Source organism: Saccopteryx leptura, chromosome 4 (genome assembly GCF_036850995.1).
Source record: "Saccopteryx leptura isolate mSacLep1 chromosome 4, mSacLep1_pri_phased_curated, whole genome shotgun sequence".
Lineage (NCBI taxonomy): Eukaryota > Metazoa > Chordata > Mammalia > Chiroptera > Emballonuridae > Saccopteryx > Saccopteryx leptura.
In genome coordinates, this window is record NC_089506.1 from 29327357 (window position 1) to 29397926 (window position 70570).

Genomic DNA, 70570 nt, shown 5'->3' on the forward strand with positions numbered 1-70570 from the left:
TGAAGCTGTCAAATTTGATCAGACGCTTGATATGACAGGCTGTGGGAGTCAGGACCCCTTGAACAGAGTGGGCCTTGTCCGTCACAGCCTGCCTGACACTTCCCATAATGCCCAGACTGATGAGATTCTGAGTAGGGCCCAGCACATTTTCAACTCTATTTTGGGTGAAAACCCTTCTTGAAAGATCTTGAAAGGAGCTGGCAGTTCAGCTGCCCGGATGATTAATGAGGGTTGGCTCCGCTGGATGGATTTCTCCTGGTGCCAACAGCCGTCCTCCCAACAGGCTAGAACGTGTTGCCATTGACTTCCCCCCCAGCACTTCCCCCTCACAGCAACACCCCCCAAAACCCTTTCCCACCAGCCCTGGGACCTTCCCCCCACCACCCTCACCTCTGCTCGCGGCCACCTCCGGCCGCGCACCGCTGCCGTTCCTCTCTGGATTTCTGACGCAGGAGCAGCCCAGCATACGGAAACCATTAAACGTCACAGCCGAGTGAGGCCTGGCTGGAGTGAAGCAGGGCCTGCAGTTTTCAGGGGTGCAAAGGGCAGACCGAGACGGGACGGAAGAGGACGGGGACCCAAGCTCTCCTGGAGTGCCAGGTCACATGCCCCAGCGGTCAGCGATGGGCCTCTCTGTTTTTAATCCACGGATCTCAGGAGCTTGGGGACAGAAACCACAGGCTGTCTAGAGCCCCAAAGAGATAACATATCAAAGTCCTTGTTTTTCTCTTATCTCCTCATGTTTCTCAGAGGTGGCACTATTGGTGTTTGAGCAAGAGAGTTCTTTACTGGGCAGGACACTTCTGTGCAGGTTTAGTGTCCTTGGTCTCAAGACACTACTTGTTTGTAGCTGGGTGGGTGCCTGTGACCAGGCCGTCAATATGGAGACAACCAAAAATGTCCCCTACTCTCTATCCCAAACTGCTGGAGTGGTAGCAGTCCTGGCCAAGAGGCCCCTCCCTCTCATGCCTTGAGCGCCTTGCCCTGCCGCCTCCTTCAGCTCTTACACCTCTCAAGCCCACTCGGCCAGGGAAGCACCTGGAATAAGGAGAAAGGAGGAGGCTAGGGTGCTGCCACTCACCCCCGGTGCCTCCCACCAGCCCTGTTCTGACCTCTGTACTCCTTTCCTCTCCTCTCCTGTTTTCCCAGCACCCTATGCCTTATCCGTGCTTCGGGAAGAAGAATGGCACCCCACATTCCTTGGGGTTTACGATCTCAGGGTCCTTCGGGAACAGGCCAGGGGAGGGCGGCTGGGGTCAGGAGCATGCTGTTTTTTTCTGGAACATCATAGATGTCCTTTTCAAGCCAGTCTCTGAGAGCTGGGGACTCCATCAGAGGAGAAGCTGCATGGGTCCCTATGACCAGGGCATCACCCCGATCCTTTGAAGCAGGAGTCAGGGCGGCTCAGTGGTCTACGGCAGTGGTCCCCAACCCCCGGGCTGTGGACTGGTACCGGTCCGTGGGCCATTTGGTCCTGGTCTGCAGAGAAAGAATAAATAACTTATATTATTTCCGTTTTATTTACATTTAAGTGGGCTTGTCTCAGTCACGTGATACATTTATCCGTCCCACCCTAAAGGCCAGTCCGTGAAAATATTTTCTGACATTAAACCGGTCCATGGCTCAAAAAAGGTTGGGGACCACTGGTCTAGGGCACCAGCCTCTTGTGGAGCAGGCTAAGCTCATTCCGTGAGCCGGGCCCTGAGGATACATCCCAAGAACACCAAGCCACTCCCCATTTTATTTCCTCCCTTTCTTCCTGCAAAAGAGAGGGGGGGAAATCCCATAGTTTACCTGCCTCTGGGCCACAGGGTCAATGTCCAACCAGCTCTGAGATCACCCGGCCCCCAGGGGGACCTGCACCATTCATTCATTCAGTGTCACCTACTGAGCATCTGCTACACGCCAGACGCAGAGCCAGACCCTGGGCATGGGACAGTGAGTTAAAAGACACAGGGACCCTGCCTTCAAGGAGCTTACAGACTAACAAAGAAGGGGGGAAATCTAAACAAATCAATGTATAGTTATGAATTGTGATAACAGCAGTGAAGAAAAAGCAGAGTGGCCCTGGCCAGTTGGCTCAGTGGTAGAGCATCAGCCTGGCGTGCAGAAGTCCCGGGTTCGATTCCCGGCCAGGGCACACAGGAGAAGCGCCCATCTGCTTCTCCACCCCTCCCCCTCTCCTTCCTCTCTGTCTCTCTCTTCCCCTCCCGCAGCCGAGGCTCCATTGGAGCAAAGATGGCCCGGGCGCTGGGGATGGCTCCTTGGCCTCTGCCCCAGGCGCTGGAGTGGCTCTGATTGCTGCAGAGCGTCGCCCCCTGGTGGGCAGAGCGTCGCCCCCTGGTGGGCGTGCCGGGTGGATCCCAGTCGGGCGCATGCGGGAGTCTGTCTGTCTCTCCCCGTTTCCAGCTTCACAAAAATAACAAAAAAAAGAAAAAGAAAAGAAAAAGCAGAGTGTCCCCAGAAAGGGCGTAACAAGGAATCCTCGTTTAGAACTGAAGTCGGGGAGAGCCTCTTGGGAAACATGAAGCTGAGACCTGAGGCCTGAGTGGTTAGCCAGGAGACGAGGGAAGAGTGTTGCAGGCTGGAGAAATCCACACCTGAACAGCAACCAAGTCCCCCTGGCATGAAGGTGCTTCCCTTGTAGCGACGCCTCCAGGGAAGGACAAAAGCTCCGCATCTCAGCCTGCATCTGGGAAGGACCAGAGAAAGGTCTGGGAGGAGAACGGCCCCCCAGGGGTGCCGAGGGAGAGCCCTGACCACCCAGTCATCCTTCACTCTGGGGCACCAACCTTAGCAAGGCAGGACCTCGGAGCGCGCAAGCCAGACAGGGATCAGAAATGACCTGTCTGAACCGCATCTTCCCGGAGGGTGGCAGGCAGGCCCTGGAGGCAGAGCTGTGAGGTTCTCTAGCTCCTGGAGCTGTGGCGTGAAGCTGCTGATGGAGACAGAAATTAAACTGATGATCACTCCGATCAGAATACAATAACGAGGCTCTTCCCAGGCATGTGAAGCTTGAGGGACACTCGGCTTTCTCTCTTGCAGAAAGATAATTTTTCAGTGAGAAATGGAAGAGTGTGTTTCTTATTCCTGGAAACCCTTTGGCTGCCCATCGTCCAATCAAGGCCAAACTTTTAGCTTAGTATTCAAGTCACCCGCAAAATGGCCCCACATGCCTTTCCCCCCATCCTACCAGGTCCCTCACAGGAGCCAAGCACGGCGACTCACTGTCTCCTAGACATCAAGCTCTTGAACTGAGTTGTTCCTTCTTCCTAAAAAGTCTATCTCCTCACACGTTCACTGATCTCATGTCCACCCCATCCAGTCATTGTTCCCCACTCTGAATCCCTTGAGCCCCTTATCTTTGTCTCTTTTATAGTCTTTCTCTATGTGAGGACCCCTCAGGCCCCCCCCCCACAAGGGACCATGAGTTCCTTAAAGGCAAGAAGGCTGTTTTATTCATCTGTATGTCCCCGTGTGTCCAGCACAGTGCCAGGCACATGGCAGACGATCAATAAATGCTTGCTGGAAACAGCTGAAGAGCTTAAACATGTGTCACCATCTTTGGACTGGCCATTAGTTGGGTGAGAAAAGAGACCCGAGGGGTAAAACCCAGAGGAGAGGCAAAGTCAGAGCCCCCAGGGAAGAGAGAACGGAAACCTCCACCCACGGCCCAGGCACCAGCTGCTCCACAGCCTTTCTTTCCTCCTCTCGCCTGTCCCCCACCCGCAGAACAGGAAGGGTGGCCCTGAGGGCACGGGGCCTCTCTGAAGAGGACACTGGCTAGAGCAGCAAACCCTCGAGGCAGGCGGAGGAGACCCCTGGAGGCTGGGCAGTCAGTGACCTTCTTCTTCTCCACCAACCCGCCATCCCGGCTGAAATTCCCCCACTCAACTCGTTCTTCGGAGTTAAAGAAATAAAGCCCTTAAAAATATCACTAAAGTAAGCTCGTCCAAGGGATGGAGAGAGAAGACAACTCTCTTAATAGCCAGTGTTCACCAGACCTGTTTGGGAACAGCCAGCACCAATGTGACAGAGAGCACGGTCTGCAGGGAATGAGACGTGAGGCCAGTGAAGGGTGGGAAAGAGCCAGGCCTGGAAAGTTCCGGAACGTGAACGTTTTCCCAGGAAAGGCAGCTCCAGGGTTGGTGCCCCCCTCCCCCGGAGAAGCTGGCAGCCCAGCAGCACACACGCTGAGAATGCAGAGCAAGGGAACTAACTTCCTCTCAGAGGGCAACCCCGCCACAGCACGGAGTCTCTGCCTCATCCTCGTCTCACCCATTGAAAGCCGCCACCGCGAGGCAGGGACCCTGAGGCCTGTGTCAGCGGTGCATCCACAGTCTCCGCCTGATGCGCCACAGGCACTCGAGGCGCATTTCTTCGTTAAAATGAATAAACAGGGCTGGAGAAAAGCGATGAGAACAGACCCCAAAGAGAAACTCGTGCTCCCTCTCCATTCCGCAAAGGGACCCAGAAGACCTGCGGAAATTCAGGCTCACGTTGCTGGAAGCCAGCCCTGAAATCAGTCATGTCACCCCAGCGAGCACACAGAGGTCCACACCTAAGCAACTCGGGGAGAACACACTTTAACATCTTACCCCCCCAGCGTTTGGAACAGAACTGAGCTCCCTGCTGTCTTTCACAATTTCTTCAGGGAGAAAAAGAATTTTCCTGGCCATTGGGCCAGAATGTAAAAACAAGGCTACATAAAGCAGGCCTAAGAGAGAAGGAGCAGGCCAAAAACAATATGCTCTTCTCGCCGTTTTTTTTTTAGGACCTCAACTTCTTTTCCTAGTGAAGAGGGGGAAGAGGAGAGGGGACCAAAGCCTAATGACCCGCTGCCCCCTTGCCAGGACAGAGGCCCTCACAGGCAGGGAGTCAAAGAAAACTTTTCCGAGACTGATTACCGAGAGGGGGACTAGGTACACAGAGCACATGTGAACAGGCTCCTCGTTTCCAATTCAGGACTGTCAGATGGTGATTAATGACTAACAGCCACGGAGCAGCCTTGATTGCCAAGTGCCGTATTGTTAATGCTGACATTTAATGAGGCCGGACACAACTCCAGCACAATTCCACACCATCATCTGCGAATAGCGCTCGACGGACTTAATTGGTTAAGTATTTGTGTGTGTGTGTGTGTGTGTGTGTGTGTGTGCGCACGCGCGCGCGCGCGTGTGTGTGTGTGTGTGTGTGTGTGTGTGTGTGTGTGTGTGTGTTTCTGAGAGAGAGAGAGAGAGAGAGAGAGAGAGATAAAAGGCAAGAGAAAGAGGTGAGAAGTCTGTGTGTGAATCTGCCCCAGGTGGACATCGACATCCATATTTTAGTATGTGTGACTGTCTTATCACACTAGTCAGGTGGAGTGGGTCTGCGCGACCACGTTTGCAGACCTGAGGTATCACCTCAGTCCCCCAAGAAAAGCCTCTGGTAGGTGAGACCTCCCCCAAGAAAAGCCTCTGGTAGGTGAAACTTCACCTGCGCCCTCCCCGCCCCCCCACTCCATCTGACCCCGCGGCGGTCTCCCCACCCCCCCACTCCATCTGACCCCGCGCTGGTCTCCCCGCGCCCCCACTCCATCTGACCCCGCGGCGGTCTCCCCGCCCCTGCCACTCCATCTGACCCCGCGCTGGTCTCCCCACCCCGCCACTCCATCTGACCCCGCGCTGGTCTCCCCGCGCCCCCACTCCATCTGACCCCGCGGCGGTCTCCCCGCCCCTGCCACTCCATCTGACCCCGCGCTGGTCTCCCCGCCCCCCCCACTCCATCTGACCCCGCGGTGGTCTCCCCGCCCCCCCACTCCATCTGACCCCGCGCTGGTCTCCCCGAGCCCCCACTCCATCTGACCCCGCGCTGGTCTCCCCGCCCCCCCACTCCATCTGACCCCGCGGCGGTCTCCCCACCCCCCCACTCCATCTGACCCCGCGGCGGTCTCCCCACCCCGCCACTCCATCTGACCCCGCGCTGGTCTCCCCGCCCCCCCCACTCCATCTGACCCCGCGGCGGTCTCCCCACCCCCCCACTCCATCTGACCCCGCGGCGGTCTCCCCACCCCCCCACTCCATCTGACCCCGCGGCGGTCTCCCCACCCCCCCACTCCATCTGACCCCGCGGCGGTCTCCCCACCCCCCCCACTCCATCTGACCCCGCGGCGGTCTCCCCACCCCCCCACTCCATCTGACCCCGCGGCGGTCTCCCCACCCCCCCACTCCATCTGACCCCGCGGCGGTCTCCCCGCCCCGCCACTCCATCTGACCCCGCGGCGGTCTCCCCGCCCCCCCACTCCATCTGACCCCGCGGCGGTCTCCCCGCCCCCCCACTCCATCTGACCCCGCGCTGGTCTCCCCACCCCCCCACTCCATCTGACCCCGCGGCGGTCTCCCCGCCCCCGCCACCATCACCGCTGCTGCTCTGGGCCAACCGGGAACTGGCGTGTTTGTGAAGTTACAACACACGCGAGCGGGTTGAAAGAAGAAGTTGTCCAGCAGCGGGCCTGGGTCCAGTGCTCCTGAGAAGCCACTTTTTCCCTGGCCTCGGATCAATGCTCCCTTGGCCTGCCTGACAGAGCAGGTTCCTCCTTTGCCAAGAGAGAACTCTTCCCCGCGTTCCGGAACTAACAGTCTCTTAGGAGGGGGACGGAATCCATCTTACTGTTCTAGACACAGAGTCCTAGGAAACAGGGACAGAGAAACTGGCCCGGCAAGGATTCTCTGGGCCACTTGTTCAAGGTGACAAAGGGCACAGGAAAGGAGATGCTGGCTCCACAAGGACAGGTCGATTCAAGGAGTTTGTATTCCCGGAATCCTGGCAGGACCACGGCTGTGGAGGCTTCGCCTCGCCGGGCCGGAGGGAGGGAGGGGGGTGAAACCCAGGCAGGCCCGTCTACTGGAGAAGCAACGAGTGGACAGAGGAGAGCAGCCTAGACAGGGGTGCTAAGGGCCAAAGGAGCGTGCAGGTGGTCAGCGCCCCCCGCATCCATCCGGAGGAGAGGCCGGTCAGAGGAAGGGCAGGGAGTGTGCAGAGTGGTCAGAAAGATGGAAGGCTCAGGAGGAAAGAGCTGGGAAGGCCATTAGCTAGGTGAGGCTCTGGGAAAGGTGAATTCCCATTAATTCCCCCTTTAAAGCCTTGTTCCTCTCAAAGTGTGCCCCTACAGCCAGGAGCCTGATAGAAATGCAGATTTTCAGGCCCCACCCCAACCCTGTGGCTGTTACTCCGCATCTGAACAAGACCCCCGGGTATTTTCATGCACATTAAAGTTTGAGCACTGCTCTCAATGTCCTGGTCAAGAAGCCAACCAGAGAAGCAGGCTTGACCCAGAGGCCTGAGGTCTGGATGTCTCCTGACACTTGCCCTCTGTACCAGGGCTCCTTCTGTCTTCCCTGTGGGCCCTGTCGCTTTCTCCGCTCAGAGCAGGGCACAGCAGGACGGCTAGGCAGCCGGTCTTAGGCCTTGCTACCCTGGGAAGGCCCCACCCCCTGCCCCGAGGACTGAAGGGCTCTGGTCACAGGTAAGAGCGAGGACTTTCTCCTGTGGGTATCTCACATCTGGGGTCTTTGCTCCAGCCCAGTGGCTGGACCTAAATGCCCATGCCAAGGAAGCCAGTTCACTACTGAGGTGTGCTGGTTTTCACCCTTCCTGACTGACCTGCTCCAACCACCCCAGGTGTGGGATGGGCAGCCTTGGAAAATAATAACTAAAAGCTAATGTTTCCTCTGGTGGCTCTGGGCCTCCAGGTGCCCCCACTGTGACCCAAGCTTCCAAACCCTTTCTATGAACCACCACAGTCTTCCCTGCCTCAGTCTCTCTTTGAAACTTGAAACAACAGTTACAGGCTCTTCTCACTAGCTGCCTCATCTTTCTCCCCCTGCCAAACTGAGCTCCCTCTCCCAGCTCACTAAATGCTCCTGTGACCCTGACCCTGGAACCCCCCTCTGAAAGTGTGGAAGAGAACTTGGGACTGAGCCAAGAGACCCAGCTCCCAGTTCCGGAGCTCTGCTTCCCAGGTGGCCCTGCAAAGCACTTCACACATCCTTGCCTGTTTCCTCCTCACAGACGAGGGGGCTGGGTGAGATGGACGGTCTTGAAGGTCCTTTTCAGCTGTAACCGTGTGTGATTTTATTTCACAGAACTGTTGCGGGGACCAAATACAGTGAGGTGATGGATGTTAGAGTACACTGAGACGTTGAAGAGGATACAGGAACAATCATAATTAGGAGTCTCCTTTCCTACAATGGCCCACCAGCAGGAGTCTTTGGAAGTGTCCTACTGTTTTCATGGTTCATAGTTTCCTCAACAGATTGGGGGCAGCATGAGGGCAGAGATGGCAGTTCCATTTCTTGTGTAGCCTCTCTCAGTGACTAATGCTCGCAGAAGCCCCTCGACAGTGCTGCTGACTGGGTGACAGACGGATTCCCCTCCCGGCTGCTCGTTCACCTAAACGAACTTGGAAGAAACTTGGCGGGAAAGTGGTCACCTTGGCTTCTTAGGGGGAAAAGATAAAGAAGCTTTTTAAAATATGCATGTCTTACTTCCCTTGAGGAAAAAAAAAAAAACTAGCTTGCCCCCTTAAAATTAGTTGGATTTGGAAATTCAAATGGAATTTTTAATACTGCCTTGCAAATTAGCACAAACCAGCATGCTCAAGGCTTAATTCCATCCCCAAGTACTTACTGAGTGTACTGTGTGCTGAGTGCCCAATCTCTCTCTGCTCAGGAGTGGGGGAAGAGGAGAATACAGAAGAAAAACTGTACATAGGATTTTTTAACAAACATAGTAGGACTTAGATATTGAGATAAATATCATTCCATTAGACATGATATACACTTATTCTAATATTTTACCTTGCTCTGAACTCTTTGGAACTCTTGGAAAACCATCTTCAAAGCCCGTCACATTCTTTACTGACAATGACAAATCTTTGTGTGTTGATTAGGTGAGAGAACTGTCTCTTGAAGCCAAGCCTGGTGAGTAAGCTGGTTGGTCAGACTTATTCAGTCAGGCCAAAAATCAAAATAACGTGCATCTTATAACGATGCTCTTAATGAGCACATAGGAATAATGTTCAGCCTTCCCACGGGCATATATTAAAGGTCTTCTTTCACTGGCTTATATGAGTTGGGCTGTGCCTGTAAAATCAATCTTATGAGAGATCTCCTTGTTTCTGCCTTGGCTCTACACCCCACCCCCAACTCCCATCAAATATTCTCAACGCAGCAGCCCAAGAGACACTTTTTGAAAATAAGTCAGACCGTGTCACTCATCTGCTTGAAACCCTGCAAGGGCTCGCATCTTACTGTGTCGAGGCCAAAGTCCACAGGGGCTTCTGAGACCCTACGTGAGCCAGGTCCTCTAGCCTCTCCCACTAGTGCCTCTTCCCAGCCACCCAGCTCCAGTCCCATGGCCCCCTGGTCGTCCTTCAAGCATGCCATGTGGGCTCCAACTCAGGGATGGGCTCTAGCTGTCCCCTCTGTCTGGAAAACTTTTCTCCCGGATATCCACTTGGGAAAACCCCTCATTTTCTTCAAGTGTTTGGTCAATGCTCACCTTCTAAATAAAACTTAGTCTGACCTTCCACTTAATACCTCTATTAATAATGCCTTCTATTTAATACCTTTCCTTGAATAACTCTACACACATGTACAGACCACACACATGCACACTCTCTGACACACATTCCCTCCTGATCCCCCTTACCCTGTTCTTCTCTTCCTTTTCTCCTTGGTACTCATCACCTTTCATTATACTATATAATGTATCTCTATATTATTTAGAGTGTATGTTCATCTGTATCCCCTGCTAGAATTTGGTTTAGGAGGGTCAATATCTTTGTCTGTTTAGTTGAATCCCAAAAATCTATAATTGGCACATAGCTGGCACTCAATAAGTATATGTTGTATTCAGTTGGATTGAATTGAATTGAGTTGAATGACAGGTCCCAACTTACATAAAGTATAGTCCCTGCCTTTCAGTTGCTTACAAATCTGATCATGAGAACTAGAGATACACACATGAAAGTGCCTGACCGGTACACACCAGTGACTAGGTGGGACTCACAGCAATGCTGTAGGAACCACGGTGAGAATGAGTGCAGGCTGAAGGAGGAGAAAGGGCCGGTCTGAGCCTTCCATCTAGTCAAGCAAATCTTCTCCTTGTCACCAGCATGTGCCCTGGTCATTCCAGCCTCTACCCATTTGCTCACACCATTGCCCTGCCTGAAGTCCTCTACCCCTCCGGCCCCATTACCAAACCCAACCCTCCCATGAATGCTCAGCCCAGTCCCCTTCCTCCATACTACTGTCCTTGCTAACGTCTGTGTCCTCTGAGCTCATCTAGCACCTATATCGTGTATCAAACCATTTAGCCTCTCAATAGAAACGTGTGTGTGCATTCACGTGCATATGTGTATTTCCCCAACTAAGAACCACATCCTTTGCTTCTCTCTCTGGAATGATGCCAAGCACTGTACAGTAGTGGCACCTGACATAGGTGGCACCAGTTGACTGGTCAAGAGGCAGAGAGAAGAGAGGAGGGCATTCTAGGCACAGGAAACCTCAAAAGCAAAGAGCAAAGAGGCCCAGGCGTGAACTGCCATAGTGAGTTTGAAGATCTCAAAGCAGCAGTTCGCAGCCCGAGCTGAGATGTGGATCACTGGAAGAACCTTTAAAAGGTCTCCATGTGGGGTTCCTGCCCGGACCAGTTTTAATGGAACACCAGGCATGTGGCCTAGGTAACACTATTTTTAAAAAAAAAAACTCCCCAAGTGATTCTAATGTGTAGCTAGAGGTAAAAAACACCCATACTATTAGAAAAACCAGAAGTAAAAAAGCGAGGGTATAAGGGAAATTGGAAAACAAGACCAAACAACTGTCACTGTGCCTGTTCTCTCTTTTTTCCAGTTTGTCCTATTAGTTTGCATGGGAATTTGTCTTTGTCAAAGTAGTCTGGGTGGACCGGCTGTGCCCCGATGAGAGAACAGACAGCCATGGAAAGAACAGGCAGCACCAACAAACGTGGGCATGGCCAGGCCAGGGCCAGTCGGACCCAAGGGATTCAGGAAATTTGGGGCAAACTAGGAGACTATTTTGACCACTTGAAAATATATGTGGCAATGTCTCCCCCTCCCAGGCTGCTAGCATTCTGTTTACTCTTGCTAATGCCTGCCCATCATAAGAGCCAAGAAACATGTAAGTTATATTCAGGCTACCGGGTCAGAAATCCCTGGCTAATTCTTCGCATCCCTCCTGCCTCCCCATTCTCTGAAACTGCGCACCTCCTTGCTCTTGAAGGTAACCTGGCTCAAGGGTGTTGAAGGGCTTGCCAGGGACGTGAAGAGTCGGCCAGTCCTCACCTGGTCTGGCCTATAGATGCTCTCCAGAAATGCACCTTCCCTCCTGGGTCCCTCCTTTCCCTAGACACAGAACTCGGGCGGGCAGGCCGCCCGACCAAGCTGCCCAGGAGAGCATCTGTGCAGACTGACCTCTCCTCCACCCAGTCCCTGAGCGCACCTCCGCACACAAGATGTCACTGTCACCAAAGGCCACTGTCGGGTGAGGCTGACAAGCCTCGGGAAAGGACATGTGGCTTCTATTCAGAGTAGGCCGAGAAGCACTGAGATGAAAACTTTTCCTGGGCACAGGACCTGCTTATTTGGGGCCGGAGGGTCAGGGGCGGGAAAAGGAGGGAAAGGAACAAAAAGGGAAATATGTTGGCACTTAGGAGCTGAGGAGGGAGAGCAGGGAGTGCCAGGGAAGGAGGGGAGGGTGTGGAGAGACAGGCTGGAGCGCTGACGACAAGCTTCCCCAAGTTGGCAGCGAGCTTGCCCAGACCCAGCCCTAGACCCCAGGGGTCACCATGAGGGCCGACCTCTGGGCCCACCTCCCTTCCCCTTCTCACTGCCTGCTCTCTGGGCAGGAATCGGGTCTGCCAGGTGCCCCAACCTGTGGCCTCTCCCAGCCCAAACGGCCCCTGGAAAGTGAGAGGAAAGAGTCCAGCCCCCAGCAGCTATCCGTACATATGAAGAAGTAACTCGAAACCCCAGAGCTGGGCCAGGGGAGGAGGGGCAGGGGAGAGGGGGGATGAGGTTTTTCCACTTCCATTCGCAACTGTCAGGCGGGTGATTAATGACCAACAGGTTTGGAATCGCCTTTATTGCCAGATCAGTATTGTTGCCCGTGACAGCTAATGAGGTTGGACAGGCTTCTCCACACTGAGCTTTATGGGGCCGGCTCCCTCCCCTGCAGAGCTCACAAGCCCTGCCAGCTTTTATGCACAAGAATGTTCCAGCCCCACCACCGCCCCCTCCTTCATTCCCCCAACATACCTCCCACCAACGCCCTGAACCTCCATCTCACCCAGAACCTGCCCATCCACACAGGAAGCGAGTGGCAGGGGCCTCGGAGCCCAGTCTGCTCAGGAGGCCCGTCTGTGACACCCACCCACACCCAGCTCCCCGCCCCTGCTGGAGCTTGAACGGCAGGGCCCTGAGTTTAAACGAGGGGAAGAGGGTTCAGCGAGCCTGCCCTGGACCGCCTGACCAGCAACCCTCCCAAGCCACTCCGCAGTCAGCTGTAAAAGTCAGGAAGTATTCTGCACTTACCACTTCCGCCCAGAAACTGTGTTGAGGAGGTAAGGACGGAGGAGTGGATGAATTTAGGAATGGAGGTTTAATAACAGTTAGTAATGGTTTTTAACCAACCACCTTGAGCCTGGATACACACAAGCCAGGTTTCAGTGCAGAAATCAGCTTGGTCCGAGGTCTCAGGGTAAGGAAACACTGGCTTTGTTTTCTGCTCTTACAAATAATCTTTACCTTTGTGCTAGCCCACATCTTGATACGGTTAAGCACGTGTTTGCCTGGGGTTTAATATTTGAAGGAGTTGGAGCAATGTAATAAGCAAACAGCTTAAAAGGCCCAGAAAGACCCCCTCAGCTTAAAAATCTATTACTTTTCGATGTGATATAAATGTACTTTGCTTCTGCTCAGAGCAATTTCCTAGTTTACTCTTATTAAACCAGGAGACGGCTTAGCAGAGCTCTTGATTTATGGAACACATACTAGATTCATTAAAACCTTAAAAGATTTAATACATTTTATCAGGACATTAAATCTGTGCAGGCTTTTTAAATCAAATACCTGCCATATTTCATCCCCCACGCCCTGCACACTTACTTAAGAACACTAAAATGTGGACTGACAAACATTATGGGTGTTTCAGGCCTGACTTCTAAGTGGCATTAAAGTCCTCCCCTCCAGGGTTTACAGCGGGGCCTCTCCCCAGGTCTGATCTTCTAAAGAACAAGTAATTTCCCTCTTTGGTATTAGTTTTAGTAGAATGTACTGAAATCTACATTCCAAACATACACACAAATGTTTCTGCCTCTCCCATCCCATAGGCAGTGGTTTCCATCCCCACAGGTTCTCCAGGACCCCATCCGGCAGTACCAGCCCCCAGCCCCCCGTCTCCCTCCAGAACTGCTCCCGGGCTCTGCTCCCCTGCCGCCATGCGCATCACCTCTCTCTCCATGCTCTCCTACCTTGACTCTCTCTGCCCAGACAGCGCTGCACTGATACATCTGTCACACTTCGGGATGCCTGGAGAGCTTGCTCTCCCATTCTCAGGGCCCCCTGGGTAAGCCTTGCTATATACAACAGTGATTCTCAGCTAGGGGCAACTCTCTCTCTCTCTCTCTCTGTCTCTCTCTCTCTGTCTCTCTCTCTCTGTCTCTCTCTCTCTCTCTCTGTCTCTCTCTCTCTCTCTCTCACACACACACACACACACACACACACACACACACACACATTTGGCAAAGTCTGGAGACATATTTGGCTGTAACAAATAGGTATGTGTCGGAGGGTGAAGGGATTGCTCCTGGCATCTCGGGATAGAGGCCAGAGATGCTGCTAAACATCTTACAATGCACAGGACAGCCCTTCCCCTCAACAACAGCCTAAAATATCATATTAATAGTGGAAAGGGTGAGAACCTTAACAAGTCTAAGTAGTCCCTCTCACTCTTATTCGATGTTTTCATCAATTAGGATTGTGACTGATACCTGGTAAGTGTTTAATAAATGTTGATTGAGCTAAATTTCTGTCCTAATACATTGACATTTTCCAAATTCACAAATGGGGGGGGGGGATTGGATTGACAATCAGGTGATCTGTCCATGATCTTGCGAAGTGACTTCACCCTCTAACCTGCATGTCCTCATTTGTAAAAGGAGATTGTGGTGAAGCTATCCTCACAGATTACGCAGATGAAATGAGTTAATGTAACTGAAAGCATTTTTTACATCCTAAAAGGTCATGTGATGTTTATTATTTTATATAACAAGCACTTATTGTGTGCCAATGATGGGCTAGGAATTCTATTACGGCCCCCAGGGTCAGGGTGGGAGACACAGATGAATGAAACAAAGCCCCGGTCTCCAAGAGCTTACATTCCTGTGAGAAGTACTGACATGTAGCCAGACTGTTTCACTGGATTCCTGTGGGTGCCACACAAGGAGAATGCCCAAAGTGCTGCAGAAATAAAGAGAAGAGGCATTTAGAAGGATTTTATGGGATGAGTAAGAGTTGGTCTCATAAAATGTGAAAAACAACAGAAGAATATCATAAAAGCTGGATTATATAAACAACTATATGACATGCTAAGAGATTTGAAGTTTTTCAGGAGGGAGCCTGTGATTGGGTTGTTGGCAGAAAGGGTCCACAAAGATCACATGGGCCACAGTGTGGAAGATGAACTGATTGAAGGGGAAGCTACAGGCTGGAACAAGGTTACTAACATCAGATTCTTACAACTCCAGTAAGAAGTGTCAAGGTCCCGAACTAGAACCATGTGTAGAGGGGAGTGTACAGGGTCAAAGAATAATTTACAACCACATAACTTAATGATGGGGCAGATTAAGATACAGGCCGAGTGTCTGGCTTGGATGGTTAAGTGCATGGTGACCCCTTTATTGGGAGAAGTACATTTGAGAGAAACTATGAGTTCAGGTTGAGATATCATAAGTTTATCCCCCTCCAACATGCAAAGAGATAGTCCTTTTAGTCTTTAAGTCATGGCTATTGATATGCATTTGGAAGAATCATCAACAACCACATAGTTAGAATATTGAGAGCACAAGAGAGGTTCCAGAAAGAGAAGGTAGAGAAGAAAGAACAATGGGTCAAGGATAGAGTTCTGAGGAACACGAGGCTACATTTGGACAAGTAGGAGGCAAGCCAGGAGGGGCAGGGTCATTCATGAAGGCCAAGGGTGGGAAGGGTTAAACGTTAAGGGGTCGGTCAGCAGTACCAAGGGCTTCTGAGAAAGAGACTGAGGACTGAAAGTAAGTGAGGGGATGGAAAGTAAAAAGTCCCCTTAAGGAACTTTTATAGAACCTTGCTTGGAAAAAGGAGACCAATCAGGTGAGAACCAGAGGCTCGTGCAGGACCAACGGAGGAGCTTGGGGGACGTGGGAGGAGACTTGCACAAAACCAGAGGCCGCAGCTGGAGAACTGGTAGTGAGGGGAGAGTTGAAGGCTCTGGGTCCCTGAGGAGAGGAGGAGTGAAATTAAGAATCGAGACGGAGGCCCTGGCCGGTTGGCTCAGCGGTAGAGCGTTGGCCTGGCGTGCCGGAGTCCCAGGTTCGATTCCCGGCCAGGGCACACAGGAGAGGCGCCCATTTGCTTCTCCACCCTTCCCCCTCTCCTTCCTCTCTGTCTCTCTCTTCCCCTCCCCCAGCGAGGCTCCATTGGAGCAAAGATGGCCCAAGCACTGGGGATGGCTCTATGGCTTCTGCCTCAGGCGCTAGAATGGCTCTGGATGCAACAGAGCGATGCCCCAGAGGGGCAAAGCATCACCCCCTGGTGGGCATGCCGGGTGGATCCTGGTTGGGCGCATGCGGGAGTCTGTCTGACTGCCTCCCCGTTTCCAGCTTCGGAAAAATGAAAAAAAAAAAAAAAAAAAAGAATCGAGACGGAAAAAGACGCCTAGAATGGAACATGGTTTCCCTTACCCTCTGAGATTTTCATACCAAGTACATAATGTATCTTCTTGGCTATGACAAAAAAGGAGTCCATCAATGATAGAGAGAAAGGTATAGGTAAATATATGCAGACAAAATGCTATACAATCTTTTTTTTTTTTTCAATTCCTAATAGTGTTATAGATTCAGAAGTGTCAAAAGAATGATGATCCAAGGCAAAACCAGCCAGGCCACACCTCTAACTGCCAGGCCTCTTGGCACCGTTTCCCGGGGCATCAGGCTGCTTTCTCACCATTCCCCCAAAGCACTGTGAACTCTGACCGAGTCCCCCTCTGTGCAGACGTCCTCCCCTTTGCCCTCGGTTCCTCCATGAGAGAAGTAAATGGGGTGGATTGAGATCACAGCAGCAACGTATATGCCCACCAACAGATAAATGGGTAAACAAATTGCTATACAGTTGTACAATGGAATATTACACGTAATAAAAAGGAATAACCTATCGATATGCTCGTTAACAGGATGAATTTCCAAATGATTATTCTGGGTAAAAAAATGAAAAAAAGCCAGCCTCCACCATCTCCCAAAAAAGTATACAGTGCATGATCCCATTTATATAAAATTCTACAAAATGTGAAGTCATTTATACTGATCAGTTGTTGCTTGGAAATAGGAGGACAGGTCACGAAGAGGGCTGGGAGGGAGAGATTACAAAGGGGCACAAGGAAATTTGGGGACATGAAGCATGTGTTCATATTGATTGTGGCCATGGTTTCATAGGTGTATACATATGTCAAACTGTACATTTTATATGGACTTTATTGTATGTCAATTACACCTCAATAAAGCTGTAAAAACATATAATCTCAAAATGATCTTTAGGTGACTTCCAACTGACTTCTAACTCCATTTTCTTTTCCGGGATTCCTCTTTGATCTCTTTATAGAACTTACTCTAGGAAACATCACCAGCCCCAAGCAAATATCCTTTTGCTGTTGAAAGGCACCAATCCTGGTTTTTCCAGCTGGAAACAAAGGGAAAGTTCTAAGTAACCTTCTTTTTTTTTTCTTTTTTTTGTATTTTTCTGAAGCTGGAAACAGGGAGAGACAGTCAGACAGACTCTCGCATGCACCCGACCAGGATCCACCTGGCACGCCCACCAGGGGGCGGTGCTCTGCCCCTCCGGGGCGTCGCTCTGTCGTGACCAGAGCCACTCTAGCGCCTGGGGCAGAGGCCAAGAAGCCATCCCCAGCGCCCGGGCCATCTTTGCTCCAATGGAGCCTTGGCTGCGGGAGGGGAAGAGAGAGACAGAGAGGAAGGAGAGGGGGAGGGGTGGAGAAGCAGATGGGCGCTTCTCCTGTGTGCCCTGGCCGGGAATTGAACCCGGGACTTCTGCACACCAGGCCGACGCTCTACCACTGAGCCAACCGGCCAGGGCCATAAGTAACCTTCTTAACAATGAAGGATATAGAGTGTGTCCGTAAAGTCATGGTGCACTTTTGACCAGTCACAAGAAAGCAACAAAAGACGATAGAAATGTGAAATCTGCACCAAATAAAAGGAAAACCCTCCCAGTTTCTGTAGGATGATGTGGCAGCATGTGCGCATGTGCAGATGATGATGTAACACCATGTATACAGCGGAGCAGCCCACAGCCATGCCAGTCAAGATGTGGATGGTACAGAGGAAAGTTCAGTGTGTTCTGTGGCTCACTAAATTCGAATCCGTGACCAAAGTGCAACGTGAATATCGGCGCATTTATAACGAAGCGCCACCACATAGGAATAACATTACTCGGTGGGATAAGCAGCTGAAGGAAACCGGCAGTTTGGTGGAGAAACCCCGTTCTGGTAGGCCATCAGTCAGTGACGAGTCTGTAGAGGCTATACGGGATAGCTACCTAAGGAGCCCTAAAAAATCTGTGCGTGAGCCCACATCGAACTGCACTGAATAGGTATGAAACTGGGAGAGTTTTCCTTTTACTTGGTGCAGATTTCACATTTCTATTGTCTTTTGTTGCTTTCCTGTGACCAGTCAAAAGTGCACCATGACTTTAAGGACACACTTTAGTTTACTCCTCTTCCTCCAAGCTCACCAAAATCTTGCTGGGTTCAAATGTCATGAAAGACAACCTTTATTCTCTGTTTAGGTTACAAATCAAGAAGAAAAAGCTTGTGATATAAATGAACTGAAGCCAAACATTTTAAGAGTTGCCTGGTTCCTTGGTGGCTAGCCCAGTTATTAATAAAAAAGGGCTCTAACTGTGAAGAAGGAGTCTCTTCTCTCTTTAGAGGGGCACTCTTACCAATTAGCTTGTTGGAGGCCTAAACAAGCAGCAGTCCACAGAATATGGATGTCTGTGGTGGGAGTAATTTTTTTTTTAATCCTGATTCAACCTACAACTGCAAAACAAACTGGCCCAATTTAAAGTTTTGCAATTTCTGACCAATGGTCTCCATTCCTAAAAGGTTACATTTGAAATAAAATGTCTCGTGTGTGTGTGTGTGTGTGTGTGTGTGTGTGTGTGTATGTGTGTGTGTTAGGTCAAATCATTATTTTCTAATTCATTTACTATAAAAATAGCCTTGGGCCATATGAACTGCCTTTGCAATATACAAGCTTTGTGATCTTCAGCAATCTTTAACTTCTCTAAACTTCCACTTCCTCCTCTAAAATGGAGCGGAACTCAAAGGGCTGACCCGAAGATGATATGAAATGAGAAAGGCATAGGGCCTGGTACATAGACAGCACTCAACAATGCTTCATAACCCTGGCCAGATAGCTCAGTGGGTTGGGGCATCACCCTGAAGCTTGGAGGTTGCCAGTTTGATCTCTGGTTGGGGCACATACAGGAACAGATTGATGTTCCTGTCTCTCTCTCTCTCCCTCCCTCTCTCAAAAAAAAGTGGGGGGGGGGGAATAGTGCTTTATGAAATCTGTATTATAAGTAACTACCGAGGTATAATTTCATTTGGTTATTACACAATACCACATGACTTTGAGTTTATCTTTCTCTCACCTCTGTCACATTAAGAATCTGAATCCAAGGCCCTGGCCAGTTGGCTCAGTGGTAGAGCATCGGCCTGGCGTGCAGAAGTCCCGGGTTCGATTCCCAGCCAGGGCACACAGGAGAGGCGCCCATCTGCTTCTCCACCCCTCCCCCTCTCCTTCTTCTCTGTCTCTCTTTTCCCCTCCCGCAGCTGAGGCTCCATTGGAGCAAAGATGGCCCGGGCGCTGGGGATGGCTCTATGGCCTTTGCCTCAGGCGCTAGAGTGGCTCTGGTCGCAACAGAGCAACGCCCCAGATGGGCAGAGCATCGCCCCCTGGTGGGCAGAGCTTCGCCCCTGGTGGGCGTGCCGGGTGGATCCCGGTCGGGTGCATGCGGGAGTCTGTCTGACTGCCTCCCCGTTTCCAACTTCAGAAAAATACAAAAAAAAAAAAAAGAATCTGAATCCACAAACAGGTTAAGAACACATTAGGGGAATTTGCTATTGAAAATAGCAACAACTAACACAATGAACCCTTAAAATGTGTTTGTTTTTTATTTGTTGATTTTAGAGAGAGAAGAGAGAAAAAGCCAGGAGAAGGAATGGGAAGCATTTGCTTCTTGTATGTGCCTTGACCAGGCAAGCCTGGGGTTTCAAACTGGCGACCTCAGTGTTTTAGGTTAATGCTTTATCCACTGAGCCATCACAGGTCAGGCATAGTTTTCTTAATCAGTCATTCAATCCTAACAACAGTCCTATAATATTTATACTATTATTATTACCCCCATTTTACATATGAAGACACTGAGGTACAAATAAAGTTATTTCCCCAAAGTCACACAGCTACTAAGAGGTTGAGGGGGGTGGGGGATTTAAATCCGGGCAGACTGACTATGAAATATCTGTGCTTAGCCACTATACTGCGGGGGGGTTTAATGGATTCTTAAACACTTTTGTTAAATAAATCATCACAGACTTACCTGCCTGATAACTTTGGATACTGAGTCATAATAATCACAGGTCTCTTAAGAAAGGGATGTTCAGAAATGTTAGATTATGATCTACTCAAGTCCACCCGCTGCCTCTAGGCAGGGTCACAACTAAACTCAAGCCTGGTAAAAAAAAACCTCCTGAAAACAAAATCTCACTTCTGCTCATCTAGTTCATTACCAAGTTTAATAGACAGGAAAATCTTAAATTACAACTAATTTAAATCCTTTATGCCTCAGGCTAAGCCCCATTCCTCAGGCCTGACAAACCCCAATATTTCCATTTCTCTTATTCATTCACTCAATAAAATAAACATTTATTACATGTGCGGACTGAGTTATATCACTGAACAAGTTCTGGTAGGATCAAACAGGAGATTAGCCAACTGGGGGTGGAGGGGGTGGGGGGGATGGAGGGGATTTGCAGGGACAAGGTGGGAAGAGGAGAGGCCCTCATTTATGGAGGTGGGCACAGAGCTCCCAGGCAGTACCATGCAGCCCACTTGTGTGGGCTTAACCATATAATGCTGAAGCCTCCCAACACAGACCCAGAACAACCCAGGGTGATCCCAAGTAAATCCCAAGCAGCCATGCCTGAGAAACCTGTATTTTCCTTTCTCCTGGGTCCTAAATCTACCACCACCAGCTTGCCATTCACCCTGTGTAAAAGCTTATCATTTACCGAAGGCTATAATTAAGTGGACTCTTTCTCTTCTGCAAACAAAAGAACTTCAGTGGCTAAATTAGAAATGCCCTAATATGATGCCGCTGAACAGAGAAAGCTGTGGACAACTTGAGGCCCTTAGAGTAGGAGAGAGGAAGCCGGGATCCTGGTGCTGTATCTACTGAGCACCTAAGTACCCTGCAAGCCCAGGGAAGAGCAGACCCTGCCCTCAGAGAACTTACAGTCTAACTAGGGAGACAGGAAGGTGCACAAGCCCCTGTGATGTGTGGCAGGAGTTACAAAGGAGTTAAATTAAGCTCCTGATGTTAAGGAAGCGCTGGGGAGGCTTTCATCCTCTGTTACCCTCGCACCTCACTGAATTTAGATTTTGTCCACTAAAATTGGAATAATAATTCCTCCTTGATCTACTTTATGATGCCGTGGAGACCTCAAAAGCCAAAGCTCCTACAAAAGCATAAAGGGCAATTGAAAGTAGGGACTGTTGATTAGGGACGCAATGGTGCTAATCTGCACATTTAAAAGATGTGTTTAATTGAGCGGTGCTAGGGCAAAGCGGCGAGCAGAGGGCTAAAAACTGTTGCAAATCGCTGGTACCTGCTGGGGGGGGGGGGGGGGTCTTGACTTAATGTGGAGTGGAAACCGGAGCGATCTCCAAAGCAGAAACGTCGGGAAATGGCCCTCTCAACACCACTCGCGTCCTCCCTGGGGTCACTCCTCACAAGCTCCGCAACACCCCAACCCCGAAATCCTAGACCCAGACCCCTGACCGCCTAGACCTTTGTCGCGGGCGCCCCCTGGCGGCCATCCGCGGACACAGACCATTCGGAGCGCGGGGGCGGGACTAACGCTGCAGGGAGGTAAGGGGGTGTGGCCTTCTCGCGTGAACTAATGGCGTCATCGCCGCGACAGGCCCGGAAGGAAGTGGCGGGCGGAGGGGTGTGGCGGTTTCTGCGGTTGCACGGGCGTTCGGACGGGTACGGAGCGCCTGGAGGGACAGCCTGGTACGCGGCCCCCGCCCCTCAGTGCGTGCGCTGGGCCTCGCTGCGGCTCCTGGCCGCCTCTAATACGCGATTCTCCCGGGCCCCATCCCAGCAGCAAGCCCTCTCTCTCCCGAATCTCACTCTCGCTCGCTCCCCAGCGAGACGGAGCGGAGGCTCTTGGAGCCCCAGGCTCTTGGGTGCGCGACCTTCTCTCGGAAGGGGTGCGAGGTGGGGCGGGGTGACCTCGGAAGAGAAGGGCACTTGCAGAAGGGACGCGGACGCAAATCCGTAGCTGGAGGCCGCCGCGGTAAAACGAGCGCCGCGCAGAGGGCTGCGCCCGACACCCCTTAGACCCAGGAAGCGGAGTGCACGCCCGGCGCGCGGTGGCCCGGGCATGCCTGACTGTGGACCTGGGTGTCAGTTACCCTAGTGTTTCCAGATCATTCAGTGTTCAAGAAATAAGTCTTTAGATGCCAACTCTTTCGTGCCCTGGTGCCCGAACGCTGTTGGACCCAGGAGTCCAGAGTCTTCCCAGCATGGGGAACCCCGTTTCTCGAACCGTGGGCTTGGGGACCTGTCAGGTGCAAAGTCCTAGGCAGGCATATGGGAGGGAGTGTGGCTTCGCTCTCGGTCAGAGCCCTCTCCCGTTCAGGTCCAGAGGAGGAACTGGGCAGGTGGACAGAAGGCCTGAGAATCCCACCTTGAAACTGTTGGCATGCTGTCTCTGTCGCTCCAGCGACTGAGAGGAGTAAATAACGGTTTCCTTTGAAGTGACAGGCAATTAGGACCGGGCGGCTCTGACCAGAATTACATGCCACAACTGCCTGTCATTTGACTTCCTCTGTAATTTGGGCCAACATACTGCAGCTGCCTCTTTTCCCTTTTTCTAGTATGAGTGGCTCCAGTGACAGCACATTCGTGTTCACAGGAAGAGAAAGCTGTGTTCTGAGCACTGCCCAGTTGGCACTGGCTCTCCCTTGGGCCACAGCTGTTATCGGAACCATTGCCTCTTCAGCGAGGTGGGGAATAGGATTCCACCGTTCAGGAGTGGGAATGTTGACGGCTGGAGAGTTGTAGATCTAGCCTCCTGGATTACAACAGGCTGGATATGAGCCACTTCCAGGGAGCTCAGCTTGGTGAGGTGCCCTCGCTGCCACAGCTTGTCGCCTGCACGGCAGACCATACACGCTTTCCCATATCTTTTCCCTAGGATAGAAGTTCACTGATGGCTCAGTTGGGAGCAGTTGTGGCTGTGGCTGCCAGTTTCTTTTGTGCATCACTCTTCTCAGCTGTGCACAAGATAGAAGAGGGACATATTGGGGTATATTACAGGTAAGGCAGAGCCAGGGAGAAGCTTGCAACTTCCTGTTAAATGAGTCTTTCCTAGTCATTCATTGTCTAGCAGATTCCACTGAATATCTATACCTTTATTTTGTTGAATATGGAAGTCTTTTAGGTTGAGTTTTTGTGTTCGTGACCATGGGGAGGGGAATGCGTGCGTGTGTGTGTGTGTGTGTGTGTGTGTGTGTGTGTGTGTACTCACATATATAAATGTAAATATGAAATTTAGTAATATAAGTTTATGATTGATAAATGTATAGAGAGATTTAGAGATAAAACCTGAAGGCAGCCAGTGCTTTGTCCAGATTATCTCTGAACATTTTCTCTCCCACATCTCTCTCAGCAACTTGGTGCCACAAGGTTACCTCTGATGAGTACCAATTCTTGATGGCAACTAGAGAAGATACCCCAGGATAGTGGTTCTCACCAAGGACTTCATTTGTCACTTTATTTTATTGCTCTTTTTTTTTTCATGTATCTTTAATTTCATAATGTAAAGCAAAGAAGCACTTACAAGTCTTGGATTAGTTTCCTTTTAGTAACCTCCTTAACCAAGTTTTTTGCTTTAAGTCTTTATGACACCTTCTTATTATGTACCCTATGATGCTTATCTCTGGATTGTCAATAGCAAGTTCTAATCATCAGTTGTGTTTCCCACTCACCTCTAATTATTTCTCCCTACCATCCATTTATATATCCCCCCAAAAAAGGCTTTTAATTTTATTATCATTTACATACAACTTGATTAGAAAGGTAACTATTGCCAAAATTTTATATTTAAATGATTTATAAAGTGTACTTAAATTTTTCTTTTGGTATTGATGTCACTAGAACCCAACATTAGTGCAGTTCCTAGATAACTGTATTACTGGGTTTAAGTGCCCACATGGATTGCCACAAGTTCAACAGATACGACAAAGTAAAACAGACTTCCTCTCAAATACAGCCGGGAATTCTGATGTTTATTGTACTTAGCCTATGTGCCTATTTTTCTCAGTGAAAAAGCATGAATAATGGTTTTATGTTTTAGTATTTGGCTTCTTACAATATTCGGGTCTAGCTGGGAGGAAGGAAGGGGTCTGTGGACATTGCTCTGGTACTTGTCACTCTATATTAAACATTTAATGGGCTGAGGGAAAATGGCCCAAAGAGTATCAATGTAATAGGTACCTCTTGCTAAACTGAACCTGCCCCTCTCTCCTCTGCAGAGGCGGTGCCCTGCTGACTTCCACCAGCGGCCCTGGTTTCCATCTCATGCTTCCTTTCATCACATCGTATAAGTCTGTGCAGGTATTGTGGTACTTGGCTGTGTGGTACGGCTGGACAGCTGCAGATTTGGGGTGTTGACTAATGCATGATTTGGAATTATTTAGCTATTGGATGAGTATAATGCCTTTTCAAGGAACCATTTAAGAATAGGTTTTATATGTATATAAAGAATGAGGCTCCATGGACCATTAACTCTGGAGCTTTACTTGCTTGTTGAAATAGTTGAGTGGGGTCCTTGCCTTGGCCCATCTGCCCCACGTGGGACGTATTTCTCTATTTCAAGACAAAGCCAGAGAAGAATCTGTTTTGAATGTATAGAAAGAAAAGTAGGGTGTGTGTGTCTGTGTTTTAAATCACAGGCTACCAAGACAGATGGAAATAAAATATGGTAATTTTGCTGGTTCTTATTTGAACTTCAGAGATGTGAACATAATTTTTGGGAAAGATGAGGGAAGTTGAACTTGGTGAAGGGAAATGACATCTAAAATAGGAGAATTACTTATGACAGATCTAAAGCCCAGCTAAGTCAGACTAGCTCTCTTTGAAGTGTGTCCAGTATCCTGGGATATCTCATCAGCATTTTCCTTGTAAGCTTCTTCTGCCATGTACTCTGCTTTATGATTTTCAAAGTGCATTTATGCACATTATCTCATTTGGGTCTCACAGTAATCCTAAGGATGGGCTGAGAAGGTCTTGATTGCTAGTCCTGGGTCTTTTTCACTAAACCATTATTACCCAGCTCATTCATACAGCAGTTCACTTACAGTGGAAGCTGGCTACGTACCTTTGTTTGGTTAGTCTCACACCCTGTAAGTCAAGAGGATTTGGAGGGGTATTCATGTGTAACAAAGACAAAGCTCAACACAAATAGGTATTCAAGGACAAGGACATTTGGGGTTCCAAATATAAGGTACTTTGTTTGTCTCTGCCCATCTTACAGCAGTTCTTGTCTCCTCTATTCCAGACCACACTGCAGACAGATGAGGTGAAGAATGTGCCTTGTGGGACTAGGTAAGGAGCCCGGACTAAAGCTGTTAAGGCCAAATAAGAGGAAGGGCTATGGGGCCGGTGGAGTAAGAGATAGTGAGAAGGGAGGCGCCCTTGGTTTTACCAAGTTCCTGGCCCCCAGCCTCCTACGTTCTGATTCCACTAGGTGCTGGCGCGCAGTAGAGAAAACCACAGTAGTTAGACAGGTTTAAGAGGGCCTCGGACACTGAGAAGTTTGGACTTTTTCTGTTAAAAGTGAGGATCCTCTAAAGGCTTTTAGCAGATAAATGACTTGATAGAAAAAAATAACTTTAGCATAACTAACCAGAGAGAATGTCGTAATGGACAGGGAGGCCTTCGGGGCAGGAAATATAAAGATGCCACTGCTGTAGCGGTCTGGCTGAAAAGTGAGGAAGGTCTAAACTAGAGTACAGTCGCAAAGTAAACAACACCATGAGGAAACATTTGGACAGATCCATAATTGGGACATCCCACAGGATAACAGGTCTGATCTCAGCACAAAGTCGCATTTGGAGGGGCATTGGGTTAAAGAGAAGACTTACAAGACAAACAAATGCAGTAGTGAACCTTAATTAGAACCTGGTCCAAACATAATATCTGTAAAGGCTTGGAGAAACTGTATTAGTCAGCTGGGGCCGCTATAACAACACCACAGACGGGATGGCTTCAGCTACAGTTACAGAAGCTCAAAGCCCAAGATCAAGGTGCCAACAGGGTTGGTTTCTGGTGAAGCCTCTCTTCCTGGCTTCCAGATGGCTACCTTGCTGTGTCCTCATGTGGCCTTTTTTCTATACATGCGAGGAGAAAGAGATGTCTAGTGTCTTGTCTTTTCCTTTTTTTTTTTTTTACAAGTCTAGTCAGTTAGGGTCCCACTGTTATGACCTCATTTAACCTTAATAACCTCTTTAAAGGCCCTACCTCCACAAATAGTCACATTGGGGGTTAGACTTTCAACATATGGATTTGGGAGGATAGCTATTCAGTCCATAATAAGAATCATTGGAGAAATTTAAATGACTGGGTATTAGATAATGTTAAGGAATTATTGCTGATTTTTTTAAGTTTGGGGATGGATTTGTGACCATATAGGAGAATGTCCTTATTCTCAGGTGATGCTTGCTAATGTTGTTAAGGGATAAAGTATCATGACTATAACTTATTTTAAAATGTTCAGCAAATAAAAAAGTAGATCAATCAATAAAGTAAAATGTTAACAATTGTTAAATTTCACTGGTAGTAAATGGGTTTTAATTCTACTATTTCAGTTTCTTTGTGTTTGAAATTTGCATATAATTAGTATTTGGGGAAGGGGGAGAGCTGAACTAAAGTAACCGTGAAGACAAAGTGAGAAACAGTGACCCTAAGATGCCACAGTGACCTTTTAGATTCTGAGAATTCCTTGACCTTCCGTAGTCTTTTTCCTTCAATTGATTGTTTTAGCCAAAATGCATTCTGGATTCAAAAGATAGGAACTACACTTTTCTTACTGGCATATTGAAAGTATCACTTTTTTCTTTGTGCAATTATTTTTAGGAGGTCTGATTTCTCAGGAGGTTGTATTCTTGCTGTAAACTCTGGAGATCTCCTTGTAGATCCAGCATGTCTCCTGACTTCCTGTGAACTCTTCTTTTCTGCTAATTCACACGTTATGCCATCACCTAGGAGACTGCTTATATTCCAGAGCTTAGGAGTGACTTCTTTGTCCGTTCTTTCTCTAATAGTGGTGGTGTGATGATCTACTTCGATAGAATTGAAGTGGTGAACTTCCTAATCCCAAACGCAGGTACGTCTTCCCAGTCCCCCCACCAGCAGCCTACGGCCCCCAGCACGCCACGCCAGGGTCTGGTGCAGCACCTCAGGAAGGGAGAATGAGTCCTGCCTTGTATTCTGAACCCTCTGCTTCCTTCCCAGTGTATGATATAGTGAAGAACTATACGGCTGACTACGACAAGGCCCTCATCTTCAACAAGATCCACCACGAGCTGAACCAGTTCTGCAGTGTGCACACACTTCAAGAGGTCTACATTGAGCTCTTCGGTAAGAAAGTCTCTTCTGCTGAGAGCTTGCCGTAGCAGTCCTGCCTCCCCCACGGCCCACTTCCGAGCTACCATCAGGGCAGGACGGGCACCGCTGCCCAGGAGGTGCTAAAGGGGCCAGTGCTCAGATCACAGAGGGCATTCCTAGAAATTGCTGGTGACAGTGGAAGCTCACGGGAGTGACTGAGCTTTGGGCACAGAAGTAATGGTGGACCGCAGGACTCACTCCTGGCCCATCAGAGGCCTGGAATGGAAATCTGTTCCCACGGCCCCTAACACATCATTCTGTACTGAAGACAGGCTCGGTTCTAGAAGAACCTAGAGAGTCCCTAGCCCCGTATCCTCATTTTAAGATAAGGGTACCAAGGCACAAAGAGAGTCACAGAGCTAGCTGGTAGCAGCTGCAGCTGGAACGCCCGCTCTGGCCCTCGCTTTATACGCTTCCCACCTCGTCACACTGAAGGGAGGGCTCCCAGGAAAGGGTGAGGAGAATGGGACTCCACATTTAATTCTAGAAGTGGGACAAGGACCATAGGTACTTACTGGTCCTAGAACCTTTGTGAGGGTTTTTGTTTCTTTGTTACCCTATACCAACAGAAGTGAATAGGAAGAAGCTTAAAACAAAAAGGCCACATGCTCAAGTAGATGTTTCTTGTCCTTTTTACCTGGTCAAAGTGAACATACCCTGACTTCAGCAATAAAAGGAGGAAACATTTCAGTAATCGTTATAGCTCTTTTGTGGTAAAGGTTCTATTTAAACTTGCTGCTAGAAGTATTCTAGTAGCCAGTGCTAAAAGGAAATGGGTTTTCAACCCATAGTACAATTATTCTTGATGCTAGGACTGGACAGTGATTTTTCCTGGTAATATTCATTAAAAGGACCCTGAGTGAGAAATAGTTCATATTTTAGAGTAGAAAGAATTTTAAAATATTACATATTTTAGAGTAGAAAGAAGAGGAATCATTGGCGATGCCAATGACCTTAACTAAGCAAACAGCCCTTAGCACTGCGTTTCAGATTTGGGAAACCATCAGAATCACTTTTAATTTTCTGCAGTAGAAAATGAATCTAAATTCACTCTATAGGGTTTAGATTCTTTTATTTGGTTTGGATTCAGTGTGCTTTTAGGAAAAAATTGGTAAATTTACTATTTTTTTTAACCTCAGACTGATAGAATACTATAAAATATCATTAGTTTTCTCTATCTTTGTTTAAAACTAGTACCATTGTGTACATTTCAAAGCATTTGAAACAGCAAAAGACAAAGGATCCCTAATTTCCGTGAAGGGGAAATTAAAATGTGGAATTGTTTTGCATTAGAAAACTTCTTACTATCGTAGAGATCAACCTGGTAGCGTAATAAAGTATAGCCTCTTATACAAAGGAGCTGGGAAAATGTATTTGCTTTGAATGTTTTCTTTTAAGGTTCAGCCTTGCCAGCAAATACTGTTTTGCTCAGAATATACTTGCATCTGTAAAGAAGAAACGAGGGTCTCTATCCTACTCCTTAACAATCGAAGGTGTTTTCCTAGTTCCCTCTCTCGGACTCCTAGCCCTGACTTTCAACATGACTGCATAATTCTCATCACTGCTTACACAAATGTGTTCTCTTTGCCCGTTTTCTAAAAATATTATCTTTTTTTTTTTTTTTTTTTTTTAATAAATTTTTATTAATGGTAATGGGATGACATTAATAAATCAGGGTACATATATTCAAAGAAAACATGTCTAGGTTATTTTGTCATTAAATTATGTTGCATACCCCTCGCCCAAAGTCAGATTGTCCTTCGCCACCCTCTATCTAGTTCTCTGTGCCCCTCCCCCTCCCCCTAACTCTCCCCCTGTCCTCCCTCCCCCCACCCCTGGTAACCACCACACTCTTGTCCATGTCTCTTAGTCTCATTTTTATGTTCCACCAATGTATGGAATCATGTAGTTCTTGTTTTTTTCTGATTTACTTATTTCACTCCTTATAATGTTATCAAGATCCCACCATTTTGCTGTAAATGATCTGATGTCATCGTTTCTTATGGCTGAGTAGTATTCCATAGTGTATATGTGCCACATCTTCTTTATCCAGTCTTCTATTGAAGGGCTTTTTGGTTGTTTCCATGTCTTGGCCACTGTGAACAGTGCTGCAATGAACATGGGGCTACATGTGTCTTCACGTATCAATGTTTCTGAGGTTTTGGGGTATATACCCAGTAGAGGGATTGCTGGGTCATAAGGTAGTTCTATTTGCAGTTTTTTGAGGAACCACCATACTTTCCTCCATAATGGTTGTACTACTTTACAGTCCCACCAACAGTGAATGAGGGTTCCTTTTTCTCCACAGCCTCTCCAACATTTGCTATTACCCGTCTTGTTGATCATAGCTAATCTAACAGGGGTGAGGTGGTATCTCATTGTAGTTTTGATTTGCATTTCCCTAATAACTAATGAAGCTGAGCATTTTTTCATATATCTGTTGGCCATTTGTATCTCTTCCTGGGAGAAGTGTCTATTCATGTCTTCTTCCCATTTTTTTATGGGATTGTTTGTTTGTTTGTTGTTGAGTTTTATGAGTTCTTTGTAAATTTTGGAAATTAGGCCCTTATCTGAGCTGTTGTTTGAAGATATCATTTCCCATTTAGTTGGCTGTCTGTTTATTTTTATATCAGTTTCTCTTGCTGAGCAAAAACTTTTTATTCTGATGTAGTCCCATTCATTTATCTTTGCCTTCACTTCTCTTGCCATTGGAGTCAAGTTCATAAAATGTTCTTTAAAACCCAGGTCCATGAGTTTAGTACCTATGTCTTCTTCTATGTACTTTATTGTTTCAGGTCTTATATTTAGGTCTTTGATCCATTTTGAATTAATTTTAGTACACGGGGACAGGCTGTAGTCGAGTTTCATTCTTTTGCATGTGGCTTTCCAGTTTTCCCAACACCATTTGTTGAAGAGGCTTTCTTTTCTCCATTGTGTGTTGTTGGCCCCTTTATCAAAGATTATTTGACCATATATATGTGGTTTTATTTCTGGGCTTTCTATTCTGTTCCATTGGTCTGAGTGTCTATTTTTCTGCCAATACCATGCTGTTTTGATTATTGTGGCCCTATAATATAGTTTAAAGTCAGGTATTGTAATGCCCCCAGCTTCATTCTTTTTCCTTAGGATTGTTTTGGCTATTCGGGGTTTTTTATAGTTCCATATAAATCTGATGATGTTTTGTTCCATTTCTTTAAAAAATCTCATAGGGATTTTGATGGGAATTGCATTAAATTTGTATATTGCTTTGGGTAATATGGCCATTTTGATTATATTTATTCTTCCTATCCAAGAACAAGGAATATTTTTCCATCTCATTGTATCTTTTTCGATTTCCCTTAACAATGCTTTGTAATTTTCATTATATAGGTCCTTTACATTCTTTGTTATGTTTATTCCTAGGTATTTTATTTTTTTTGTTGCAATCGTGAAGGGGATTATTTTTTTGAGTTCGTTTTCTAATATTTCATTGTTGGCATAGAGAAAGGCTATGGACTTCTGTATGTTAATTTTGTATCCTGCGACCTTACTGTATTGGTTTATTGTTTCTAATAATCTTTTTGTGGAGTCCTTCGGGTTTTCGATGTATAGGATCATATCATCAGCAAAAAGTGATACCTTTACTTCTTCTTTTCCAATATGGATGCCTTTTATTTCTTTGTCTTGTCTGATTGCTCTGGCCAGAACTTCTAGCACCACGTTAAATAAGAGTGGAGAGAGTGGACAACCCTGTCTTGTTCCTGATTTAAGGTAGAAAGTCCTCAGTTTTTTGCCGTTTAAAATGATGTTGGCTGATGGTTTATCATATATGGCCTTTATCATGTTGAGATATTTTCCTTCTATACCCATTTTGTTGAGAGTCTTAAACATAAAATTGTGTTGTATTTTATCAAAAGCCTTTTCTGCATCTATTGATAAGATCATGTGGTTTTTGTTCTTTGTTTTGTTGATATGGTGTATTACGTTAACCGTTTTGCGTATGTTGAACCATCCTTGAGATTCTGGGATGAATCCCACTTGATCATGATGTATTATTTTTTTAATATGTTGTTGTATTCGGTTTGCCAGTATTTTGTTTAGAATTTTAGCATCTGTATTCATTAGAGATATTGGTCTGTAGTTTTCTTTCTTTGTGCCATCCTTGCCAGGTTTTGGTATGAGGGTTATGTTGGCCTCATAAAATGTGTTTGGAAGTATTGCTTCTTCTTCAATTTTTTGGAAGACTTTGAGTAGAATAGGAACCAAGTCTTCTTTGAATGTTTGATAGAATTCACTAGTATAACCGTCTGGGCCTGGACTTTTATTTTTGGGGAGGTTTTTAATAGTTTTTTCTATTTCCTCCCTGCTGATTGGTCTGTTTAGGCTTTCTGCTTCTTCATGACTCAGTCTAGGAAGGTTGTATTGTTCTAGGAATTTATCCATTTCTTCTAGATTGTTGTATTTGGTGGCATATAATTTTTCATAGTATTCTACAATAATTCTTTGTATATCTATGATGTCTGTGGTGATCTCTCCTCTTTCATTTTGGATTTTATTTATTTGAGTCCTGTGCCTTTTTTCCTTGGTGAGTCTTGCTAAGGGTTTGTCAATTTTGTTGATCTTTTCAAAGAACCAGCTCCTTGTTTTATTGATTTTTTCTATAGTTTTTCTGTTCTCTATTTCATTTATTTCTGCTCTGATTTTTATTATCTCCTTTCTTCGGCTGGTTTTGGGTTGTCTTTGTTCTTCTTTTTCTAGTTCCTTAAGGTGTGAAGTTAAGTGGTTTATTTCGGCTCTCTCTTGTTTGTTCATATAGGCCTGAAGTGATATGAACTTTCCTCTTATTACTGCTTTTGCTGCATCCCAGAGATTCTGATATGTCGTATTTTCATTTTCATTTGTCTGTATGTATCTTTTGATCTCTGCGCTTATTTCTTCTTTGACCCATTCATTTTTTAGAAGTATGTTGTTTAGTTTCCACATTTTTGTGGGTTTTTCCCCCTCTTTTTTACAGTTGAATTCTAGTTTCAAGGCTTTATGATCAGAAAATATGCTTGGTACAATTTCAATTTTTCTAAATTTGCTGATATTGTCTTTGTGGCCCAACATATGGTCAATTCTTGAGAATGTTCCATGTACACTAGAGAAAAATGTATACTCTGTCGCTTTGGGATGAAGTGTCCTGTAGATGTCTATCATATCCAGGTGTTCTAGTATTTCGTTCAAGGCCACTATATCTTTATTGATTCTCTGTTTGGATGACCGATCTAGAGCCGTCAGCGGAGTATTGAGGTCTCCAAGTATGATTGTATTTTTGTTAGTTTTTGTTTTAAGGTCAATAAGTAGCTGTCTTATATATTTTGGTGCTCCTTGGTTTGGTGCATATATATTAAGGATTGTTATGTCTTCTTGATTCAGTGTCCCCTTAATCATAAAAATATTATCTTGAACAAAATATTGTTCAGAAGTTTACCTGAAGAACCTGTTTGTTTGTACTTAATAATATAACTTAGCCACCATTTATCAGTATAACTATACCATAAACAACTTACTACCAGTATTACTTTGGTAATAAACCACCTTTCAGAATATTTCTTCCAGGTTTTAGTAGAAAAGTTACTAGCCCAGGGCCACAGGTTTCTACCTTGACTCAGATAGAATTTGGTCTGATAAATGACTATGTTATTATTAACTTACAGAGGGTAAAGGCCATCTGTCTCACTTAAAGTTTGGTGGGTATCCTATTTAAAATAGAAAATATGAAATGTAATGTTTATCTCTAGCTATCAAGTTCTTAGGCCAGTGTCAAGTGCAAGGTACTGCCTTTATGGGCATTTCTCCCTCAATGCTAAGAGGCTTGTGAGAGCATATCCAAATCAGGGAAACATTAAATCCCTTCCTCACTGACATGATAGGGGAAAGAAGTACTGTTTTAAACCCTAACAATCAAAACAGTAATTAAACAAGTTCATTATTTTGGCTGCTCACTGGCTTGAGTATATCTTCCCCTCCTAGACCTTAGTTTGGGCATCTATAAAAAGCAGGAATGAAAGTTGCTATTTCTCAGAGGCTCCTGTTTGGGCTCAAGTGACCGAGAATGGCCACTCACAGCAGATGGCAGCTGACAGGGAGGTGACTGGGTTTAGATGACCCCGCTTGGTTTCATGAGTCTCTCTGGTCCCTCGTTGGGTCTTACTGAGGAACTCCAGCCAGAGAAGGCAGCCTGGTGCTGCCGTGCTGGGGTCACAGCTGGAAGGGGGATCTGTGAGAGCTCTTCCTACGCTTGTCTGCAAAACGACTCACATATGAATTCCAGGCAGAGGAATCACGACCAAAGCAAACAACACATCAAAAGACTTGGGCTCGTTTCCAGAACTGTAAATTTTTATTTTTCCCTTGTGTTATTTGATGGAGCTCCTAATGGAAATAGTCTTCCTTGGGGCTTCTTTGACGTCAGAATCTGTTTTGTTTTGTTTTGTTTTTTTAATCTAAAATTACTAGATTTAATGTGCTCAGCTCTTTTCAGAATACCTAACATGGCCATTGCCTCTTCCTTCTTCATGAAAACTGGGGCCTGCCTTCTGTTTTGCCCTTGTTGTCTAGGGAATGCTGCTGCCTGACTCAAATGTACTAGAATTGTTTGTTCTTTTTCTTTTTAAAGCTCAGTTCCCTTTTGAGCAAGGCTGATATTTTTCACAGCCTAGGTGACTTCATCTTGAGGCCACAGGAAAGGACACCCTCACATCTAGCCCATGTAGAGGGACCCCAGAGGCATGCTGCCGCAAATAAGATGTGCACTTGACGTTGGGAAGACCCTTTGCCTGTGAGGCGCATTCTTGAGCTGCTGTGTTAGCTTTAACTCTGCCCCCATGCCTCCCTCAGTCCTGCCGAGAGAGTGTGGCCACTCCTTCCCCTGTCCTTCTCGATTCCAGATCAGATCGATGAAAATCTCAAACTGGCTTTGCAACAGGACCTCACCTCCATGGCGCCTGGGCTCGTCATCCAAGTAAGCACTGGCAGTGTGGGAGCGTCCCCTGACGAAGGTGCATCCCTCTCTCAAGGGATGTGCTTCCTGTGCAGGAAGATCAAGGACCGAGCTGCTAGGGGCCTCGCCACCTTCACCTTCCTTCCCATCAGGTGTTATTTCTATCCTCCAGGCTGTGCGCGTGACCAAGCCCAACATCCCTGAGGCGATCCGCAGAAACTACGAGTTGATGTGAGTGTCCTGTGCCTGAGCTGTGCCCACCACTCTCTCCCGCCCAGTTACCTGAAGCAGGGCCAGGCTGGTATTCCCTCCTGAGTATTTGTCACAGCCACTGCACTGTGGGATGGAGCAGGCCTGTCAGGACAAGCACCCAGGCTCTGTACTGTGACTGAGGGCCACTGAGAAGCCCCTGGGAGCAGTAACGCTTTTAAGGGAGCCAGGGGGCCTTTTTGTGCTTCATGGTTCAAGCCAAAGAAGATAGGAGAGAAAGATGATTAAGTGGGCAGGCAGGTGCATTTTACCAAATCATGCTGTTTCCTGAAATTGAGTTATTTTGGAGGAGGAGGACAGCCATGGCACTCTGCAACACAACTGCTTTTGCCTGGGACACTGACCAACCTGCCAGGAGAAAGTTAGAAATCAGCGGGCACCTCTCCTCAGGAGAAGAGTGTGGCTTCTCCATGCGACAGTGAAGTCCCTCTGAAGCTGTTCCATAGCAACCCCCCAACTGCATATTTTTTCCCCTCAGGGAAAGCGAGAAGACAAAGCTTCTCATTGCAGCCCAGAAACAGAAGGTGGTGGAAAAAGAAGCTGAGACAGAGCGGAAGAAGGCGCTCATTGGTCTGGATGTGGTTCTCTGTTCCCCTTTCAGGGCGCAGGGTGGGGCGTGCCAGGGAAGCCTCGGGCCCTGCTAGACCCCAGACTCTCCCACCCTGCCCGCAGGAGCGCGCTCGGACTCCCAGATGGGCTCTCCCAACCCTGCCCGCAGGAGCGCGCTCGGACTCCCAGACGGGCTCTCCCCACCCTGCCCGCAGGAGCGCGCTCGGACTCCCAGACGGGCTCTCCCCACCCTGCCCGCAGGAGCGCGCTCGGACTCCCAGACGGGCTCTCCCAACCCTGCCCGCAGGAGCGCGCTCGGACTCCCAGACGGGCTCTCCCCACCCTGCCCGCAGGAGCGCGCTCGGACTCCCAGACGGGCTCTCCCCACCCTGCCCGCAGGAGCGCGCTCGGACTCCCAGACGGGCTCTCCCCACCCTGCCCGCAGGAGCGCGCTCGGACTCCCAGACGCAAAGCTGAAGCTGTCTAGCAGGACCAGGGACAATAAGTTTTGAGTTTCCACATAATTTTAAATGAAAAGGAGCCCTTACTGTTAATTCATAATGATAACAGCTAACACTTATTGAACACTTAACGTGAGCCATGTACTTCTCTAAGTACTTACATGTAAATTCTCTCACTCCTCACAACCAGCAGGTGAGGGGCACTATCATTAACCTCACTTTACTGAGCTGAAGCACAGAGTGGTTAAATAATGTGCCCAAGGACATATGGCAAGTTAAGTGGTGGAGCTGCGGTTCAGATCCAGGGACTTTGTTCCAAAGCCTGGGTTTTTAACCACTGCACTAGGCTGTCAACATCAAACCTGACCACTTCCTAAAGTGAAGGGGCCGGAAGAAACTTGAAAATACCTTATTCCTTAAAGTGTCCCTTCGGGAGAAACACCCGTGTGACTTAGAGAGAGGTTAGGGCTTGTTCCTTGCTTTCATCAGAGCACTGTAATGGCTCTCCTACCCCAGGTCCCCATCCCGCCGTCGCCCCAGTTATAGTCTTGCCCTGATGTCTGGTGTGTGCTCACTAGTACACTCCGTCTCTGCCCATGCTTCTCCCATGTCCTCTGGGGCCAGTGACTGTCCCTCTGAGCTTCCCCACATTCATGCATCAGGGCCTCTGCCCGTGCTTCTCCCATGGTTCTCCTCTGGGGCCAGTGACTGTCCCTCTGAGCTTACCCACATTCATGCATCAGGGCCTCTGCCCGTGCTTCTCCCATGGTTCTCCTCTGGGGCCAGTGACTGTCCCTCTGAGCTTACCCACATTCATGCATCAGGGCCTCTGCCCGTGCTTCTCCCATGGTTCTCCTCTGGGGCCAGTGACTGTCCCTCTGAGCTTACCCACATTCATGCATCAGGGCCTCTGAGCAGGGGAAATTGAGTCCAGCTCTTAAAATATCAGAGCTTTAAGCCTTTCTCAACTTCACTAACAGAGGCAGAAAAAGTGGCTCAGGTTGCCGAAATCACCTATGGACAGAAGGTGATGGAGAAGGAGACTGAGAAGAAGATTTCAGAAATTGAAGGTAAGCAGAAGCAAGATTAATGCCCGAATTTTCCTCAGACCCCACTTTGTGGCAAGGGAGTGGGGGGTCATTTCCTTTGCTCTTTAACCTCTAATAAGATCTTTTGATTTCTTTGGAACCTCACTTTTTCTCTCTGCTTTCACTCTGGGGTAGATTTGGCATTAATTTTCTACTTCAGAGAGCATTCATTCCTTGAACAAATGTCAGCGGGTGCCGTGCAGCATCTTCCGTTAGGCATAAGGAGAGGAGGGCTCACCGTCTGGCAGGGAGGTGAACTCGGAAGCAGGCCGACACAGCCCTCTCGCCCCCTCGTGCTCTCTGCCCCTCCTCGGAGGTCGGGGCACCCCCAAGCTCTGGCCCCTGAGTCTGCTCTCGGGGTCCCTGTAGATACTAAGGTGGCTGTGAAGAAGACACCTGTTCAGCGCCAACAACACTGGAGCTGGAGAGGAGTGTTCCTCCGCTGACTCTCGAGTATCACTCGCCTTCCTGCCCTTCGGCCCTCAGCTCCTTCCCACCACCCTCCTTCTCCTTCATGTAGAGAAGGGTCAAGCACGTCTAGGACAGAAAGGGACCTGAAGGCCTGGCTTCGAGCTACAAAGTGCTGTGTCCGGCTATACTCATTACGGGCCTGCCAGGCTTTGCAGGGCCTATTGAGGAGCGAGTTAGGATTTTACAGATCAGCAGCTCCTCATTAGGGAGCTTTTAGCAAAACAACACATTTTTATTTCTTATAAATACATGTCATCAGGTGCTAAGGCCAGTTAAGTCAGCCGTGTGTGGCCAGAGCTCCAGCCAGACTGCAGACTCCTTCCAGCCAGGGTCAGGCTACAGGGCTGCAGTAAAGAGCCGTCCACGGACTGACCTCCCAGGCTGTTGGCTACAAATATTACTCACCTGAGATTGCCCTCACTCCCAAGGCAAGGAAGTAAATATCAAAAATTTTGCATCAGCCTGACCTGTGGTGGCGCAGTGGGATAGAGTGTCAACCTGGAACACTGAGGTCGCTGGTTTGGAACCCTGCGCTTGCCTGGTCAAGGCACATATGGGAGTTGATGTTTTCTGCTCCTCCCCGTTCTCTCTCTCTCTCTCTCTCTCTCTCTCTCTGTCCCCCCTCTCTGAAAATTGAATAAAGTGTTTAAAAAAAAAATTTTGCATCAACTTGACAGAAAGCTAGTCTTAGCAGATTGAGCAAGTATATTGTTTGCATAGTGGAGGTTTAAACAGGTCTTAATTCAAACAGGTGTTAGTCTGGACCATGGTTTATAATCCTTTTAGAGTTGTGCCAGCTTAACCACTGTTAATTAGAACCTACCTTTTTGAAACCATTTGTGGAAAAGCAAATGAAGTTGGGAGAGGGACTGAACCATTTTATGCTTATGGTCTTCGGTCTGAGGGCGGGTCCGCCTCTGGCTGGAGTCAGCCTTCTCCGGGCACCTCTTGCTTTGGCGGGAGCGCACGAGGAAGGAGGTGGAAGGCGCAGAGACTGGAGGTGGAGGCGGGTCCCTTCCCAGACACGGGGCTACGACAGGAATCAGAGTGCAGAGACGGGAAGGGTCTCTGGGCCACGGTGCTTTTCTCAGTAATGCCGTCAAATAAGCTGTTGGGCACAGCGACAGACGTCCTCAGGACTACACCCCACCACAGGGACAGACCCAGTCTCCTGAAAGCCTGGGCACTGCAGTTCACTGCGCTCTTCCCTCAGATGCTGCGTTTCTGGCTCGGGAGAAGGCAAAGGCTGACGCTGAGTGCTATACCGCTATGAAAATCGCCGAAGCAAATAAGGTAAACTCCCAATGCCACCTGGCAGAGAGGATGTGTATTTGGGTTTAGGCTGATAGGGTGTGAGAGCTCCTGGTGGTGGAGGACCACCACCACCCAAAGCCCCTGGTGGCCAGCAGTGATGACCCCTGTGCTGTGTGGGACGGGTACTTCCCTTTCCTTAGCAGTGCCTCGATGGAAGCGTAGTTTTTGTGTTAAACATGGAAACTCCTAAAACTGCAGCTCTGGCCTTGAAGATCTGAGATCACTTTCTCTCAGAGAAGTGGTTACTTTGTTGCTAATGTAACAGTGAGGCCAGGAAAAGTAGGGGTGATAGCAACCCTCTCCTTATAACAAGTGCAGGGGTGCAATCCCTGGTTTTCTCTAATCTGGCTCCACCTGAGTCTTCTTTACTTTTTACTATTTTACAGCTGAAGCTGACCCCTGAATACCTGCAGCTGATGAAGTACAAGGCCATTGCTTCCAACAGCAAGATTTACTTTGGCAAAGACATCCCCAACATGTTCGTGGACTCTGCAGGCAGCCTGGGCAAGCAGTTTGAGGGGCTACCTGACAAGCTGAGCTTCGGCTTAGAAGACGAGCCCTTGGAGGCAGACAGTGAAGAGAACTGAAGCAGACTTTTTATACGACCTCAGATGACACTTACAGAGATCTTTATTTTTTAATGATGAACCAGGATGCCCCTCCCTCCCACACTATCTTCTTTGTCTTCCACTTACTGTGGTGAAGAAAAGAAGAAATGGACTTAAATCTGTTACCCTGGAAAGGGAGGGCAGGGATTTATGATTTGGGGGATTTTATTCAGGTAAGTAGGTTATATGACTTCTGTTAAGTTTTGTAAACCATAGGTCTGACTTTTGACCTCCAGACACTAATTTTAATCCTTTGAAGTTGGCTTAATTAAGGATGCTATCATTAAGAGAGAGAGGGTGTGGCCTGTAGGTGATTTGATTTCTCTTATTTGGGAAAATGCGGGCCAGGTTTCTCACCCTGGACCAAGGCGGGACCATGCCAGGGGGCGAGGCTCACAACTGAGCAAACACAACGTGAGTCTGCCGGGAGAGCCATGGGGCGGCGTCAGTGCGCATGCGCAGCGCACAAGGCAGTTCCTTCTCGGGCCCCCTACGGAAGACCCGGTGCTGGGCTTGGCGAGCTTTTCTGGACACACCACCCTCCTTGCCCCAGGGCTTGACGGGGTGGTTTCAGACTACAGTGCCAGAGTCAGGGTTTGGTGTCACCACGGTTCTTGTTAAAACTTTTCACTGATTCTGTGATTTGTTTTTTTTTTCTCTCAATCTGTTCCTTGGTTCCAGTCAGCATCAAGGAGACAGGAACAAACAACTCAAGTGTCTTAATAGCTGCTAAAGTGGGATCATTATGTCTGTTAGCCACTAAGGTACCTGCTTGTAAACAATATGTACCTTAAGATCAAGTGTATTTTTGTTGTTTTTGGAGACTGTGCTGAAGAGCCCCTCTGGACGAGAAAGGAGGGCCATCCAAAAGGGTTCCTAATCTCAGCGTGCATGGCCTGTGCTGGGATCCGTGTGTGCAGTGAGAGCATGTGTTCTGAAAGCCAGGGCTCCGGGCTGTGCAGAGACGGCTTTGTGGGTACGAGTGGGAGTTTATGCCCAAGTCCCAGGGTGGGAACGACTGCATCAAAGTCTGTTCAGATGTTTTCTTTTTCATTACTAATTAGGAAAAATTTGAGTCACTCTGAGAGATTTGGAAGGGGGGCAAACATGAAAGAAAGGTTTTCTTACATCCCAGAATTGGAGTTGGGGTGGGGAGTCCAGCCTGTATAACCATGGGTTGTGTCCCAACCGCCTTGTTAAGTGGAGGCAGCTATCTGGAGTTAACTTGCAACCACGTTGGTATTCTCCATGACAACCTCTGGCCTAGGATTTGGCCTTGTTATTAGCTACCCCCCCAAAAAAAAAAAAGAGAGACACTCCCACTTACCCCTCTTCCTCAGTGGAACTGTGCATGCTCCTTTCTGGCACAGATGCCCACCTCTGTTTTGGTCTCATGCCCAGACTTCTAGTTTATCAAACAGCCCCAGAACTCAGGCCAGCTGGCTCCTAAGGAGCCAGTTTGGGGAACATTCAGCCTGCCTCAGAAGAAACAAAGTGTTAACTCCTCTTAATTCAAATATTGCCATTCCCATTTCTAATTTCTGGGACTAGAATTCTCAAGTCACTGGCCCTGATCACAGTTGGTGCAGGCAGCCAAATGTCCCTGGGAGTGATGGATTTGAATGTGCTCAGAAGTCCTCACAGAAAGTTAGGCTCCCAAGACCAATACAGAGTACCCATTATTAAGACATACTCACCCTCCTCTCATTTCAATACCATTAATCACTTGTTAGGAGCAACATATCATCTCCAGCATCCCTGGTTTACATATTTGTCTGCTCCTTCTACTCTGACACTCTACCTAGGCTGCAGAAAACACTACTTCACTACAACTGACTAAGGAGAAAGCATATCTCAGTCTCTTGGAATAGCACGTTGCTCATGTTCTTATGTTGAAAGTCTAAAAGTAACATCTTGTGATAGCTTGTCCCTTGCACTAGATACTCTTTGACCCCAGAAGAGCCTCAATAAAATCCTGCAGTCCCTGCCCCCATCAATGTTAATGTCACTTCCTCTTTAAACAAAAAATATAAATGTCGTAGTACCCATTAGTTTAAATCCAGTGGTTGTACCTTCCTGAATAGTAAGATCACGGAAGTCATTCTTTTCCTTAGCATGGGCCAACTAACTAATCTGTGTGTGACTTTCTTTAACACTAACTAGAAAATCTGATTTCAACATTTGAATTCTAAACATGTAAAATGTGACAGCCTACAATTTTGTAGGCAGTAAACTCATGGCTGCTATTTATAAATGGAACTTCTATCAAAATAAGTAACTATTTATAAAATTCCGTTTTTGTAGGATTTTCCAAGGAAAAGTCACCTTGGTTGAATGTTTCTCACTCATTAAACCTTACAGAAGTAATTCATATTCAGTACTGTTTTTAGTCACTTTTTTATAAGGGCAGAATGTTTGCAAGGAAGCCAAAGTTTGTTAATTTTTATATGACTAAAATAAAATCAATTTGGAGAGATCTATGATCGTATTAAGTTGAGGGAGAAAGAAAATCACTGAAAGAACTTTAGCAATATAGCAGGTCCTCATATAACATTGTTTCATTCAACAGAGTCTCCTTATGACTTTGGTGAGATGCCATAGGAATGTAACTCTTGTTTATATCAAATAGCCTATGGTAAAATTGGTTTTGTTTGACTTAAAGTCACAGAACCAATTAATGACATTAAATGAGGACTTACTGTATATGGATCCAAAAAAAAAAGATGTTTTATAAATGCTCTGTTGCAATTTCTATGGGTCTGTCAACATTGATAAGTTTATCATTTATAGAGAGTAAATAATGAAAGTAATATCATCATATTTACTGACTTCTATTTAAGTTTAGGGATAAAATGTACAGCTACTTCTCAACTTATGATGGAGTTCTGTCCCAATAAACCCATCATAAGTTGAAAATATATTTAATATACCTAACCTAGCAATCATTATAGCTTAGCATAGACTACCTTAGATGTGCTTAGAACACTTACATTAGCCTACAGTCGGACAAAGTCATTTACACAGAATGTATTGAATATCTCATGAAGTTCATTATGTGTATCACTTTCACACCATCATAAATTCAAAAAACTATAAGTGGATAATGGCCTGTACTTGGCTAGTGGCTACTCTGTGTCTAAGAACTTAACCACTACTCCTTTAGTTCCACTCAGTAGAGGTCTAGCCACTGTTTCTATTGTTTTCTTATAAAAGAGGTAATAGCCAATCATTTTGTGTCAGTATCTCCATTCCTTTTTATTTCTACTTTTATGTAAGCAAGTCATTGAATAATCAAACTAATTATAATTTCAAAGAGCCCTAGGGCTTAATGACCCCTTTGTAACTGAAAAGTGATTCTTGTTATATTAACTACTCTATAAATGAATGGCATTCCTTCAGTTAATAGCTAGAGGAATTGTTTAGGACAACACAAAAGGCATGAACGTAAGTCTTTTATTTTCGGTCTTGCTAAATAAAATGTCTTTGTATTTTACTTTTTTATTAAAGTGAAATTTAGCAATAGCTAATATTAGAATAGGTGATACAAAGAAATAAAATAGCTCTGCTAAGTACAAGATCACACTGAAATATATTCAAATGAATATATATCCCCATTATCAACATAGAAACAATAAACAACTAATTTGTGAACATGGAATAATTCTTGGTAGGTGCTATAGATATTTATAATTTTAAAGAATCCAGACACCACTGTAGTTCTGCTCCAAAGGGCAGAGATACTTTCTTTTTTTTTTTTTTTTTTTTTTTTTTTAAATAAATTTTTATTAATGGTAATGGGATGACATTAATAAATCAGGGTACATATATTCAAAGAAAACATGTCTAGGTTACCTTGTCATTAAATTATGTTGCATACCCCTCGCCCAAAGTCAGATTGTCCTTCGCCACCCTCTATCTAGTTCTCTGTGCCCCTCCCCCTCCCCCTAACTCTCCCCCTGTCCTCCCTCCCCCCACCCCTGGTAACCACCACACTCTTGTCCATGTCTCTTAGTCAGAGATACTTTCAATTGACCCACAATCACTGTGATATCAACTCAGTGAAAAAGTCCCAGTCTCTACTCTGAAAAGATGCCCAGCCTACAGTTGCCAAATATAGGATGCCCAGTAAAATATGAATTCCATATAAACAATGAATAATTTTTAGCTTTAGTATCTCCCAAGTATTACCTGAGACTAAAAAGTTATTTGTTGTTTATACAAAATTCACATCTACCTGAGTATTACTGTCTTTTTATTTGCTCAATCTGGCAACCCTAACCCAGGCTCTCTCAGATTTCTTAATGACACTCCTAAACTTTATTGGTTTAAGAGCCTACTACACAAATAATATGAGCTTACAATAGAATAGATAACTTAAGAAAGTAGTTAAATTGCCAAGATTCAAATGCCAATTCTACCACTTCCAAGGTGTAAGGCAGGGGTCCCCAAACTTTTTACACAGGGTCCAGTTCACTGTCCCTCAGAGAGTTGGAGGGCCGGACTATAAAAAAAACTAAGAACAAATCCCTATGCACACTGCACATATTTATTTTAAAGTAAAAAAAAACGGGAACAAATACAATATTTAAAATAAAGAACAAGTACATTTAAATCAACAAACTGACCAGTATTTCAATGGGAACTATGGGCCTGCTTTTGGCTAATGAGATGGTCAATGTCCGGTTCCCTATTTGTCACTGCTAGCCATAGTAAGTGCTATGACGTGCTTCCAGAGCCGTGATGCATGTGTCCTGCGTCACCGGAAGTAGTACTGAACGTGAGTGACGCCGTGCTTTGCGGCGCTGCCACATACAGTACGCCAGGAGCACATGATGCGGATGCTCCTCTCACTGACTGCCGATGAAAGAGGTGCCCCTTCCGGAAGTGCGGCTGGGGCTGGATAAATGGCCTCAGGGGGCCGCATGCGGCCTGTGGGCCGTAGTTTGGGGACCCCTGGTGTAAGGTCTTGAATAAATTCTTTTTTTTTTCTTTTCTTTTTTTGAGAGGGAGAAAGGATAAAGAGAAAAGTATCAACTCATTTCATTTAGTTATGCCATTGATTGCTTCTCATATGTGCCCTGACTGGGGCTCGAACTAGCAACCTCGGGATGGAGCCGACCTCAGGATCAAACCGCTGACCTCAGCATTCCAGGAGGATGCTCTATCCACTGCACCACTGGCCAGAGCTTGAATGAACTCTTTAACCTGTCTGAGCCTCAGTCTCTTCACCTATAAAATGGATTGAGTGGATTAAATAATGTGCTTAAAGGGGTTAGCACTGGGTCTAACACGTATAAGTGAGTGTTCAATCATCTGGAAAAACAGCCTAGAAAGTACACAACTATTCAATGGGTCCCACTGAAGTGGAAAGTCAGTTGTGATAACAGAATAAGATTACAAATAGGACAGCGCATGGAGCATGGAGGGAACGACACTGCAATGCAGCCAACACAGTATTGAGAATACATAGCTCTGCAGAGATGTAATATGTAGAAAATAACCTGGTTTGGCCTATTGAGAATCAGAATTGCTGAGTTCCGAGCTCTAATTAGAAAGACTTGAAAAGTCTAGAGAGAAAACCAAATGATAAAACCAAAAGAAAAATGTAGTTTAAAAATAAAGCTCATGGATTGACACCAGGAGAGCCAGAGGGAAATTCTGCAACCTTACATTTATAAAAGTTGCATAATGGCTAGCTAGGTATTTTCTGACTCTTCAGAGACCAAAGAGGGGGAAATTCGCTTGCAGAATACAGTACTTTTAAAGATTCTACTTAAGGCAGGCTAAAATTTGAAATGGGGAGAAGTCACTTTTTGCAAATAGAAAATAAATAAATCTGCCTGACCAGGCGGTGGCACAGTGGATAAAGCGTCGAACTGGGATGCGGAGAACCCAGGTTTGAGACCCTGAGGTCGCCAACTTAAGCGCAGGCTCATCTGGCTTGAGCAAAAAGCTCACCGGCTTGGAGCCAAGGTCGCTGGGTTGAGCAAGGGGTTACTCAGTCTGCTGAAGGCCCGTGGTCAAGGCACATATGAGAAAGCGATCAATGAACAACTAAGGTGTCAAAATGAAAAACTGATAATTGATGCTTCTCATCTCTCTCTGTTCCTGTCTGTCTGTCCCTATCTATCCCTCTCTCTGACTCTATCTCTGTCCCTGTATAAAAATAAATAAATAAATAAATAAATCCAAGGATAAGCATGGAGAACATTTTTTCTCTGACGGTCTTCAGAAATTGGGAAGATTCTATGGTTTAAATGTCATTCCATATGAAAGATCAAATGATCTCTAAAGGTCCTCCCCCAGTCTAGGGTTCTAGAATCTATACTGACATTTTAAAAGCCAGATGTGACAGCATGTTTGCTGAGGGATTGCTGTCACGGCTACTCTACCTGAATTCATTTAAATGGACATGAGCATTATTTCCCCATTTCCCTTCAGAGCCAAGTAACCAGGCAACAGTAATTTTCTATTATTTTATCTTTTTTTCTACCCCCAAAAGACTCACAGTAAGCTCAGAAGGAAACAATTTTAAAATCCATAAATGTTTTTCTCATAATTCAAGGCCTTAGACTACAGGGGTAAATGTTTTAAAAGCTCGATGACATTTATAGTGAATAAATATACTAGGTTTTAGATTGTTTATGAAATCTGTTCCTCTAGGTACTTGGCTTTTTAATCTTTCTCTTCTCTCCTTTGTCCTTGCAAACTATTGGAGAAAATTAAAGATCATTTACTAGTGGTAAAGTGATTCTGGATTTGCATTTTTCAAGGATTAGGTAGTAGGGAAGGATGAAAGGTTAAATTACATGGTTGATATCCTAGGAAGAGGAAAACAAGAAAGTAAAAAAAAAAGAAAAAAAACAATGAGGAAAAGGTGGAATAAAGCTGATTCAAAAGTACAGCTAGGCCCTGGCCAGTTGGCTCAGCAGTAGAGCGTCGGCCTGGCGTGCAGGAGTCCCGGGTTTGATTCCCGGCCAGGGCACACAGGAGAAGCGCCCATCTGCTTCTCCACCCCTCCCCCTCTCCTTCCTCTCTGTCTCTCTCTTCCCCTCCCGCAGCCAAGGCTCCATTGGAGCAAAGATGGCCCCGGCGCTGGGGATGGCTCTGTGGTGTCTGCCTCAGGCGCTAGAATGGCTCTGGATTCAACAGAGCGATGCCCCAGCGGGGCAGAACATCACCCCCTGGTGGGCATGCCGGGTGGATCCCGGTCAGGCGCATGCAGGAGTCTGTCTGACTGCCTCCCCGTTTCCAGCTTCGGAAAAATGAAAAAAAAAAAAAAAAAAAAAGTACAGCTAAGAAGTAAAGAAATTGGAAAACATGAAATAATGGAACTGAGATCACCATAATCTTTCCATCCTTCCATTTTCATTAGGCCATAGAATGTTAGAGGTAGAAAGCATCTTAGAAATGAAACCACATTAAAGCCTGTCTTACTCATCTTAGTCTCCCCCAAGGTACCTTTACAGAGAAATGCCTCAATAAATGTTCACTGAATGTATGTTCAACTCACATTCGTTGAACACTTGCACCTGATTTGGGGGAGTAGTCTTCTAAGTGTGTTACACGTTATCTTGATTAATCCTTACTGCAACTCTGAAGGAGCTATTGACTATTTTTTTTTCTCCTTTTTGTATTTTTCTGAAGTTGGAAACGGGGAGGCAGTCAGACAGACTCCTGCATGCACCCGACCGGGATCCACCCGGCATGCCCACCAGGGGGCGATGCTCTGTTGCGACCAGAGCCATTCTAGCGCTTGAGGCAGAGGCCATAGAGCCATCCTCAGCGCCTGGGCCAACTTTGCTCCAATGGAGCCTTGGCTGCGGGAGGGGAAGAGAGAGACAGAGAGGAAGGAGAAGGGAAGGGGTGGAGAAGCAGATGGGCGCTTCTCCTGTGTACCCTGGCCGGGAATCAAACCCCGGACTCCTGCACGCCAGGCTGACGCTCTACCACTGAGTCAACCAGCCAGGGTGCTATTGACTATTTTATGAATGAAAAACAAAAGTTCAGTAACTTACCTAAAATCACAGTTCATGGATGAAACCAAGATTCAACTTGTGACACTCCTATGCCACCTCTACCTAATCTTGCCACCACTACCTTTATTGGCTTTTTAATTACTCTTCTGATGCTTTAGCTATATATATTATGATGGGGGTGGGGGAGTTGACCTTGGAATTCAAAGAAGAGAACTGACTTGATCTATAGCTTTGTTTCAAAATTTTCCAAATAGCATATCACTTTGTATGCTCGCCCAATCCTTGCTTTGCATATCCCTTTACCATGATCCCATCACTGGAATCCCCTTGTTCCTCCCTCCACTGACGCTGGCTAGCACCTTCCAATTCTGTATCTACAGCAAACATCTGTTATATTCACACCATGAAGGGCTAGTCTAGTCATTTTTTAAATTTTTATCACTTTGCCAGGAGTAGAAATTAAGTTCCAGAGACATTTGAATACAATTACTCCTAATGTCTTCGACAACCCCAGTTACATGTAGCTGGTAAATGGAGACTTCTCAAAAAGAAGTCCTTGATGGAAAGGACCCAAAGTGATTTTCCCAGAGCAGAACATGTGAAACTCCATTTCAGTCCCTGAGCTCTGGGGAGACAATGAAGAAAGGAAGACTATTGCCCTTGCTTCCCAGTCACCTCAAGACAACCTGGAGAACAAACTTGAGCCCTTTCTCCAAAATCCCACTCTGTTAAGTGGAATGAATGTTTGAGAATCAACAGTACAGCCAAAAGTGCTCTTCTTAACAAAAACTGATCTTTCTACTGGCCCACAGCACCTACTATTACCCCATCTGACAAATTTAGTATTTTATCTCGTCAGTCTCTGTATTGTCTGGCTCCTCATCCCATTTATGACCTTCACATTGCCCAGAGCTGGACACACAAGAGACTCTAGTACCAATTACATTGAACATGAGTTGACCCCATGCCACTACTGAAAGCTGTTTGTGTTCTCGGACAAGGTAGCAGTCGCCACAAGTGGCTGCTGACCACTTGAAATATGGGCAGTCTGAAGTGAGACATGCTGTATGTAGGTCGGTCGATACGACACTGAGTTTTTGGAAATGAAGTATGATAAAAAGGAATGAAAATATCTCATTTTAAGTTATTCTGCTGGTTACAGGTTGAAATCTTATTTTGGATATACTGGGTTAAATAAAATGTATCATTGCGTTTTTTACTTTTTAGGTGCCTATCGGACATTTTTTCATTACATATGTGGATCACCTATTTCTATGGGACAGCACTGGTCTAAAGGATGACAAGATGAAACTAACCACACATTGAATCACGCCTTGTCTTCTGTTTCTCATGGCGGTTCCTCAAGAGGATATCTGAGATTGTAAAAGCGATGTCCCCGTGCTCGCAGATTCTCATCCTAGTCTCTGCGCCCAGAAATCTTGGTTCACAGCTCTTTGAACAACAGCAGCTGGAAAGTTTGAGAGGCATCTTGAAAAGGAATAGGACCCAAGGAGCAGGCTGGGGTTTTTTGGTTTTGTTTGTTGGTTTTTGACTCAGGAAGTCCTTCTAGTGGCAGGGGCAGTAGCGGACCTGGCAACACATCCTGGAAGGCTCTCTAGATTGCACTTGAACGACGCCAGGAAGACCCCTCCAGCCACCCACCCACCTACCCACACACATCCACAACGCAACCCTTTCCGTCCACTGCGACCTCCTCAAGATGGCCGCCGACGAGAGGGCGGCCCCGCGCTTCCCCGTGTCGATTGGGTGAGACATTTCAATGCTGAGCGCTGATTGGCCCACACGGAGACGTAAATTGGGCGGGACCGGAAGGTGGCCTTAGCCCTGGGGTGGTGGGGTTTGGGTCTCGACATTGGTCACTTGGGGATGTGGAGAGCTGGCAGCATGTCGGCGGAGCTAGGAGTCGCGTTTGCACTGCGGGCAGTGAACGAGCGCGTGCAGCAGGCGGTGGCGCGGCGGCCACGGGTGAGGAAGGGGACCGCGTGCGGACGGTGGGCGGCCGCTCTGAGGAAGGGGACACCTGCGTAGGAATGGGTCGTCACGGTGACGCAGAGGGCTCTCCCGGAGGGGCGGGACCTGTCCGCCGCCTTGGCTTTGGCACGGGTTGCAGAGCCCCAAAAAGCTAGCGAAGGGCTTCCTCAGTGACCTCGAGATGAGGCTGTCAGCTTTCGTGGAGGTTGGCTTAGTCGGAACAGAAGGTATCCGCTAACCTGGGTAAAGGACCAGTCTCCAGGCGTCGCTTTTACCCATCCCGCTTCCTGTAGGAGTCAACCGCCTTCGCAGACCGCATAAGGGTCAGGCCTGAGCCCAGCAACTGCAACATGTATCCTGCAAGAGCACCCAGAGGGGGCCAGAGCCGCCTGAGATCACGTGTGTGGCAGCGTCTGACAGCTAGTCGATTCTCAGTAAATGTCAGTTCCACCTGTAGGCGACATAGACGGTGGGTCGATTGGTTGGACTTCGGCACCGACCTGCACTTGCGCGTTTGCGGCATTAGGGAGCTGGCATCTAATCCCCTTAAGAGAATACATTTTTCCCCCTTATATATATTTTGTTTCCTGGAATTTCATTAGACCAAGAGTCCGTCAATATCTGCCCTCCTCGGTGCAAGTTTAAGCTGGATGGTGTGGCCGTGAGACACACCTCAACAAAGAGGTCAGAGGTTTCTCATTGGTGCTTATGATGTCAAAACTCAGAATGCTGGTCTGAACTCAGACACAGAGTGGTTGCCAGAGAGGACTGGGGGACTGGGGGAAAGGGGTGAAAGGATTAAGAAGTACAAATTGGTAGTTACAAAACAGTCGCAAAGATGTAAAATACAGTGTAGGGAATATAGTCACTAATATTTCAATAATTACATATGTGTGGTGCCAGGTTGGTACTGGAAATATCAGGGAGAACACTTTGTAAAGTATATGATTTTAACTGCTATGCTGTATGCTTTAAACCAATACAAAATAGTATCGAAAGTAAACCATAAGTGAAAAAAAAAAAATGAAAAAAAAAAAAATGCTGGCCTGGAGACAAAAGACCTGTATCAGTATAATCTTTCCTTGGCTGCTAGTTTGATATTACCTTGAACAAGTCACTTTTTTTGAAGAAGCAAAAGAATGAACTCTGATTGCTCTAAACTCACTCCTAGAGATAATGTACTATGATACTCAGTGGTTCTCCAAGATAAACTAGGGATTTCCCTAATAAACATGACACTTGGAGGGTCTCCCAGCATAACTCTCAGGCCCATTTGCTGCCTATTTCACATTTCTGTCTGGAAACCATCGATTCATTAGCCTAATCCTAGGAGTTATGACATGATGTTTTAAAAGGCTGTTAATACAGCCCTCAGAAGGAAGAGGAAACTCTGTAGCTGACCTGACTTTTTAGGGCCTTTGAAAACACTGTGATTCTGTAAAAATTGTAAAAGAGTGATGGGGTACCTGAAAACTGAACTGCATAAGAGATGAATCTCTTATTGCCTCTGTAGATTTTGTTGCAGAATTTGGGGAAGCCTTGCTCTTTATGTGATGACCATGAGGGTTGGATAGGTCTAATCCTAAATCCAGAGTTTGTGTGTGTGTGTGTGTGTGTGTGTGTGTGTGTGTCTGCCTCAGGTCTGCCGCTGGTTCTTGATTAGACTGAACAATAGATAACACAGTTATTCTAAGCAGGCCACTTTTGAAAGTGAATGGGGTCAATATTAATAATTATACCAGGACCAAAATGAGTTTCCAGAACTTTACCTGGGGGTTTCAGAAAGCAGAAATGGCCTTCCTTCTAGTCAGAGAGTGATGCCTTCCCTTAATGAAGTGATTCTTAAATCTCCAACTTTGGTGTGCAAGAGAATCATCTGGAGTTTGTTAAAAAGGAGATCCTCAGACCCTGGCAGGTTGGCTCAGTGGTAGAGCATCGGCCTGGCGTGTAGGAGTCCCAGGTTCGATTCCAGCCAGGGTACACAGGAGAAGCGCCCATCTGCTTCTCCACCCCTCCCCCTCTTCTTCCTCTCTGTCTCACTCTTCCCCTCCCGCAGCCAAGGCTCCACTGGAGCAAAGTTGGCCCCAGGCACTGAGGATGGCTCCATGGCCTCTGCCTCAGGCGCTAGAATGGCTCTGGTTGCAACAGAGCAATGCCCCAGATGGGCAGAGCATCGCCCCCTGGTGGGCGTGCTGGGTGGGTCCCTGTCAGGCGCATGCGGGAGTCTGTCTGACTGCCTCCCCATTTCCAACTTCAGAAAAATACAAAAAAAAAAAAAAATAGAGATCCTCAGAGTCCAGCCGCAGAGACTCAGCTTCAGTAGGTCTGGAGTAGGACCCAGGTGATCTGACGCAGTTGGTCAAAGACTGCATTTTAAGGAAATGGACTGTTTTTACTTACCTGCCCAGCTCTCCTGAGAAATGTCTTTTGCTAGATATTAAATTAGCTAATATATATTAGATTTAGATGCAATGCATTTGAAAGACGTTTGGTCAGCATTATTTGGCACTGATCTCCCTGCAGTACTGGAATAATGGAGCTTACCAAATATCAAGTTAAGATCTGTGCTGATCTATTGTACAGAGCAGGGGTCCCCAAACTTTTTACACAGGGGGCCAGTTCACTGTCCCTCAGACCGTTGGAGGGCCGGACTATAAAAAAAACTATGAACAAATCCCTATGCACACTGCACATATTTTATTTTAAAGTAAAAAACCAAAACGAGAACAAATACAATATTTAAAATAAAGAACAAGTAAATTTAAATCAACAAACTGACCAGTATTTCAATGGGAACTGTGCTCCTCTCACTGACCACCAATGAAAGAGGTGCCCCTTCCAGAAGTGCGGCGGGGGCCGGATAAATGGCCTCGGGGCCGCATGCGGCCCGCAGGCCGTAGTTTGGGGACCCCTGGTACAGAGTATACAAATATCACACAGGACATGTCAGGATAATATTCCCCAGCATTCACTCATCTGGCTCTTTTCCTCTTGGCAGGATCTCCCAGCCATCCAGCCCCGGCTAGTAGCAGTCAGCAAAACCAAACCTGTAGACATGGTGATTGAGGCCTACAGTCACGGCCAGCGCACTTTCGGAGAGAATTATGTAAGAGCCCTTTTCCAAACTGCCTTCGGAAGAGTCTTGTTTGCCAAGCTTCTTACTTGTCTTTTTCACCCTGTAGGTTCAGGAACTGCTAGAAAAATCATCAAATCCTAAAGTAAGTAGATATCTGAATTCTTTAGTTTGTATCTAAATCTTGACATTTCCGTTGAAAATTAGACCCATGTTGGTGGTTTGGAGCGAGAGGTTGGGCTGATGGTAGAAATGTCTATATTCATCTCGAGCTCCCAATATTTCTCAGTTAAGTTTTCTTTCTTTATTAAGACTATAATTTTCTCCTTTGCAATTTTTTGCAAATGGTGTTTTTAAGAGCTTGGTGTAACCCTTAATCCTTTTGAGATTTAAAAGCTTTAATCAGTTCCTTAATAATGGGTGATATCTGAAAGATGAGGAGAATAGATGGGAACGTGAAAGAGAAACAAGCCTTAGATGTTTTTCAAAGTATCCTTAGGGTCCTTGCTGAAGATGGTGGTAGTGCTTTGTTGCATAGGTATGAGAGGTCAGAAGGGAGTGTGCAAAGTCTTTTGAGCCAGCCAGGCCTCCATAAAATCTATGTCAAACATAGTTACCTTTTTCTCTTCAGATTCTGTCTTCATGTCCTGAGATTAAATGGCACTTCATTGGCCATCTACAGAAACAAAATGTCAACAAATTGATGGGTAAGATAAAAATTCTAAATATGTATAATATATATGGTTTTTCTTTTTTAGTTTGTTGAATTACATTTCTGGATTCTCAAATGTTAAATCAACACTGCATTCTGGTGATAAACTACTTGATCATGAACTGTTATCCTTTTACAATCATCTTGCATTTGGTTAGTTAGATATTGCTTGAAATTTTTGCATCTGTGTTTACAAGGGTCATTGGTCTCTTTGTTTTTGTTTTTTGAAATGTCTTTATTTGGGTTTCATATCAGAATAATGCTGGCCTCATAGAATGAATTAGGAAGTATTCCCTCCTTAAGTCTTTTGGAAGAGTTTGTGTGGAATTAGTATTATCTCTTAAACTGTTTGGTAGAATTTGCCAGTGAAGACTGGAGTTTACTGCTTGACCAGGCGGTGGCACAGTGGATAGAGCGTCAGACTGGGATGCTGAGGACCCAGGTTCGAGACCCTGAGGTCGCCAGCTTGAGCGCAGGCTTATCTGGTTTGAGCAAAGCTCACCAGCTTGGAAGCCAAGGTTGGTGGCTTGAGCAAGGGGTTACTTGGTCTGCTGAAGGCCCATGGTCACGGCACATATGAGAAAGCAATCAATGAACTAAGCAATCAATGTCACAACAAAAAACTGATGGTTGATGCTTCTCATCTCTCTCCGTTCCTGTCTGTCCCTATCTATCCCTCTCTCTGACTCGCTCTCTGTCTCTGTAAAAAAAAAGAAAAAAAGACTGGAGTTTACTTTGTGAGAAGGTTCTCAACTATAGTTTCAACTTCACTAATAGATACAAGGGTTTTCACATAATCTGTTTCTTCTTAGATGAGTTTTGCTACTGTGTCTTTCAAGGAATTTGATCATTTCATCTAAATTAATGAATTTATGAGCGTAAGGTTGTTTGTAATTCCCTTTTTTATCCTTTTAATATCTAGAGTCTGTAGTGATGTCAACTCTTTCATTCTTTATAGTAGTAATTTCTGTCTTCTCTTTTTTCCTAGTCTATCTGGTTAATGGTCTATCAAGTCTATCAGTCTTTTCAAAGATTGATTTTGTTTATTCTTCTCTATTATTTTATTATAATATGGTATATAAGCAAAAGTAATGATGTGTTGCAGGGTTTATAACATGTAAAAGCAACAGCTATGATAATAATAGCACAAAGGGTGAAGGAAAGTGCCTGTGGTGGCACAGTGGGTAAGGCGTTGACTTGGAATGCGAAGGTTGTCTGTTCAAAACCCCGGGCTTGCCCAATCAAGGCACAAACACCAAGCAATCAGTGAATAAATAAAATGAAGCAAATATGAACCGATACTTCTCACTTCCCACCTCCTCTCTCTGTAAAATCAATAAATAATGTCTTTAGAAATAATGTGAGTGCATGAATGTAAGACAGAAGCAGAAGTACACTGTTACAGGTTCTTAAACTTTATTTGAAGTGGCGTAACACCACTTAAAGGTAGACTATGGTGAGTTAAACTGTAAAGCAATCAATAAAATAACCCAATAATGAGTTATAGTAATAACTCAGCACAGGAGATAAAATAGAGTCATAAAAATATGTGAAATGCTATCTTATGGTGCTTTTTATTTGCATTTTCCTAGTAACTAATGAAGTAGAGCATCTTTTCATGTGCCTGTTGGCCATTTGTATATGTTCTCATTTCCTTATTTTTAAACTGGGTTTTTGTCTTTTTATTGAGTAATAAAAGTTCTTTATATTATATATTCTGGATACAGATCCTTATTAGATAAATGATTTACAAATATTTTGTCCCATTCCTTGGGTTTTCTTTTCACTGTCTGGATGGTATTGTTTCTAGTACTCCCATCCCAGAAAGTGTGAGAACATGATAAAGTCATGCCACAGAAGCACTTTGGCTTTATTGTCCTCTTGACCACTTTCTCTCAGTTGGAACTGAGACTGAATCAGACCAAGCCCGCTTCTTGGAGCATGTGGATCCTTACGCCGCATGACTATGGTGTGTCAGCGTTTTTCTCTCCTTACTTGTTTTTGCTGATTTGACAGGGATGGTCTAACATTTGAACTTACATGTAATAAAACTTTCACATAGGTCTTCTTAACAGAACCTAGACTTAACTGTCATTTTCTTTTCCTGAGAAATTATTTTTCCATCTACCAAAATAGGTGTTGTGTGATGCTTGCTGTAGCAGGATACGTGAAGAATTGCTTTCTCGTTACAGCTGTCCCTAATCTCTTCATGCTGGAAACACTGGATTCTGTGAAGTTGGCAGACAAAGTGAACAGTTCCTGGCAGAAAAAAGGTTCTCCTGAAAGGTTAAAGGTTATGGTCCAGATTAACACCAGTGGAGAAGAGAGTAGGTGACCAGATCTGTATTGTAGATTTTTATTCCCTTAGGATGGTTGAAGCCCAGAAAGAGTGGAGGGCCTAAGTTATCTGGTACCTAAGGTTATAGGAACAAATCACAGGCCTTTAAGTAAGCTTTGTTATTTAGGATCTAGATGGCACAATGACATCCGTGCACGCCAGCCCACATAGTATTCTTTAATACGTCATGATTTGTTATTTTTTAATTTTTGAAGAGGCAGACAGGGAGCATCAAGAAGGGGAATGTGACTTTGATCTCTTGAAAATTTGCAGGTCACCATCACTCCTGTAAAAGATTGCAACATTACATGAGAAATTATTCTTCTTGGGTTCCAAAAAATAATACATTTAATGTTACATTGGGAAAAAATGGAAGGAAAATCAAGTGAGCACCAGGCCCTGACTAGCTTTACAAGGTGTGAGTAACAATGTAACATAGTGAACAGAGCATGGGTTTAGCAATCGGATAGACCTCGGGTTTGAGCTCCACTGCCTTCCGGTTTTGTAACCTCAGGTAAATGACCTAAACCCTTTGTACCTGCTTCAGTTCCTTGTCAGGCATGCTCTCATAACAGTACCTGCTCCGGAGGCTGTTGGGAGGATTGAGTGCTAATGCAGTTAAAGCTGCTGGCACAGAACCCTGCACATTTACTTGTTAGCAATTTGTTAAGAATAAGTATTTACAGATCAGTCATTTGCTTCCAACCATCAGAGCACCAGTATCCACCGAATCTTAGCATGAAGTTCAGTATAGGCATCTGTTTTCCAAATAGGCCGTGGAGTCAGGCTGTCTGGGGTTCAAATCTTAGTTTCAGTTTCTATTTGTGTGACCTTGGAAAAGCTACTGAGCTCCTGTCTAAGGGTCACCTCCTCTATTACAGGGAAGGTGTGAAAATGGACCCTTCCTCTGGCTACTTAAAACCTTTTGGTATAAGGGTTTTCTGTTTATTTTTATTTTTGTGAAGGTAAGCATGGCCTCCTCCCTTCAGAGACAGTAGCCACGGTGGAACACATAAATGCCAAGTGCCCCAGCCTGGAATTCGTGGGGCTGATGACCATAGGAAGCTTTGGGCATGATCTTAGTAAAGGACCGAATCCGGACTTCCAGGTACTTGGGCCAGGGAGAGGGTTGCTCCTGTGCTAGAGAGCCTCTTAGCCAAGTGCTGTCGCAGGGCGGCTGCTGTAGCAAGCTTCCAGAACATCCCAGATGCCGCTGTCGGTACTGTGACCCTTTTCTGAGTTCTTTTCATTAGGAAAAGAGAAAGGTTGCTGAAACCACACAGACCTTTCTCAACTCAGTCTGAACCTGGCTGAGATAGTCTAGAGAAAATGGGCTTTTTCTTCTTCTCCAGTGACTGACCGTTTTCTTAAAAATAGGAGAATTTGTTTAAAAAGTAAAACCATTCAGTAATTACTGGCAATTTCAACTGCCCTTGACACCATGAGAAATAAATCACCGTGTCAGAGATGTTCAGATTCAGCCGTGTCCAGGCAGCCTTAGAGAGGCAGAAATAAAACAGGCGTCACACTTGTCTTTGTCAGCTGTTACTGTCCCTCCGGGAGGAGCTGTGTGGAAAGCTGAACATTCCTGCTGGCCAGGTTGAGCTGAGCATGGGCATGTCCGTGGACTTCCAGCACGCAGTAAGTGTCCTCGCGAGTGCCGTTGGATCGCAGGGCCGCAGCAAGATCGGTTTGTGCTGAGAAACCTCTGAAACGCTCATTGTGGCAGTGGGGCCTCCAACAGCAGCATTCTCAACTATTCTATTCCCCAACTCTTCTATTGGTTTGTATTTAAAACAAAATGTATAGAAATTATATCCTGACACACAATTTTTTAAACTCAGTATAATTTTCTAAGTGGAAACCAAAGGGAAATTAAAGTATAATTTTTTATTTTTTTTATTTTTTTTTTAGGTTTTGCTATTTTTTATTTTATTTTTTTAGGAGTTTTTTTTTTTTTTTTAATTTTTATTTTAATGGGGTGACATCAATAAATCAGGGTACTTACATTCAAAGAAAACATTTCCAGGTTATCTTGTCATTTAGTTCTTCTGTTGCATACCCATCACCCGAAGAGAGATCATCCTCCGCCATCCTCCATCCAGTTCTCTCTACCCCTCCCCCTCCCCCTCTCCCTCCTTCCCTCCCCCCACCCCCCGTAGCCACCACACTCCTGTCCATGCCTCTTAGTCTCGCTTTTATGTCCCACCAATGTATGGGATCCTGCAGTTCCTGTTTTTTTCTGATTCACTTATTTCACCCCACACAATGCTACCAAGACTCCACCATTCCGCTATAAGTGATCCGATGTCACCATTTCTCCTAGCTGAATAGTATACCATGGTGTATATGTGCCCCATCTTCTTCATCCAGTCCTCTATTTTTTTTACAGTGATTAAAAGCCTTTAAGCAAACTCTTGGCCAATACAGCAAGAATCCCTAAAAGAGTAGTGTCCTTAACATGTTCCCCAAGTCCAAGTTGGCGCCATCACCATGCCAAATCCCTGAAAAATGCAACCCAACCACAGTTCAGTCTGTTAGGAGCTGTCACAGGGAGCAGGAGTCCAGGAAAGTTCCCCACAGGAAAAGTCCACCTGGCACTGGAATTGTTGTCACCATTCTATACTTTGCAGCTCATGTCCAAGTCCCAATGACTGCTGCTTCTAGCTGGTAATGATTCAGGTAGACTGGAAAAAGCCATTTGCAGCATGCGTGGATATGGAGCTTCTGTTCTCCTCTGCCTGGATAGTTGAGACCAGGTTGCTTTTCCCTGGAGCTCTGTGACTGTGGCCTGGTAAAGAGAACCTTGGGATTAAAGTATAATTTTTAAAAAGGAATTTCACTGTGTAAATGCTTGGCTATAGATATAGGACAGTGAGTCCTGATGAAGTCTGATGCTTAATTTTATGTATAGATTCACCATGAATGTAACAGCTATTAAAATATACTAATATAGCCTGACCAGGCGGTGGCGCAGTGGATAGAGTATCAGACTGGGATGCAGAAGACCCAGGTTCAAAACTCCGAGGTCACCAGCTTGAGCGCGGGCTCATCTGGTTTGAGCAAGGCTCACTAACTTGAGCCCAAGGTCGCTGGCTTGAGCAAGGGGTCACTTGCTCTGCCATAGCCCCTGGTCAAGGCACATATGAGAAAGCAATCTATGAACAAGTAAGGTGCCGCACGGAAGAATTGATGCTTCTCATCTCTCTCCCTTCCTGTCTGTCTGTCCCTATCTGTCCCTCTCTCTCTTTCTCTCTGTCCCTGTCACCAAAAAAATATATATACACACACACACACACACACACACACACACACACACACACTGATATAGATGCACTATATTGGCAACTCGAATACATGATTTTTGGAACAGTAAATAAATAACTTGATAAAATTCCAGAAATCAAAGTATAAACTTTCCTGTCTAGACAGCAGTTGCACTGCTGGAGTGTTGTGTATATTAAAACGGTGCAAAAATACTTTGTATTTATAAGTAAATGGAATTAGACCCTGTGCTGAGACTGTGATAAGGAGGTCGTTGACCTGCCCGACCACGGAACATTAGGAAGGCATGTGGGCTGTGCCCCGCACACATCCCTGTGAAAGCCAAAGAAATCCGGACTGATTTTTTAAACACCCCTCAGAGGTCGTGTTGCCCCAGAGAGGGCCACTGCCCATCCTCCTCCTGGGCCGCACTGCCCCTCTTCACAGAGGCCCTGCGACAGGCGACAGCTGGGGGCGGCACAGCTGCTGTTCATTGTTTTAACCCAGCCCTCAGTACTTGTCTTCTTTCCCACAGATTGAAGTCGGATCTACAAATGTCCGCATAGGAAGCACCATTTTTGGAGAGCGAGATTACTCAAAGAAACCCGCCCTGGACAAGTCGGTAGTAGACCTAAAGGCCCCTGTGGACGTGACACAGGCACACTGAGCCGAGGAACAACCAGCAGGGGCTCACAGCCAGTGGGCCCTGTCCAGGAAGACAGGACTTTCGTGTTGACGTCCCCAGGGCACAGCACAGCCCTGCTCTCCCTGTGCCCTGAGGAGCGCACGCTGGATCATGTGTACCGATGGAAACCTGTGTTCCGCGTCTGACATAGGAAGCTCGCTTTAGGCAGTGGCGTTGGATTGGATGTGAGAATCCTGACATTTCTGCAGAACGGTACCGAATCAATAGCCAGAAATTGAGTCCAGTACTGAATCCTGCCCAGGAACACCAACCCACCCGTGAATGCCTTTCCCAGGTTAAAATTCGGTCACTGATGCCTATAATGACCAAAGTCTGAGGAATTCCCATTTGCCATCCACTTTAACAGAAAATCCCGTGGGATTACCAACTTCATGCAAGCCCCTGCTGAGTAATTATATTCGCTGCCCTGGAGCAAGGTGATTATGTCTCCTCCACCCCCGATTTCTACCCAACCCAGTAAATACTGGTCTCTACTCTGGAATAGCCGTACAGGTAACGTCAGGAAATGGCTCAAACTAATGCTTCAAATCCAAATGGTTGTTTTGTTGGTGAGAATTTGTCATTGGCCACCTATGATGTTGACCCTGAAAATTATAGGGGTAACATAATGGGACTTTGGCCTTCCTAACATCCTCCTGAAGAGATAGGACTCTGAGCTTTCTCCCCTGGGCCTTCCAGTGATGAGAAGTTAATGATAGGATTTCTCATTCATATAATTCTCTTCATGGTGATTTCTCATCAGAGACCAGTGGACCTCATAGCTCCCAGGAATGAGAGGTCCTTCAAAGCCAGTTCAGGTTTACAGTGTCCACAAGGCCTGGCCTTGAGCGTGCTGTTCCTGAGGAGCACTTTCAAGGCACATTGATAAGCCTGCCCCCCTCACTACAATATTTATAAGCCAGAATTGCAGCTTTGGTTTAAAAACCAGAAATCACAATGCTCAGATGTCATGACAGATGAGTTGGTCCGGGTCGTTTATTCCCTAGGTGGTTTTTTCTTACCTATTCAAGCCCCAATCTTTAATTTTATGAAATAACTTTCAGAACAGGATGCTGCTGCTGCTGAATGTAATTTTGTAAAACTTCGATCATTATGAGCCCTGTACTGTTACAGTCAAGGTAGAGTGTGATATTTTAGTCTATTAAATAAAAATGTGAGTTTAATTATGCCATCTGTGCCAATTACCAAGCAATTAAAAGATTTATTTTTTATGATCTGGTGTAGTGAGTGAGTGTAACAGGAGGGGGCACTGGAACCGGCAGGTGCAGCTGTGCCCATCACTGGCCTTGGGCCAGCCAGCTTTGGAGAGGGTTTCCTCGGGCCACACATGCAGCCAAAGCCAAGCCATGGGTGAAAGAGGGATTCTGAACTTCCAAGGGCAAGAAAAGGAAATGTTGGCACTTCAGGAATTACAAAAATAGAGGTTACCTACCTCTCGCTGCAAGAATCTTTTAAATTGCCTCTAGATGGCGACATTGGCTAACCTGCAGGCAAGCACTGGGGTCCACTGTCAGCAATGACCTTGGAAGGGACTCTCTTCCTCCCAAACCTTCTTTACGGGCAGACGGGGAGGCCAGAGCGGACACAGGTGATATAGCTGATTCTTGGAGAGCCACTGATTCTTTCAGGTAAACTGCTAACTCAGCTGAGGGTCCTGGTGGCAGCTGTGGAGTGAGGAGCTGTCTGGCTTGTGCCCAGAGTTCAAGAACAACAAAGGCGAGCCATGGGAGGCTGAATCAAACCCAGATAAGGAGAGAAAACCAAAGTTTGTCCAGTGCACCCAGAGCACACAGGACCTTTGGCAGAGAGAAAATTGAGCGAAGTTGTGACTTTGTCTTTTTTTGTACATGACGGGCAGCAGGCCTGAAAACACCTAGGTTTTCATCAAAGCAGTGACAGCATCTTCAGCAAGTTTCCTGAGTGACACTAGCATGCTGGGTCAGACCCAGCCATGCAGCCCAGCAGTGTCTTGCTCAGGAATGCTGTCACAGCCTGGGCCCTTGTCTGCGTGGTGCCAGCCTCAGGTTTGCAGGATCCAAGGTTCCCAGTAATCCATCAAGTCCTTGTCCTCAGAAAGCGCCTCATGGATTCTGATAATAGTATCTCTTAACAAAGCAGCCTCCTAATATTCAAACTGTACTCCCCAGTTTTTATTTTTTTTATTGATTGATTTTAGTGAGAGAGGAAGGGGGAGAGAGACAGACAGCAACATCAATCTGTTCCTGTCAGTGCCCTGACCGGGGATCAAACTGGCAACCTCTGTGCTTCAGGATGATGCTCTGCCCAACTGAGCTATCTGGCCAGGGTTGTACGCCCTCTTTTTAAAACATTCTCACGTGTATTCTCTCCGTTTTCCCTCACAACAGTTGGTGGGGGAACTTAGGCTCTTTGCTGGTATCCCGCTGTGGATCGGGCACTTGTCTGAAGTCAGAGCAGGTTGGGAACAGGGCAAGAAATAAACTCGACTCTTGATTCCTGGTCCAGAGCTTAGACACTGCACCATACTGGCATCTTCTGTTGTCTCCAGCTTAACAATTGATAAGCGCCATATTCTAGCCATATTCTAAATTCACAGGCTTAATTTAAGAATCACTTATTACCGTAAAAGAGATGTGTTTCCAGTCTATTGAAATTGTTGCGAACCGATGCGTCTTAATGCAGAACAAACTTCGAAGCCACAAGCAGCGGAGATGAGAAGGAAGGAGAGAATTGAGCCCAGCCTGAGTGGTGTTAATTAGCCTTCCCCCTCTGTCATCCTGTCTTCCCAACACCCCCATTCCTTCCCCCAAATCCAAACTCCCACAAGCTGCAAGGCTCCGAGTGCACAGAATTGTGCCCTTCGTCCCCTGGAGTTAGACTGGCAGTGAACTGTCCTCCAAGGCCGGACGAGGAGGAATGAGGCCGAACAGGACATTCTTCTAGTCCAAGACATCTTTGCCCTTTCGAAAAAGAGTGGCCCTGTGCTTCCCATCGAAGCTCTGAGGGAGGGAGGACTTGCCCCCAGTTCCTGAAGGGCCGCGATAAGGGTGGATGTCGTTATGGTGCAGTTGGAAATGATTTGCTCTGGGAACTGTGACTCTCTTTACCATGAAATCAGTTGACTGCTATTACATCAGCCTGATGACTAATGGCAAAAGAATCCAACCGTCCACCAAGATGTTCTACTGATCTGCCCTCTCCTCAGGAATCACATAGGTAAAGAAAGACCTTTCCTTCCCACCCAGTGTGCATTGGATGGGCATATTCTAACTAAGGCTATGTGTGGTTGAGTAGAGACCCTTAAACTTAAGTTCCTCTCCTGTAATCACTTCAAGGTCCCAAGGGACCTCAGAGCTAATACTGTTTTTTCCTATGAAGTCCAGCACAGATGAGCTGAAATGGCCTGTGGTGGGAACTGAGGGGGTTATTGGGCATCTTTTCTGTAGTGAAAATAAATTTTTACAAGTTCAAGCTCTTGAGCTTCGAGATCGCAAAGGAGCAGAAGCCACCCTTGGCGTGCCCAGCACCTTGAAAATGGTTCTTTCCCACCGGCTGGCTGCGCCTCCCCCCACCCGCACGCCCCAGCGGAGGGCTGTGCGCTGCTCTCCAACTCCGAGCTGAGCTTGACCCAGCTGCCAATCTGCAAAATAAAATCAATGTGTGACCTTATTCACCAGCTGTGCCGAAGAAACTAGCACAAACTAGGGCCAGCGTTGAAGCCAAAAAGGGAAGATGAGATGTTGGGAGAGAGAGAAAGAGGGGGAAAAACTTGGCTGGACATGAAAGGTGTCTTGTCTGTCTGTTCCCCATTAGGCGCAATTCTCTTGCAATCTTGCAGCCTCAACATAATTCTCTTGACCAGAAACTCTCCAGAGAGATAGTGTCAGAGGAAAAACAAACAGAATAGCATCTCTGACAGCAAAGTCACTTAAAAAACCTATTTGGGGGGTAAGGGGGTGGAGTGCGGGGAGACATGTCAGCACGTAAGGAGGGCACTCCTCCACAGCAGGCCACATGTGGAGACACATTTACCCTGGAAGGGACAGCAACAGGACAGGAAGAGGAGCCGGAGAGAGGGCTGTGTGCAAGGCAGGGCCAGCCCCAGGAAGCAAAACTCCCGGTCCTCTGCCCTCCCTGCCCCTCTGAGGCCTCAAGATCCACCTTATGTGGCTTTCTCAACTGTGTCTTCAACAAATAATCCTTACGGCCCTGTGGTGCATTGTGGGGATCCAGAGGATTGCTAGAGAAAAAAAATGGTCCCAATTTGTCCTAACTTGGCTTTCCCATTTCTGACCACCACCAACAGCCCCAGAGCCCAGCCACCCCTGTCGGCTGGCAGCCAGCGCCCCAGACAGCCAAGGCCCGTTCTGCCCCAGGCCCAGCCCCGGCCCCTTTGACCTGTCTCCTAGTGTGGGAGAAGCCAGGCCCCACCCTCGCCTGCAGGAGCCCAGGGGGTGAGGATTCTAGAATGGGGGGTGCGGGGCCAGAGGGGGCACAGTTCCGTGCTCAAGTTTCTGGGGCAGGCATCCTGTTATAAGAGAGAACTTTTTTTTTTTTAAGCAAGAAAAACTAATCAGAAGAAAGAAGCAAGAGCTTTTCCCTGCCTTTCGGACTTGTTTATTACTAGGATATCTGATTTCAGCAGAGGAAGCCGGCACCGGAGCAAGGTTTTTATTGGCCATGAGCAAGAGGAATTCAGGGTTTGCCTTTGATTTGGCTTCCCCAGAGCATGAGGCTCTGAAGAGTGCTCGCTGCTTTGATGGAGCAGCTCAGGACTTCGGGGCCCCCAGAACTCTGTTTTCTGCAGCACCAACTAAACTTCCCTTTGGGGATGAGGGTCGAGCAGGGGCTTCAGAGTGGAAGATGGCCTCATCGACATGTCAGCAGGAGAGCAAAATAGGGGGCAAAGGTAAAAAGTTGTCAGATTGGCTCCAGGGGAGCACGAGGGAGGCCACGCTCGCTCCCCCTTCCCCGAGTGGGGACCTGGAGGAGGGAGGTCTGGTCTGGATGAAAGCAGTGTCTCTAGCAGACAGAGCTGGGCAGGCTGCAGTCAGGCCCGGCCTGATGGTTTCAATGTGTGAGGAAGATAAAGCCAGAGATCTGCAGAGGCTGCCTCTGCCAGCAGCTCTCCTCGCTGGGGCTGGGGCCGGGCTGGCCTCTGAAGAGGGGGATTACCAGCTGGGCCGCAGGCTCCAGGAGCTGCTGCTGATCCCCAGGGCTCCCCACAGACACCTCACACACAGACAGCCCGATCTTACCCCAGTCCTGGGTAGTCTCCCTGCCTCCTGCTGGCTTCCAAAGGCGGGCAGCTTTGCCAATGAAGAGGGAGGGTGTCCCTCCATGTGGGGGCTTCTGGGTGAGGCCAGCCATCTCCCTTTTCCCTCAGAAAGAACCTCAAAGCTGAGGTGTCTAGGTATCCCACGCTTTGCCTGGCGTGCACCCTGTGAGGGGGTGTCGGCTGCTGAGGGTGCTGGGACGTTGGGACCTATGCTGGTCGCAGGGGCAGCCCCTCGGGGCAAGGTGGCCGTGCCTAGGCATGGCTCTCTTCCTTTTCCAAGGTTTGCAACCAGAGGTGGTAGATCCGTATGAGAGTCACCTTCTCCCTCTCTGCAAGCGCAGGTCTTCGCAGGCATCTCCGTGTGTGCCTTTGGGACTGCTCACGGGCCTGTCTCCCGACAGCGCATGCACCTCGGCGTGAGGCTGGCTGTCCCTAGCATGCCCTGCTCACCTGGGAGGCCCAGGCCCACTTTGGCAGCCGCTGTGCTGCTTGGCTCTCTGAGCTGAGGCCCAAGCCTGGGGCAGGGAGTGGGGAATGGGGAACAGGGCTCTCACTGTGTCCACTTCAAGGAACCCAGGCATCAAAAGGACTTTATGCAGTAAGTTTGGGAACATACAGGGAGAAGAGCTGTGAGAGTAAATGTAGATGGCACACTGGGGGAGAGAACACGCGTGCATGCACATGCATGACACACACACACACACACACACACACACACACACACACGGCCACAACGCTCGCTCCGAGACTCTGGAACCAGTCTCTCTGGAGTGAAGCCTAAATCTGTTCCTTGCCAGTCAAAGTACTTTGGGCCAAAGACTCTACCCCTTTGGCGCCTCAGTTTCCTCATCTATAAAGAGCGGTGATATTAAGAGCAACTGCCCCATGGTAGTGTTGACGTTTAAATGTGATGAAGTATGTAAGGTGCTGTGCCCAGAACCTGGTGCACAGGGACAGCGTGGTCGAGGTTAGGGACCACACGCTGGACCAGCCCGATTGGACTTTACAGCCTGCTGGAGTCTCCGTGGAGAAACAGGGCGGAGCGCTGATGGACAGGGAAGATAAGGACTGCTGAAAAAACGGTTGCCTTCCTTCATAAATGAAACACGATCCTCTAAGACTGAGGAGGAAGGAGGTCCCTCCAAGGAGCAGCCAAAGCCCTGAGTGCCCGCAAAAGCTCCCCCGTGAGTGCAGCTGACACACAGGGCTGTGGCTGGACGCAGGGAGGTGGTGAGGCCCGGCGTCCCCTTGACACACTGCCCAAACATGGACACCCGAGCCTCCCCTCCCCTCCCCACAGCTTTAAACTAAAGATCTAACGAGGGACTGGGGCATTAAAACAGCAAATCAACCCTGAGTGAAACCAAAACTGGATACTCTGGCTCACACACCCTGGGTGACACACCCAAGCTGCCAGAGTGCGTCCCCAGGACACGGGAGGCCCAGAGAGAGGGCTCCTCTTACATTTCTCCCACCCTCCCCTCCATGAGTCTTCTAGGGCCCCAAGGCAGCCTGATAGGTCTTAGGTCTTAGGTAACAGAGCCCGACCTCGTGCACAGAAGTCTGAACTTGACCTTCCAGAGAGAGAGGAGGAGGGGAGAGGGAGTGAGGATGCACCCAGAGGGCAAGAGAGAAGAGGAGAAAAAAGAGCACAGACAGGGAAAGGAGGAGAGGAAGATGAAGAGTGACAAGCCCCAGAGGGCTGGCCCCAGGAACCAGCTACAAGCCCACTCCGCAGCAGGAAGAATCAGGGTTCCACGCAATGACAGATTTTTCCAGAAAATTGGAAATCCAACCTGTCAGGCTGCTGATGAGCCTGCACTTTGTGTAAATGAGGGTGTCTCTTCGAGGCACCCCCAGGACGGGAGGGGCTTCCTTCTCACTGCTATCCTGGTGAGTGACTCGTGGAGAGGGTGACAGTGACCCAGAGAACCAGGCTAGGAAATCTATGGAGAGCCGCTGGGAGGTGGAGCTGCGGTAGCCGGACTGCACAGCCACCGCTGGAGAGGGACGCTCTCCCAAGTGCCCAAGTACTGAGCCTCTTTCAGGGACATGAAGGCAAATCCGGTAAAAGCCCCTCTGCGGGGCTGGGTTGGGATGGGCCACGGCTTTTCATTCCAGACTCTTCCAGGCTATTTCATGTTTTAACCATGTGCATGTATTACTTGGATAAACACAATTTGGTCAGTAGTGGTGAGGCTAGAAGCAGGCTTCTCCATGGAGGAGTGTTTGACCTCGGCCTAGCCTCCAGCCCGGCAAAAGGAGACTGCACTCCTCACTCTCACCGGTGGCCCTTGGGCCCAGTGCGAGGGGTGACCCCTCACACTCCAGGCTTGGCCTCCACCGCTCCTCCAGCCCAGAACAACAGCTGCAACTTTCTCCAGCAATGGCCTTTGGCTCCGCTCCTGTTTTCCTCAGTGCTGCTTAGGCCTCCGCCAGGGTGTGAGGGGCCCAGGTGTATGAGCCGGGGCCCTGTGCTGGGGCGGCAGAGAGCCACACCTGCCTACACTGTCCCAGATCAGTGTGCGGGAGAACGTGCAGTAGGCGGGGTGTCTCCCCTTGCTCACCATGCTCCGGCCACGCAGGTCTCGGGCTCTTCCCTGATGGAACACAGCAAGTGCACGCCCACCTCGCTGCTCCTTGTTGTTCCCTCTGCAGGGGGTGCTCTGTCCCCCAAACCCATGGGCCCTGCCCTCTATTCCTTCAGACCTCTGCTCCAAGAAGACCCTGGCAGAGAGGTCCTCCCCGTCACTCTTCATCCCCTTACCCTGCTTTTGTTTCATTGACCTTATTCCACCTACTAGATTATACATATGTACTTGTTCATTTACACATTACCTGGCTTCCTCTGCTATGAGGTGCGCTCCAGGAAAACACAGACTTTCTTTTGGTTTATTGCTATATCATCAGTGTCCAAAACAGTATCTGGCTCATGGCAGATACTCAATAAATTGTTGTTGAAATAAATGACTAAGGCCTCAGTAGCACTTTGTTGAACGAGTTAAATAAATGTCTCCTCTATTTGTTAAGCATTAATACAAGCTGGGAATCATAGGAATAAAAAAAGAATTCCCTCTTCTGGGAACTTACATTCTACTGGAAGAGTCAAACATGTAAGTAGTGAACTATAGCATAGAGCAAAAGTATGTAGGTACCAATAGGAAAAAGAGCAGCAAGTTCTAGGAGCAGCAGGTTAGTAACATTACTGAGGACTGGCCTGCACCGGGCTGGGTTGTTCTCTGCTACCAAGCAGTCTTCCCATTTTCTGACATCCACTGGGTGTCCTGCAACTTAATTCACTTCTGATACCGGCAACTCAGACACAGTGCAGACACCGCAGGTTAGGGCTCAGTCCCACAAGACTGCCTCTACTTCAGATGCCAGTTGCAAGTCCCAGGCCACCTGTATGCCTGACTGGCTATAAGTCATCAGAGATTTCTCCAACGCCCTCCTAGGTTTTTATTTATTTATTTATTTATTCCTAGAAAGGTTCACAGAACACAGGCGGAAGCCTTAATTTGCTGATTTACTATGAAGGATATAACTCAGGAATAACCAACTAGAAAAGATGCGTAGGGCACGGGGTGGGGAGAGGGGGCGTGGAGCCTCTTTACCCATTCCAGGGGCTCCACCCTCCCAGCACCTTGATGTGGTCACCAACCCAGAGCTCTCTGAACCTCATTGTTCAAGGTTAGGAAGCTCAATCTCCAGCAGCCCCCCTCCCTTTCCGGGAGGCCAGTGGGTGGGGCTGAAAGTGCCAGCCCTCTAATCACTTGTTCATTCTGGTGACTAGCCCCATCCTGAGGTTATCTAAAAGTACTACCCCATCACTGGCTCAGCCTGACCCCGCCACCCCATCAAGGCACATATGAGAAGAAATCAATGAACAACTAAAAAGGGACACAACTTTGAGTTGATCCTTCTCATCTCTCTTTCTTCTTACCTGTATCTCTCTCTCTCTCTCTCTCTCTCTCTCTCACACACACACACACACACACACACACACACACACACACACACAAATTAAAGAAACTAAAATAAAAGTACCACCCTAAATCACCTTCTTAGCCTAAATTCAGGTGTGCTCAAAGAGCATCCTTAGGGATAACAGAACGCACCCCCATTCCTTAGGAAACTCCAAGGGTTTTAAGAGCTCTGCGTCAGGAACCAGGGACAAGGCCAAATACATTTTTGTATCATACCACACAGGCTTCATCTACATATGTTGACAAAAGAAATGTCCAAATCTGTACAGAATTTTTATGAGTTTATTTAAGTCAAACTGACAACAATTGCCAGGAAGCAAAATCTCCATGGATTGAGAAAATGTTCCAAAGAATGGCAGTTTAGCAGCGTATTTTATCCACTAGAATAAAAGGAGACATAAGAAGATTACATTAAATCCACTGGTGGTCAATGGGGAGGGGAGCAAAGCAGAGAAATCTCCGAGACTGAATAAAAAACAAAATGGAGAGACACGTACGTCCTTTACATTGATGGGTGCAGAATAGTTAATACTTAACGTTTACAGCACATAGATGGTATTCGGGAACAAGATAACGAGGGATTCTGTGGTCTTGTGCTCTATTGCACAAGATTACAGGGGGTCCTCGGGTTACAACACAGTTCCGTTCCTACGACAGAGACATAACCCAAATTTTAGTGTAAGTCAAAACACACCCTAGACTAAGTCACTTAGCTATCCTAACACAGTGGTAAAATCATAATCTAGAACATAGAAACACAGCTAAGCCACAGAAAAAGGAAAAGGACATAAATATACTGTACTGTCCACTGCACTGTGTATTCTTCCACCCTGTGCAGTCAAACTAGTTCACCCACGTAGTCCGTAAGTATGACACTAACAGCGTAAGCTGAAACACTCATGTCTCAATTTTTTAAAGTTTTTATGGGCATGAGCATCGTGAACTCGAAACGCATTTATCGAGACTGTCGTAACCCGAGGACCCCCCGTACTTTGACATTTCAAAGTTATCTTAGATGCAAAAAGACAGCCTGACCTGTGGTGGCACAGTGGATAAAGCGTCGGCCTGGAACGCTGAGGTCGCCGGTTCGAAACCCTGGGCTTGCCCAGTCAAGGCACATATGGGAGTTGACGCTTCCTGTTCCTCCCCCCTTCTCTCCCCCTTCTCTCTCTCTCTCTCTCTCTCTCTCTCTTTCTCCCCCCTTCTCTAAAATGAATAAATAAAATCTTTTTTCTTTTTTTTGTATTTTTGTGAAGCTGGAAACGGGGAGAGACAGTCAGACAGACTCCCGCATGCGCCCGACCGGGATCCACCCGGCACGCACACCAGGGGCGAAGCTCTGCCCACCAGGGGGCGATGCTCTGCCCTTCCAGGGCGTCGCTCTGCCGCGACCAGAGCCACTCTAGCGCCTGGGGCAGAGGCCAAGGAGCCATCCCCAGCGCCCAGGCCATCTTTGCTCCAATGGAGCCTCGGCTGCGGGAGGGGAAGAGAGAGACAGAGAGGAAGGAGGGAGGGGGGTGGAGAAGCAAATGGGCACTTCTCCTATGTGCCCTGGCCGGGAATGGAACCCGGGTCCCCCACACGCCAGGCCGACGCTCTACCGCTGAGCCAACCGGCCAGGGCCTAAATAAAATCTTTAAAAAAAAAAAAAAGACAATAGACAGGCTTGCTTAAGATAAAGGTTGACCTTTGTCAAGGAAGCCACAGGCCTAGGAGCAGACTACCTGCCAGGGTTTACTTTTAGGAGTATTTATGTTTAGACCATCCTATACGGTTACTTACAGTCTCTGAGTTTGGAAGGCCCTTCTTGCAAGCCTCCTCTGAGCTTGTCAGGTTTGGTGGGTGGCCCCTTTTTCATTCACACGTATAATTGACATCATCATCACAATCCTCTGAAGTAAATACTGATTTTTATCCCCCATTCTGCAGATGAGAAAATTGAGGCCTAGGTAAATTAAGTGACTTGCCCAAAGTCACACGATCAATAAAATGGAGAGACAGGATTTGAATTCAACTTCAGAGTTCGTGCTCTTAGCCACTGTGCTCTTAGTGAGGAGATATTCCATCATCTGGGGGAATATGAGTAGATTTCACTTGCAGGAGGAGTCAGATTTTAATAGAGTCAGGAATTATAACCCTGGGAATGTCTAAATTATACACAGGTACCTGGGATGTGGTGAAATCTGAGCACCAACGGGAAGCCCTTGCAGCCCCAAATATTCATCGGGATGGGAATGAATTCTTATTCA

The 70570-nt window shown here is 47.0% G+C and overlaps 2 protein-coding genes across 5 annotated transcripts; both read left to right on the forward strand.

Annotated features, from left to right (window-relative positions):
• The first annotated feature begins 21520 nt into the window (after nt 1-21520).
• Nucleotides 21521-41766, forward strand: ERLIN2 (ER lipid raft associated 2). Of its 4 annotated transcripts, none has more exons than XM_066380323.1 (12): nt 21521-21628; nt 22818-22939; nt 24157-24238; nt 25182-25228; nt 26947-27008; nt 27137-27262; nt 34201-34274; nt 34426-34484; nt 35002-35093; nt 36514-36603; nt 38306-38385; nt 38793-41766. In XM_066380323.1, exons 2-12 carry the CDS (start codon nt 22833-22835, stop codon nt 38991-38993), a joined length of 1020 nt encoding a protein of 339 aa, XP_066236420.1. In that variant the 5' UTR covers nt 21521-21628; nt 22818-22832; the 3' UTR covers nt 38994-41766. The 4 variants fall into 4 exon arrangements, with proteins under 4 accessions (XP_066236420.1, XP_066236422.1, XP_066236423.1 ...); XM_066380325.1 differs by having other exon boundaries at nt 21554-21628; nt 22823-22939; XM_066380326.1 differs by lacking the exon at nt 21521-21628 and adding an exon at nt 21668-21804 and having other exon boundaries at nt 22823-22939.
• Nucleotides 41767-48821: 7055 nt separating this feature from the next.
• On the forward strand, nt 48822-60287 carry PLPBP (pyridoxal phosphate binding protein). The gene is made up of 8 exons (XM_066380327.1): nt 48822-48979; nt 51984-52091; nt 52168-52203; nt 52690-52765; nt 54963-55097; nt 56074-56216; nt 56651-56749; nt 58908-60287. Exons 1-8 carry the CDS (start codon nt 48881-48883, stop codon nt 59037-59039), a joined length of 828 nt encoding a protein of 275 aa, XP_066236424.1. The 5' UTR covers nt 48822-48880; the 3' UTR covers nt 59040-60287.
• The last annotated feature ends 10283 nt before the right edge of the window (nt 60288-70570 follow it).

What these genes read in the sequence shown, in the direction of transcription:
- ERLIN2 (XM_066380323.1), top strand. Translation starts at nt 22,833, where the DNA reads ATGGCTCAGTTGGGAGCAGTTGTGGCTGTGGCTGCCAGTTTCTTTTGT. An exon ending in GCGGAAGAAGGCGCTCATTG is followed by an intron (nt 35,094 to 36,513) that starts GTCTGGATGTGG and finishes CTTCACTAACAG; the next exon opens with AGGCAGAAAAAGTGGCTCAG. An exon ending in AAATCGCCGAAGCAAATAAG is followed by an intron (nt 38,386 to 38,792) that starts GTAAACTCCCAA and finishes ACTATTTTACAG; the next exon opens with CTGAAGCTGACCCCTGAATA.
- PLPBP (XM_066380327.1), top strand. Translation starts at nt 48,881, where the DNA reads ATGTGGAGAGCTGGCAGCATGTCGGCGGAGCTAGGAGTCGCGTTTGCA. An exon ending in AAATGTCAACAAATTGATGG is followed by an intron (nt 52,766 to 54,962) that starts GTAAGATAAAAA and finishes TTCTCGTTACAG; the next exon opens with CTGTCCCTAATCTCTTCATG. An exon ending in TAACACCAGTGGAGAAGAGA is followed by an intron (nt 55,098 to 56,073) that starts GTAGGTGACCAG and finishes ATTTTTGTGAAG; the next exon opens with GTAAGCATGGCCTCCTCCCT.